Below are 72,089 nucleotides of genomic sequence, written 5' to 3'. Positions count from 1 at the left end.
ACGATCCTCTTATTTATGCCTTCTGCATACCTGGGAGAATAGACCTGCACCAGCATTCCAAGCTTATTAGTAGTGTCTTAACACAATCCACTCTACTCACCACCCTACCTTCGGCCTTGAGTCTTGATCCTCCTGATCTATACTTTTCAATAGCTGGGACTACAGGCATGAGTCAAAGAACCCAGACTGTTTGGTAATATTTGGACTTAGTAAAGTGCAATTTTATTTTCCTGTTTTCCAGTTGGTTATGTTCTTCTAAAATATGGGTTAATATACTTTTTCTGTAAAGCACCAGATAGTAGGTGTTTTAGACTGTAGATCATCCAGACTGTGTCTGTCTCAGCTATTCTGTTCTGCCACTGTAGTGGGAAAGCAGCAAAAAATAACAGTAAACAAATGATTGTAGTTGTTTTCTAATGAAAATTATGAAAGCATCTGGCTCACTTACTATAGAGAAGAAGCTAAGGAGTTCAGTCTTTTCAGAATTCTGTGAACCTGATTTGATTATGAGCTGCTTTTGTTAAGGAACTTGCTATTCTCCTTGAGACTTCAAGGATGTGGTTTTTTAGTATTTAATTAATTAATTAATTAATAGTGTTGGGAATCAAACCCAGGGTTTCTCATGTTCTAAGTAAGTGCTCTACCATTGACCTACATCTCCAGCTCTTAGATTTGTTGGGGGGGTGTTGGTAGTTTGGGGTTTGAAGTTAGGGATTCACACTTACAAAGCAGGTGCTCTACTGTTTGAATCACATTTCCAGCTCTGGTCCTAAGAATTTTAATTTTTAATGTTCATTTGTTTAATTTATTAGCTAAAAGAGAGTTTATTAATTACTTAGGAATTTTAGTATCTGTAACTTTCATTCCAAGTCATAATTGAAACCTGTTTGTTTTTGCCTGTGAAAAATGTATACCTGACTTTAATTTTTTAAGACAACCATACTTTGTTTTCACATTTTTTGAGGTGTACTTGGAATCATGTAATAATTGTCTGCTGGTGGGTTAAACTGGTAGAGAATTCTGAAAGCTCTGGACTGGAATTGATGTGTGTAGACTCAAGTAAGGATGTGATTTAAGTAGTACTTGAACATCCACTTATTTTAAAGCTTATATCCTAGGACAATATCTAACACCCCTCTCTATCCTATGGAGCAAACGACCTTTTAAAAATTCATTCATGGAATTCCAAGATGGTGGCTAGAGGGAGGAAGCAGAAAGCGTGCCTCCTAAAATAAAATCTTGGAGAGACACTGAAGATACAACTTACAGGAAAAGCTACCTAGAAGAGGCAAAACTTTGACTCCTCCACACCTCCAGCCTGCACATAGCATCTTCACTTCACATTAAATGGGGAAACCAGGAGGGCTCCCATGCTGCTGCCAGACAGCAGTGCCAAGACAGCTTGGGAAGATGTGGACCACAAGGTAAGCTAAGAAGTATGCGGTACTCCCACAGACAATCCTGGGCCAGATCAGCATAGCCCCTTGGACAGACTGAGCCCCAACCAGGGATAAAAGAGAAACTGAATAATAAGCAATAACAACATAAAAGACACATAACAAAGAGGGCAGGGCACCCTGAGTGCCAAAGGTGGGGGAGGGGAATCCCTCACAGAACTGTAAAAAAACAAGCATGGCAGGAGAAGGCAGGAGCAGCACCACATGCCCAGCACCCAGGAATGGGAAAGCTTGTAAAAATGGCAGTGGGAGGAAAACTCCACAGGAGAGGGGGGAAGACCACTTCCCATGTGAGCTGTAAATAAACAAGCCAACTGGAACAGGCAGGAGTGCAGCACATGCCCAGCAATTAGGAGTGGGAAAGCTTGTAAAAGTGGTGGTGGGAGGAAAACTCCACAGGAGAGGGGAGAAGGCCCACTTCCCAAGTGAACTATAAATAAACATGCAGGATTGAGAAAGTTGGTGCAGTGCCACCTTCTCCAGTGTGCTTGGAAAGGGGAAAGCTTGTAGCAGTGGCTCATGTCCAGGAGAACTCTGAGTAAACAAAGCCTGAGGGGCTAGGTGAGTGTTAAGCTCAATCCTGAGATTTGCACTAATAAAGCTCCAGCAACAGCAGACTGACTGCAGTGGGCAGGCAAGCTACAGCCTCAGATAGCCATTCACAGAAATTTTCCAGACTCTTTTTTTTCTCTTCCTACCTTTGATGAGACAACAATCAAACTACACCTGCATGCTGAAATACTTACTGAAACTGTATTGCACGTGAACTTGGGACACTTTGTGGGGTTTTTTTGTTTGTTTGTTTTGTGCTATGCTGTTTTGTTTTGTTTTTTCCCTTTTGATGAGACAACAATGGAACTACTTCTGAGACACCATCTACAGGATTGGAGGCTGAGGGACGAACACTAAAATTATTAAGACTGAAACTTTATTGCATTTGAACTTGGAGATTTTTTAAAATATATCTTTATTTTTATTTTTTCATTTCTATATTTTTTATTTTTATTTTTGTTTTTTATTTTCAACCCTATCTCTGTCTCTCTAATGCCTGCTCAGCTTACTATTGATTAGAACACTATCTCTCCCTGTTTATAGCTTTGAAACTTTTTTGTTTGTTTCTTTCGTTTTTTCTACTTACTTGTTATTCAATTTTTCTTTGCTTTCTATCTCCTCTCAACCTTCCATTCTAAATATCACCTTTGTTATTATTACAAGCTAGAAAATACTTAATTGCACACAATACAGGGACAATAACAGCACTAAGGGCAATGATGGGAAGACAGAAAAAACAGGGAAACCAGTTCCCCACAGCAAAAAATTAGTACAGGAACCAGAGGGAAAGGAAGAAAACAGATACTCAGATGCAGACTCCAACAAAATGAAGATAAGCTATGCCAAAGAACCCAATGAAGCCCACAAGAATAATCTAAAAGAAGAAATACTACAGGTACTCAATGAGAATTTTATAGAGATGATTCTGGATATGGTCAACCAAAATTTACAGGAGACACTCAAGAAATTCCAAGACAACAAAATAGAGAATTTGAAAAAGCAAAAGAAGAAATAAAGGAAACCATAGAAGCACCATGTAAACACCAAAGTGAAACAGAGAATACAATTAATAAAGACATAAATGAACTCATGACATAAATACACAACATTAAAGATAAAATGACCCAGGATATGGAAAAGCTCAGAAAAAAGAACGAAACAGAATTGCAAAACAAAATGGAAGGCCAATCCAGCAGAATAGCAAAAACAGAAGACAGAATCTCAGAACTCAAAGATGAAATGGTAATTAAAGGAAAAACTGAAGACGTATAAAACAACTCAAGACCTGTGAAAAGAAAATGCAAGAACTTACCAACTCCATCAAAAGACCAAACGTGAGAATCATGGACATTGAAGAAGGAGAAGAGGTGCAAGCAAAGGGAATGTGTAATATATTCAATAAAATAATAACAGAAAATTTCCCAAAACTAGAGAAAGCTATTCTCATACAGATGCAAGAGGCCTCCAGAACACCAATAAGAACATATCAACATAGATACCCCAGGGTATATCACCATTAAAACAGCAAGTTCAGAAACTAGGGAAAGAATATTGAAGGCTGTAAGAGAGAAAAAACAAATAACATACAAAAGTAAACCCATCAAAATCATAGCAGACTTCTCAACAGAAACATTAAAAACAAGAAGACCTTGGGGTGAGGTCTTCTGGTCACAGAATGAAAATAACTTCAACCTCAGGATACTCTACCCAGCCAAACTATCATTCAAAATAGATGGAGCAATAAAAGTCTTCCATGATAAGCAGAAACTAAAACAATATATGACCACAAAGCCACCACTACAAAAGATTCTTCAAGGGATTCTAAACACATAAAGTGAAACCCAACATAACCCTGAAAGGGCAGGCAGGACCAAACTACAGGAAAAGAAAAAGCAAGAAAGTAGAGAATAACCTCAACTTAGGTACACACAATCAAACCTTCAAACAACTAATACAACTAAGTGACAGGAATTACCACATACCTATCAGTACTAACACATACTGTTAATGGACTTAATTCCCCATAAAAAGTCACCGTTTTACTAAATGGATTAAAAAGAAAGATCCAACAATTTCTTCTTACAGGAGACCCATCTCACTGACAGAAATAAGCATAGGCTTAGGATGAAATGCTGGAAGAAGATTTGCCAATGGATGCAATTGGAGAACATCATTCTGAGTGAGGTTAGCCTTCCCCAAATGACCAAAAATCATATGTTCTCCCTCATATGTGGACATTAGATCAAGGGCAAACACAACAATGGGATTGGACTTTGAGCACATGATAAAAGTGAGAGCAGACAAGGGAGGGGTGAGGATAGGTAAGACACCTCAAAAATTAGCTAGCATTTGTTGCCCTTAACACAGAGAAACTAAAGCAGGTACTTTAAAAGCAACTGAGGCCAATAGGAAAAGGGGACCAGGAACTAGAGAAAAGGTTATATCAAAAAGAATTAACCTAGAAGGTAACACACACGCACAGGAAATCAATGTGAGTCAATGCCCTGTATAGCTATCCTTATCTCAACCAGCAAAAACCCTTGTTCCTTCCTATTATTGCTTATACTCTCTCTACAACAAAATTAGAAATAAGGGCAAAATAGTTTCTGCTGGGTATTGAGCGGGTAGGGAAGAGAGGGAGGGGGCAGAGTGGGTGGTAAGGGAGGGGGTGGGGGCAGGGGGAAGAAATGACATAAGCCTTGTATGCACATATGAATAATAAAATAAAAAAAAAGAAGATTTGCCAGGCCAATGGCCCCTGAAAACAGGCAGGAGTAGCAATACTTATCTCTGACAAAGTAGAATTCAAACCTACATTGATCAAATGAGATAAAGGGGACATTCCATACTAATAAAAGGGGAAATAGACCAAAAGGAAATAATAATCATCAATCTGTATGCACCCAATGTCAACGCACCCAATTTCATCAAACATACCCTGAAAGACCTAATAGCATATATTAACTCCAACACAGTGGTTGTGGGAGACTTTATCACCCCATTATCATCAATAGATAGGTCATCCAAACAAAAAATTAATAAAGAAATCCAAGATCTAAAATATACAATAGATCAAATGGACCTACTCTATGTCTACAGAACATTTCATCCAACTTCTACACAATATACATTCTTCTCAGCAGTCCAAAATAGATTATATACTAGGGCACAAAGCAAGCCTCAGCAAATATAAGAAAATAGAAATTATACCATGCATACTATCTGCTCACAATGCAATAAAACTAGAACTCAACAACAAAAGTAAAGACAAAAAGCATGCAAACAGCCGGAAACTGAATAACTTATTGCTTAACGAACAATGGGTCATTGATGAAATAAAAGAGGAAATTAAAAAGTTCCTGGAAGTCAATGGAAATGAAAACACAACCTACCGGAACCTATGGGACACAGCAAAGGCAGTCCTGGGAGGAAAGTTTATAGCCATGAGTGCATATATTAAAAACACTAAAGATCCCAAATCAATGACCTAATGATACATCTCAAACTCCTAGAAAAACATGAACAAGCAAATCCCAAAACAAATAGAAGGAGAGAATTAATAAAAATAAGAGTTGAAATCAACAAAATAGAAACCAAAAAACCATACAAAGAATTAATGAAACAAAAAGTTGGTTCTTTGAAAAAATAAACAAGATCCTCCAATCCCTGGCAAACCTGACTAAAATGAGGAGAGAAAACACCCAAATTAGTAGAATCAGGAATGCAAAAGAGGAGATAACAACAAACACCTTCAAAGTCCAGGAAATCATTAGAGACTACTTTGAGAACCTATATTCAAATAAATTTGAAAATCTTAAAGAAATGGACAGATTTCTAGATACAGATGTTAATCCAAAACTGAACCAAGAGGATATTAATCACCTGAATAAATCTATAACACAAAATGAAATTGAAGCAGCAATCAAGAGTCTCCCCAAAAAGAAAAGTCCAGAACCTGATGGATTCTCTGCTGAATTCTATCAGACCTTTAAAGAAGAACTGATAACAACCCTCCTTAAATGGTTCCATTTAAGGAACCATTCTATTTGGTTCCAAATAGAAATGGAAGGAAAACTGCCTAACACATTTTATGAAGCCAGTATTACATTTACCCCCAAACCAGGCAAAGACACCTCCGAAAAGGAGGACTATAGGCCAATCTCCTTAATGAACATTGATGCAAAAATCCTCAACAAAATAATGGCAAACCAAATTCAACAACACATCCAAAAGATTATTCACCACACCCAAGTAGTCTTCATCCCAGTAATGCAGGAGTGGTTCAACATATGAAAATCAATAAATGTAATAAACCACATTAACAGAAGCAAAGACAAAAACCACTTGATCATCTCAGTAGTTGCAGAAAAAGCCTTTGATAAGATCCAACACCATTTCATGGTAAAAGCTCTAAGAAAACTAGGAATAGAAATCATTAGCATTTCTATACACTAATAATGAATAAACTGAGAAAGAATATATGAAAACAATTCCATTTACAATAGCCTCAAAAAAATCAAATACCTAGGTGTAAAAGTAACAAAGGATGTGAATGACCTCTATAAGGAACACTATAAACTTCTGAAGAAAAAGATTGAGGAAGACTATAGAAAGTGAGAGATCTTCCATGTTCATGGATTGGTAGTATCAACATAGTAAATATGTTGATTTTGGGGAGTAGATTACTCCCAAAAGTAATCTACATGTTTAATGCAATTCCCATCAAAATTCCAATGACATTCATTAAAGAGATTGGAAAATCTACTGTTAAATTTATATGGAAACATCATATACGATGGAGAAAAGACAGCCTCTTCAACAAAAACTGCTGGGAAAACTGGTTAGCAGTCTGTAAAAAACTGAAACTAGATCCATGTATATCACCCTATACCAGTATTAACTCAAAATGGATCAAGGATCTTAATATCAGACCACAAACTCTAAATTTGATACAGGAAACAGTTGGAAATATTCTGAAATTAGTAAGTATAGGTAAGAACTTTCTCAATGGAACCCCAGCAGCACAGCAACTAAGCAACTAAATGGGAGTTCATAAAACTAAAAAGCTTCTGCTCAAAAAAAGAAATGGTCTCTAAACTGAGGAGAATGCTCACAGGGTGGGAGAAAATATTTGCCAGCTACACATCAGACAAAGGACTGATAACCAGAATATATAGGGAACTTAAAAAACTAAATTCGCCCAAAATTAATGAACCAATAAAGAAATGGACAAGTGAACTAAGCAGAACTTTCTCAAAAGAAATTCAAATGGCCAAAAAACACATGAAAAAATGCTCACAGTCTCTAACCATAAAGGAAATGTGGTATTTACACACAGTGGAATTTTATGCAGCCATGAAGAACAAAATGTTATCATTCACTGCTAAATGGATGGAATTGGAAAACATCATTCTGAGTGAAGTTAGCCTGGCCCAAAAGACCAAAAATCATATGTTCTCCTTCATATGCAGACATTAGATCAAGAGCAAACACAGATACCTAAAAGGAACTGATGCCAATAGAAGAAGGGGACCAGGAGCTACAGAAAAGTTTAGATCAAGAAGAATTAACCTAGAAGGTAACACACATGCACAGGAAATTAATGTGAGTCAACACCCTGTATAGCTATCCTTATCTCAACTAGCAAAAACACTTGGTACTTCCTATTATTGCTTATACTCTCTCTACAACAAAGTTAGAAATAAGGGCAAAATATTTTCTGCCGGGTATGGAGGGGGTGGGGGGAACAGGGAGGGGGTGGAGTGGAGGGTAATGGAGGTGGTTGGGGGAGGTGGGAGCAATGACCCAAACATTGTATATACATATGAATAATAAATAAATAAATAAATAAAAAGAACTCATTCACTAATTGGGTCACAATTAATCTAGGATGACCTACTGCTTCTTATATTTTACTGGGGACAAAGAATTTGCATCGTGACAGCAGGATTTAGACAACTCTGTAATAGCCCAACACACCATGCCTGGCCCATGGTTATCCTGTGGTCTGAAGGAGGCAAAGAGGTCTTCATCTCTGGGTCCTTCAACATTTGAAGCACCAAGATTCCACTGATCAAGAGATGCAGGCAAGTGTTTGGTTGAGTCTACAGGATATAGGAACAGAGATCTGATTTCCTGTCTTAGAAGAAAGGCAGCCCTGTGGGTATCTTCTTTAAAATGGTGTTACACAGACTTTTCTGTGGTTAAAGGAAATTGTCTACAACTGGCCAAGTCCTGTTACCTGACTTCTGTACTAAAGCAAAACACATTGTGGAGTTGCAGGTAGTGTGGTATTGGGAATTAAATTTAGGGCCTTGTACTTGCTAGCAAGCACTCTACCACTTCAGCTGTTCCCCCAGCTCCCCTTGCAGTACTTTTGTGTGCTGGACCTCCTGTTCTCTTACTTGTACATGTCAGGTATAGAAGTGATTTCTGTTAGAGCAAAACAGTTGTACTGAAGTGAACCATTTTGGGGGAATCAAGGTATTTATGATGTTTTTCCAAGATAATGGTTAAGAACTGAAGTTATTGAGAGGGGTTGGCAAATACCTGTTCAAGGTGATATAGAAAAGGAGAATGGATTTATAGGTTATTTTTGCATGAATGATAGAGTGGCTTAGGAATATGGAAAGTCATTGGTATAATACTGTGATTGCCACTTGTGTTTTACATTCTGTCTTCTAAAAGGAATTGGCTTCTTTAACCTTCTGTATTCTTTTGTAGCCATAATGACTTTGTTGTCATACTGGACCTCCCTGAGGGAAAGTACCAATACAGGTTCTTTGTGGATGGACAGTGGGTTCATGATCCATCAGAGACAAGACTTTGATGTCCAAAGAGAGCCATTGGCTTTGCATCCTCATTTTATCTGCTATTACTGTCAAGACTGATGAGCATCAGCTCTCCTATGCTAGAGGTTTTCTCTCTCAATAAAAGATGGGCGTGCTTAGTATAATTGATTTTAACTTTTAGTAAAAGCAGACAGGATGTTGGGTGGATGAGTTGGATTTAAAAGGGGGATTCAGGAATGTTTTTGTTCCCTGTTTCAGCCTGTGATTAACAGCCAGCTCAGGAGAGGTTTTGGGTAACAGAGAGAGTGTGAATCCTTTGTTTATTTCTCCATGCTGCTACTTCTTTTGGGGGTATAAGAAGTCATTTGCTTTTCACACCCTCTTTCTCTCCACTTTCCTCTCAAATATTTCTAATTTCAACTGACTCGAATAGTATGATAATATAATATTTAAGGACTTCATATTCCTATGTGAGAATGTGTTCAGTCAAATAAATATATGCATATATATTATATACTGACAACAGGTTCATAATGAAACATGTTTCTGGAACATACACATTATGTGTATGTGGCAGATGTTATTTTATATAATGTGCATATTGTACATATATCATATATTTATGCAAATTTTGTAAAGTTTCCAGGATTGAATGAGGAACACTGGTTCATGGTGATCTCAGGTTGTCAAGACAGAATTATCCCAAATGTGTGGCTTACTTCATAGAAAAAGATGAGCATCCACTAAACATACTTGAATTTGTATTCTCTGGTCAACAAAACTGTTTATCACAACAAGACATGCAGGTGGATGAATGAGACCTGTAGCTTCCATAATTGAAGCCTATGTGAAAATCTGTTTTGAACACAAGATTAAATAAGAAGTAATGGCTACACTGAAACTCAGTATACCAAATAACAAGTTTTCCTTCAATTACCCTTAGTGGAATGTAACATTTTCTTTTTCATTTTTCATTAAAACCTGCAGTTTACATTTTGCCATTTTAACTTCCCAGGCCTTTAATGTGATCATGGACACAATTTGAAAGTTTTACTTTTGGTCAGTGATTTTATGAAATAAAATCCTGAAATAAAACATTTCAATCTCCTTCCCTTGAAGGAAATATAAAACATCAAATCTAAAATTTAAAAAATTGTTATATATTTATACATCTATGCCATTCTTCACTGCCATGAAATAATAAAAAGAAATCTTTTTTGAAGGACTACTATTGAGGAAAAAATTACACAGAGAGGAGAGTATTGTAAAACACAGTGCAATCTATTTTACTTTAGATATTTGTGGCTCTAGATATTAGGAGTATTCCTGGAAATGCTTTATGGTGTAACATAATGTGGAATTGCTTTCAGGAACTGAACTCACTGCTGTTCTTTCACTCTTAAAATTTTGAGTAAAGTCTTTCCTGGTCTTTCCTGACCTGCTTTGGAAAACACTCTTAAGCTTTCTGTAAATCCTCATCCTTCTCTAGCCAAGGTCACCCAACATCCAGAGTGCCTGTTGTGGCCTCCATTGGTGTCTTTTTTATTCCTCCCTAATGTTTATGAGGTCTGCTCCAGGTTTTTCAAGAGGTGAAGTAACTTCATTCAAAGCTCACCCCCAAGGCATCACTGTCTCCTCTTGAGTAAAAGGTAGGACTAACTTGGATCTTGTACCAGTGGCCCCTTTCAATCCTTCTTACTCTGTGATTAACCTTTTTTTAACAAACATATTTTGATTATAATGACATTTGAACATAGGGCCTTCTATTTGCTAGGAAGGTACTCTTATCACTACCATTCCATCTCCCCCCACACCCTCCCTGCCTTAGCTGTGATAACAAGTGCACTCTACCAATGCCAGATTTTTGGTTGTGATGGTGTTTCACTACCATTTTGCTCCAGCTCACTTCAGACCACCATCCTCCCAGTCTCTGCCTCTTAAGTAGTTGGGATTACAGATATGTGCTAACCCCCTGGATAGCACCAGATGTTCTTAAGAGTGTGGATTCAACCCTTCATGTTTGCTTCATAGGAGTCACATTCATCTTTACTCTCTGTCACTCTTAATGTCAACTTCTGCATCCTCTGATGCTGCCTGTTGGTAATGTCAGGAAGTAATAGTCTTAAAGGATAAGGAACCACTTCCAGAGTTCTTATGGGAAGTGCTCCTGAGTGTCAGGAAATATGCAGTACATGGCTGTTGTAGTAATTGTAACTTTCATTGTCTTCTTACCTATCTGCCCTCTCTTTTCTTTCCCATTGGCTTCCCACCACCCACAGCCATCACTTAATCCCTTGGCTCAGTCACTGTGTCCCTCAACTAAAAGTGGATTTATTTTATTCTTCTAGGGACAATGCAGAGATATGAGCAGAGAGATGGAGGGGCTGAAGATGGAGTCCTCTGAGGTACTGACAGAACTTTGTGTCTATGGAGGTAATCCTAACAGTGGACTTTGCCCCCACAGCACAATTGTCCTGTAGTTCCATGGTATAATAATGAGCACTCTGGACTCCAAATTCGAGGATCGACATTACTATTGAGCTTTTCAAAGGCATTTTCTGCCACCTCTTAAGTGAGCTAACATCCTACTTCCTGTTCCCTGATAAGAGACAGGAAGGTTTTTCCCTGAGAACCTCAGGGTAGCTCTGGGTCTCCATGTGCAGTGCAAACCCCTGAAGCTCTTCAGGAGTCCAGTTCCAGAAGCTGGTTTCTTAGAGAAGCTAGGTCCACACATCCCATGAGAGCCAACAAGTCTGGGCTTCTAGCTCAGTGTGGCCCACACTACCTGGCATTGGTAGTCCAGGGCCAGCATCCAGGACGCAGCAACCTAGCGGGTCCCACCTGTGCTCAGGTGAATGCAGGGTGGAAGGATTGTAGCCACCAAGCCCCAGGTGCTGGCTTTCTCTGTCACACCCCCCAGTGACCCTGCTGTCTTACTTCTGAACATGTAGAAGCAAATTAAATATGAATTATCCTTTCTTAGCTTGGCCATGTGGTGATAAGACAAAATTTCTGGGTTGTGACATTTGAATGCAGGGCCTGGTGCTTGCTAGGCAGGTACTCTACCACTTGATCCATGCTTCAGCCCTTGTTTGCTTTAGTTATCTTTCAGATAGGGTCTCACTTTTTGCTCAGCCCAGTCTAGTAGCTATGCCTCCCACATAACTGGGACAACAGGGATGCACCACCACACACGTCTTTTTCCTTTCTCCAAGGAACACATGGATCTATTCTCTTCATTAGTTATTCACACAATGAAAGGATACATAGAGAAAACATAAATCCCACTCCTCTGCACTAACTTTCTCAAGGGCAACAACTGTGAGCCATATGTAAATCCAGTTCTGGTTCGTTTGTAATTTCCCACTGTGTTAGTTTTTGATAGCTATGATAAATACCTGAGTGAAACAACTTAAAGGAAGACAGATTTATTTTGGCTTACAGTTTCAAAGGTTTTAGGCCATGGTTGGTTGGCTCCATTTCTTTGGCTCTGAGGGCAGAAAGAATCATCATGGTGGAGAACAGAGCAGGGCTGCCCACAACATATTGCTATGGGCTCAATCACCCTGTTTCTATATGTTGGCAATTTCTCTGTGGACTGAGCCTAATTAAGAACTGGGTTTCTGGACCCTGACTCCTGGGAGTGAATGGGAGAACCCAGGGCAGAGGCACAACTATGAAGTTTAAATGGTAGCAGCTTGTGGCAGGACCCAGGTCCTGAATCAGCTACTGCCCTCACAGCTTCTTTCCATGGACCAAAACTTTCTGGTCTCCAAAATCAGCACCTGCAGGGTACTCAGAATGGGAGAATTGAGTTTGCAGTGAAGAAGCAGTTCTAGGCCAACATAAAATCACAAGATGGTTTCCAGTAAACAGTAAGGTCCCACTGAGAACCAATTTGAACTCAAGTTGATGGATTCAGAATCCAGACTGATCACCCTGACACCATGTAATCACAAGGGCAGCCCTGCTGTAGCTGCAAAGTCCACTCTCAGTGTCGCCTCACCAGTCACCTTTCCTTGTTATGCAGGACCAAGGGACAGGATCCACCATCACACCACATTCTCTCTACCTGTCTTTGTGTTTGTATCTTGAAGAATGAGATTAAATCCATTTTGGTATTAGAAGCATGGAGATGCCTCTTAGGCCTCCTGAAAATCCTTCGAGCGAGCTGGGATGCTAGTTTCCTTGTCAGATATTAGTTTCCTGATGGCCTAAGTGTAAATGTTTCCTTTTCTTAGCAATTATCCCCTTCACACTGCTCACCAATCACTTGATGACATACAGTACAGGATTTTGAGTTCACAGGAATTGTTCCTTCCTCTCCTCTCCCTTTCCCCTCCTTTTCTTCCTTCATACTCCCTCTCTTTCTCCTGTCCCCTCCTTTCCTCCTCCTCCCATTATGTTCTGGATCATTACATCTTTCCTTCCACCCATCTTGCTCTCTGCCTTCCCCTGCTCCCATTTTCCCCAGATCCCTCCACCAATCCATTCCTTCCAACCACCTCTATCTCTCCACTTCCTTGGTTACTGCTCCTTTTCCTTCCTCTTACCTCCACCCTCCCACTACAGTACACACATAGTCCAGTCAGAAACAGGAATTCTACCCATCTGAGAGGAGTGTGAGTGGTACGTCTCTCTCCTGTCTCAGGACGCTTTGAGGATCTTGGCTGGAAGGCCAAGAAAAGTGTCACCAATACTTTTTGCTGGATCTGCAGGCCTCAAGTAATACTGGTTGGGCTGTTCCATATCTGACATGACCCAAAATATGCAAAGTCCAGTTGTGAAAGTCTGAATCTGCCAAAGTTAAGAGCATTAAGTTAACTCACTCACACCATCTATCCAGTAATGCTGGGCCCTATTTGGTTCAATATGTGGGACCAATGAATTAGCATATTTATATGTCTCTCCAAAATATATGCTCACAACATGTACTCAGGGTTATATACATAGCCATTTTAATCATGCTGCCAACTTAGAAAGAGCTCTTGTGGGGCTAGGATGTAATTTATAAGTAACATATATGAACCGGTGTTTGATGACATAATCAATAGTAAATGAGTGTGTGGGAGCACATGAGAGGCAAAGACAGTAGGACCATGGGTTCCAGGCCAGCCTGGACTACATAGGGAAACCCTGATTCAAAAATCAAAAAATAGCCAGATACTGGTGGCTCATACCTGTTATCCTTAATGCATGGGAGACTGATATCAGTAGGATCAAGGTTTGAATGTAGTCCAGGCAAATGGTTTGAGAAATCCCATCTCTAAACTAACCAGAGCAAAATGAACTGAGGGTGTGTGTGACTCAAGCAGTAGATCTATGACTTTGCAAGCACATGGCCCTGGGTTCAATTCCAAGTCCCATGAATAAATAAATAATTAAAAAGGCCCAAACCAAAAAAATATAAATGAAACCAAAACAACCCATCATAGAGGAAGAGGTTAAGGGGCAACAATGGCCAACTTGACTTAGGTTCAATTAAAAGCCAACCTCCACCCTGATGAAAGAAAAGAAACCAAAATAGAAATGGAACGTATAAAGGTGTGCCTGAAGTGATAGGGTGCCTGCTTTGTAAGTGCAAGCGTGGATTTCAAAAAAATATCCACAAGCAGAATCTGTCCCAAAAAAAGATAGAATATTGATAAAGGAAAGAAAAAAATGTTTTATTTCCTTTTTGGTGGCACTGGGGTTTGAAGTCAGGGCCTCATGCTTGCTGGTCAAGCATTCTAGTGCTTGAGCCATTTCACCCACATGAAGGAAGGAAAATCTTTAAACACTAGTAATGTATTCTCTTACTATGATATACAAATTGGTGTTCCACACATTTCAACCCAGTGAGATAATAGGTGAATATTCAATCAATGACATGATACTTTTACATCAGCAATGTCTTGCAGTTTTCACTTTATGAAAAGCCTTAGAAGATATGCCCTAATGTTAAAGAAATGGACTTCTGGGTATCTCTGAAGAAAGTGTAACTTGTTGGAAAGTCATTTCTTCTATGGTGATTTTGGCCATACATAAGAATGAGTAATGAGAAATAGACTTAGTCTTTTAGGAAAGAGAGGTGCTGGTATTAGCACAAGAGCACACAGCTATTGAAACTGACAGATGACTCAGAAGCACTTATCATTAGTAATTTTCACTGAGAACAGATGGCTTGATATATCAAAGTAGATTGAGAGTTGGAATGCAGAAGCCATTCCGTGATAGCCTCCACATTTTAATTCTGTTACTGCTACTCCGGGACATTACATGACACTCTGGTCCCTACCTCTCTCACTCCTATTGGAGCTACAGGTAGTGCCTTTGGATCTGAATTCTGGCTTCTTCACTCTCTTTACAGGGTTTAGGACTCTCAAGCAGGGTGTTGATCAACTTTATCTCAAATAATTGTTAATAATTATAGATATTGTCATTCCTCAGAACTGATGACAGCTATGTGATTTCATGTGTTTTGGATTCTTCTCCATAGTCCCTGGCTTAGCTTCTTCTGCCACAAACACCATCATGACAAGATCTTTCAGCCATTTGTTGGCTCCAAGGGCAGAAATGAACATCTTAGAAATCAATGAGAAATTGTGCTGTCAGCTGGAAGACAGCTAGTAGCAGTTCCAAGACATCTAAGAGAAATTTCTTACATCTGAAGTTACTTCACATCCACTGGCCAACCATCTGTGGAAATACAGTAACATTTGTAGGTTCGCGGTCACAATAACATTTGTAGGTTCGCGGTCACCCAAGTTATGAATGAGCACCTGTTTTCTCTATGAGAAATGAAATGTCTCCCAAACTTGATTCTTCACTTCCCCTTTTCAAATAAATTTCACCTTTCCATATTCTTAGAAACATTTAAGTTGACATTTCTCCATGAATTTGCTAAGGGTTGAAAAATGGTAGCACAAAGGAGCACAAATGGTATTAGGATGGGATTAGAGTTAAACCCTACTTATTGAGTTCTGATTAAGGGAGAGAATTGCCTGCTTTCTCAAGAACTGGTCAAACCATTTCTATTAGGATCTTCTCTGTACCATGTCAGACCCTGCAGACATACATCGGTGTTGAGAACAACACAAAGGCCTGCCTGGCACTGATGAGCTTCCCCTGATTTTAAGCATCCATTGAGTTCCAGTTGGCAAACCCCTGTGGTGGTCATGCTAGAGACATGGTGGCAGAGCACAGTACCTGCTTCAAAGGAGGTACAGGGGAGTCTGCTGCTAACAAATTTTGTGGCATAATAGGTTAATACAATGAGACCAGGGAAACCCTGTTGAAGGAAATCACTAGGACATCCTGGAGGACAGGCTCTTCTTATGAGACCAGGAAGATTGTTGGATACTCTGTGGATCATTGGAAAGTGCTTCTGAGATATTAGACAATCTGTAGTAAATCCTACCTCTCTCTAACCTGGTGAAACTTCAGGGATACCTAATGACCAGCAGGTACAGCTGGACCACCTCAAGTATCTCAGCTATGAGACCTGAGGCCAAAGTGAGAATGATGGTGTGTGGAGAAGACCATCAACCTCAGAAATTTGCAAGCAAGGGTGCAGGCAGGACCTCCCCTCTGATGCTCCAATGGGAATGAGAGCCCACCAGCCTGTTAGTAAGGGGCAGTAGCAACTCAAGGAATCATGTGTACAGGGGCCATGCACAAAAGCAAGTTTACAAGGACTCATTCCAACTCTGAGCTGGATTTATCCTCATTTACTTACAACTTCCTGGCAAAAATTTTTTAAATTGAACAGGACCTTAAAAAGTAAAAAATTAGAAGCCTTTTAAGGAAGTCAATAGATAAGTTTTGGGAAAGAAGACACCATATTATCTTTCCTTAAATCCAGAATATAATTGCAGGAAAAAAAATTAGAAGGTGAAGAAGAAGAAAAATATCCCCAAGAAAATGTTGAGGTAAAAATGTGTAGAGAGAGCACGGGACTTGGATGAGTTTCTCTCTCTCTCTCTTTCTCCCTCTGTGTGTGTTTTTTCCTCTTTGTTTGCATTATTTGGGCTTAAACTCAGAACTTCATGCTTGCTGTGCAAGTGCTTTACTACTTGAACCACTTTGTCTACCCTTGTTACCTGCTTCTTAAGGCAGTAATCAACACATGAGTTAATCCTAGTAAAATACTTTTAACAAGTGCCTTGTTATAAGAATAAGCATTGAATAATAAGCATAGAAATAATGTGCACAAAATAAGCATTGAAATCTTCTTGTTCTATTATTTTATACATAACACAAAGTTTATTAGTGTTAGTGATATTTCTTTCAGGTATTCCAGACAAGACTTTTTTTGTTTTACTCCTGAATTGGGAACAGTTTATTTTTACTTCTTATAGTTTTCACATTTTCTTTCATGGGCATTATTACATTTATAATAAAAGCTATGCATTTACAAAAGAGAGGCAAAAGTAAAGTTTTATGTGAAGGTGTCACTGTTTTACAATCCCATATTACTTTTAGATTTACTAGATTGTAAAGTCTTTGAGGACAGGATTCTTGTCTATTTCCCAGCACTAGACCTGGTAAGTGTTGAATGAAAGGGTGGACCTTCCTTCTTCCTTCCCTCCTTCCTTCTTCCTTCTCTCCTTCCTTCTTTCTTCCCTCCTTCTCTCCTTCCCTCTTTCTGCTCTCCCTCCCTCCTTCCTTCCTTCTCACTCTTTTTTTTTGTAGTACTGGGATTTGAAATCAGGGCCTACACCTTGAGCCACTCCACCAGCCCTTTTTTGTGATGGGTTTTTTGAGATAGGGTCTCGAGAACTATTTGCCTGGGATGGCTTGAACTGTGATTGCTATCTCCTGAGTAGCTAGGATTCCAGGCATGAGCTACCAGTACCTGGCTGCTGCTGCTGCTTCTTTCTCCTCCTTCTTCTTCTTCTCCTTTTCTTTTTTTTTTACACAGGCATACCTTATTTTATTACCCTTCACAAATATTGCACTTTTTTTTTACAAATTGAAGATCTGTGTCAATTCTACAATAAGTAAGTCAATCAACATCAATTTCCCCATACCTCAGATAGTTACAGCACTTTTAGCAATGAAATGCATTCATACTAAAGTATGTACTTTTTTGACATATGCTATTTCACACTTAATAGACTACAGTGCCGTGTAAGCAATAACTTTTATATGCATTAGTGAGGCAGGCTAGAATTAGGGAAAGTTTGGGACGCCCAGAAAATATGACTATTACGTCATATATTGTATTTCATGTTGAATATTCCTCTCTTTCTCTGAGACTTCTTTTCTTTTATTTTTTTATTATTCATATGTGCATACAAGGCTTGGGTCATTTCCCCCCTGCCCCCACCCCCTCCCTTACCACCCACTCCGCTCCCTCCCTCTCCCCCCACCCCCTCAATACCCAGCAGAAAGTATTTTGCCCTTATTTCTAATTTTGTTGTACAGAGAGTATAAGCAATAATAGGAAGGAACAAGGGTTTTTGCTGGTTGAGATAAGGATAGCTATACAGGGCATTGACTCACATTGATTTCCTGTGCATGTGTGTTACCTTCTAGGTTAATTCTTTTTGATCAGTAAAGTTTTGAGTTTAGGGATTTAAGCCATGTTCTTCATTCAGTCTTAGAACTTAGCCTGTGTATCTGCTGAAATGTCTACTCTTTGGATTGGCTGTGTTTTTTATTTTTAGGGATTCATCTTCACCCTTATTAACTGGAAGGTCCAACTGGTTAGCCCAATGCTTCCATTGTCAAAATGGCTGCATCCTAGTAGATGAGATGGGCCTGGGTAAGACCTGCCAGGTATGTTACTAATGAGCACTCTTTACCTCACTGAAATACCTCTTCTCAGATCATTACTATCTTTAGCTGCTAGCTACAATATTTGTATATTAGTATATGAAATGCCTATACTTTTTAATGTAATCATAACCTTGATTATTCTAATTATGGGGGTTGGTTGAGTTATGTCAACACTTGTGTCTAAATTGGCTTTTGACATGCATCTGTGAGAAGCCATGCCTAATTTGGGAGTGCAGTTAATGGGCCCAGCCCAGGGATTTTCCCTGTGTAAATCTTGGAGTTACTCAGAATACAATATGCTCTCTGATGGAGTACACTGAGAGGTTTCACTTACTCCCCATGGCTTCTAGGGCAGACACACCTGTTTCTAGTATAGGAACTGAGAACTAGGAACTAGAACAAAGATCAGTTTCTCTAGAAGTCAAGTGAATAGCCCTTGGACCAGTAACAGTCCTTCCCTATGGCTAGTGTGCCTCAGTTATTGGAATTGCTCTGCTCACTTCATTCAGAGCAAACTAATGCCACTTGTCCTTGGCTTTTCCATCTCTATTTTAACTTCTCTTAAAATATACCAAATTTGTTTTGCTAAAACTTTGTTTTGAATTTCTGTATCTATGTCATGAAGAATTGGTCTATAAATTCTTTTCTTTCAATACTTTTTCCTGGTTTTAGTATTGGGTTAAATCCAGGCTCATAGAATGAGTTGAGAAGTATTACTTCCTCTTCATGTTTCTGAAAGAATTCATGTAGATTTGACATCATTTCTTCCTTAAATGATTGCTAGTGATTTACTAGTGACTCCAAATTTCTTATGTAGATACATTTGGCTTATGGTAATAAAAAATAAACTCTCTCCTAATTGTACTCTCAGAGAAAGCTAAACAGAATGGTTTTCATCCAGTTTAGTCCTAGAGGGTTGCTGGGGCACAGTTGGGCTAGGAAGCTATACATAGTTTAAAACATATTTCCATCATAAAATTAATATAGTCATATTTTTAAAATTACCTGCTACTCTGTAAGCATAGCACTCTCACTACAGCATGAGTAGCAATGTTTATTTTACAAGGTTGAAAAATCACAGTTCTCATGTACTCCATATACTTCATGTATTGTTAATCTAACCCTGCCAGTGTATCTTTGCATTTTATTATACTCTTCACAATCATTTTCTACTGGCTACATGAATCAAAAGAATTTATTGTAATTTACTTAAATGTACAGATGAGGAATGGTGAGTTCCCTCCTTTTGTGCTATTTAAATTAATCTTGATGTGAACATCTTTGGGTGTATAGATTTCTCAGGATTTTGAATTATGCTTAGGATAGAATTTTTTCAGAAATAACAGCATTTGGGGATGGAGGCTCCTCACACATTTTTGTTTACAAAGAAGTTTATTTTTTTCTATATGTCATACCAACTTCAAATCATAATTGTGTATGGGCATCTCCTGAAGAATGCCCAGTTGGCTGCAGAAAGATTTTCATTTTATGGCTTCCTTCAACTTGTGAGGATAATGTATCATTCATTTTTCCCTTTGCTGTAGGAGGCAAAGGGTTTTGTCTATTTTGTTTCCTGTTATATAACTGGAGCTTAGAAAAGCAACTTACCAATAAAACAGACTCTATAAATACACACTGAAGGTAGGAAAACAGTAGGGGAAGGAAGGAGGAAGTTGGGGAGGGAGGCCCAGAGGAAGGAAGGAAACATACTCATCTATGAGTCTAGCAAACAGCCAAGGGCCACCTTGTGTGGGTCATGCTCTCTGTTGCTTGGTGCTTCATGCTTTATGTTTCAGTTTCCTGATAATTTCTATCAGATGAGTTGTTTTCATTAATTTCCAACTTACATAAATATTGAGCCTTATTGCTTGCTAACTACTAAACTAATTAAACACCATAAATTCCCTTGCCAACTTTACGAGGCTTACATGAATTCTCTCTGGGAATGAATTACTCTCCTAATGTGTAGAAGACTGTACATCAATTCTTTGTAAAGCAAGTTGAATACAAGAATTTGTTCCCTGTGGTTGTGTGCACCTTGTGGTTGTTTCTTATGGGGAGATGTGATGCAAACTGACTTCTGCTGGATTCCAGACTATTGCTCCCTTCATTTACTTGGCAGGAAAATTGGATGATGAAGGACCATTTCTGATTCTTTGTCCTTTGTCTGTTCAGAGGAACTGGAAAGAAGAGATAAAGAAGTACAGAGTAGATGTAGCTGAAATTTTATTGTTTATATTGATTAAGATAGTTTTCTTGATTATGTATAAAATATAATAGTTCATTTGTCATTATCAATGAGGTTATTTATTCTAGAAAACCCTGAACTTAAGCAAGGTAGATAGACACTGAGAATCTGATGGTGGAGGTCTGCTGGATGTTATTGTTACTATTTGGCACTTTACTTACTTATTTATTCATTCATTTATTCATTTTGTAGCATGGGAATTGAATCCCACAACCTTGCACTTGCTAGGCAAGTGCTCTACCACTTGGTCATGCCCCCAGCCCTTTTGCTTGTATGTTGTTTTTGAAATATGGTTTCAATAACTTTGATTGATCAGGAAATTTTCATCCATCCTCCTGCCATTACCTCCCAGGTAGCTAGGATTACAGATGTGTACCATCATGCCTGACACAGTTTGGCAGTATAAAGACCAGTTTAGACTTTTAGTAAATTTTGTTGAACTAAAAGGGAAAATGAGTCTGGTGTGATTATACACGTGTATAATTTCAGCTACTCAGGAAGCACAGGCAGGAGAAGGGCAAGTTACAGGTTATCCCAGTCAAAAATGATGAGACCTTATCTCAAAAGGGATAAGAGGCATTGTGTTTTCCTAGCAAGTACTAGGCCTGTTTCAGTCCCCAGTAGTGCAAAAAAAAGGGAGAAACTATTGTTTTCATAGTAAAATAGAAGCAACTAATGTTTTAAAAACTGTTCAATTTTCAGGGTCAACACATAACCCTCTTAGATTCCTCTACCTGTTTACATGGTACCTCACCCTGAGATTTACCTCTAGATGCTTTTGGAGCTCAAGACGCTCTGGGTGCAAGTCCTCCAGAGGTATGCATGTTGCAACCCTTCCATAAAATGTAATTTTCCAAATTTGTATACCCTGTCCCATGGCTCTAGTATTTGGCCTCACCTTCCTCTTTTCTTTGATCCAGATTTGCTCCAGATCTTTCCTATGTAATATAGGCAGGTGACAAGGAGGAGAGAGCCCACTTTCAGCAAGACCTAAATCAGGAGTCACTTTTTCATGTGCTACTGATCACCTATGAGGTATTCCTTCCTTTCTTTCTAGAAAGAATCCCCAACCTGATATTTACAATGTATTGAAGCCTCTGAAATTTCAATAAAAATTTTTTTGAGAGCACATGTTTTTCTGGAAAGAGAGTCTACCTTCACAGTCTCACAGAGGGGCTGTGATCCAAAGAAGGAAAGACTCATAGTGCATTATGTTAGTGAGGCACCTTTGCTCTATTTCCTGGTAGATTATCCAGGTGGCTTCTCAGGATAGTGGGCCTTGAGCCACCTCTTTGCTGATGCACATGGGACAGGGATCATGTCCTGAGGGTTCACATCTGCTAACTGGGAACAGAGGGATGGAGGACACTTAGCTTCAGTCTTAAAAAGACCGGGTAACTAAGACCTTTTACTCAATCATGTCCCCATTCCATTTGTAAGATAGTGCTACTAAAACATTATGATCAGAAGGTTTATTTTACCTTGCAAAAAGATAAGAATTTGATAAATGCTGCAATTTAGTATATTAACAAAAAATTAGATTAATCATGTCAGAATCTGTCAATACCACCATTTTAATTGTCTTCCTTAAATTTTCAGATTTGCTTGAAAGATACCTCATTTCTGAAATTGTGAGTAGGTTTTATTACTTCAGCAACTGTGCTGAATTAATCATGAAAGTTCCATCTTTCCTTGACATTGGTACTTTATTTCTTTCCTGGTATGTCTGCTGTGTCTTTTATGAGTCCTGTTTGTGGACTGGCAGGTGTGGTGGGAGTCCTGGGTACTAGCCCTCTTCTCTTTATCTGTGTGTCTTTGACTTAGTTATTGAGCTCTGTGAATTTCAGTTTCTTCATTTGTACAATTTAGATTATTAAGTGTCTTACCTTGAATGGCTCTTGTGGAAACTGAGATGAAACATATATGAGTGGTGGTTAATAGAGACTAAATTCTTAACACTGTAACTTGTGCAGACATCAGTCAAGACTGCAGTTTGGAGATTTTATTCTATATAGAAGGTGAATTCTGTGAGCTTGTTCCTGGAAATAAGCTAAAGTTACAGTCAGTGTTATAAAATTAACTTTGTAGCAAGGGGGTTTGAAGTACACTTCTAATAACTTAACTTTTGGGTCTCACATTGACTCAACCTCAAGCTCTTAGTACCATCTATTAATAGGAGTGGCATGTTGCAATATGTGATCATGTCAGGATTACAGGTATGATGTAATTTAAAGGTTAGTCAGATTTTTGGAAGAGAAATTATGAAGATTTGTGGATAGGGTTTCATTCTCCATGACCCATGTAGTTATGACATACTTAGGTAGGGATTCTGCCTCTTTAATGTTCAAAAATTTTAGTTTTCAATGTACTTTATCAATATCTTAATTGTTTTTTTTCCTCAGCCATGTTTTTGTGAGTGCATTTCTGCTTTCATCTAATTTAAACACTAAAGTCAAGGTCATAGGCTTTATTACTTCTGTACAGTGTTTTGTCCTATTTGCTTCATTTAAGTAAGCATATTACCTTGCTTTTCATGAGAAGATCCAGGGCTTTGCACATGCTAGACAAGTGTCCACCATTGAAATACCCTTCCCAACCCCTCCTTATTCTTTTTTTTGACACATGGCCTTGCATTTCCTAGGCTGATGCTTTACCACTTGAACCCAGCCCCCAGCCCCATTTTTATTCTTAATATCAAATTTAACATTTTTGCTACCTCACTGGGAAAGAATTGTTCTGAGAATTATTGGCAATACCAGAAAAGTAAGTCATGGAGCCCCCTAGGAAAGCATACAATGCAATACAGGGATAAGAAGCACCAGATACCCACAGAGCAAGGCAGTGTGTGAGAAGTCTCAAAAGGCAGTAAGATTAGAACATAAATGTTTTTGAGTACTTTATATAAATCATCCAATAAATTTCTCAAAAACTATAGTAGGCAGGTATTATCAACTTTACAGTTGAGGAAAATAAGAGATTTGTCAGCACACCAAGGCTCTGCCACGTGAGCAATGCCTCCAGGCTATTTGCTTTAATTGTTCTTCAGAAAGGGTTTCCAATGTTTTGCCTGGGGCCAACCTTGATCTCGATCCTTCTACTGATTTGTACCACTACACTCAGGCTCAGTTATTGAGCTATATTCTCACTAACTTTTTCCTGGGTTAGCCTGGAATCACAATCCTCTTGATCTCCTCCTCCTGAGTAGCTGGCATTATAGACAAAAACTCATTAATTTCTTAATTAATGGCAAGGCAGATATACAAACTCAGCGCCCAGTGCTATGGAGCCTCTTTTTTAAGATAGCTTCTTAAAGAATCTAAACACACTGGCTTGTCATATTATTCAGCAGAAATACTTTCACTTTATTTCAGATAATCTGCTCTGAATTCATTTCTATGTGGCTTGAAGAACCTAAGTCACAGAGGGACATTTATATTATTAACTCATAGTTGAAAACACAGCAACATAGATGTATTTTTCAACATGTTTATTAAAGTTATATTGTCTACTTCTGTGTTGCATGTTCCAAAAGCAGTAGGGAAGCATAATCTCTGCACTAAAGAGATTTATTATGGAGAGTGAAGACTATGATGTTAACAATATAAGAAATTTGAAATCTTGGACACTAGATTTGGAAAATCTTTGGACTGAGAGAATTAGAAGATCTCATGGACTGCTGTTATTCACTATTGAAACTCCACCCACTTCTTTCTCTCCAGGGAGCACCCTTTAGATTGTACTTTGATGAATGATTCCACCCACTTCCTTTTATTGAGATACAGTCCATCTTTCTTGAAAAAGGCATTTTTGTATCTGTGCATGCAAAAATCTTAGTGTCCAGTCCTTCATAAGGGAATAGAATCTAACCTGTTTAGAGTAGTTCTGTACTACAGAGACTCACAGCTTATCTTGACCAGTTCTCCTTCATCTGCATGCTCACTTCTTTTGTTCTTACATGCATCCCCTCCACTCTCCAGGGACTTCTTATACTCTCCTGGGACCCCAGTTCTTTCTCTGCCTGCACCAGTCTCAGCAGGTGAATGGTAGCAAGAGGCACCTATGTTCTTATTTGTCCTCTGAATTTTCTCCATAACTTCAGAGAATACAGGCTTCTCTGCCCAAGATCTGTCTCTAATTTTTGAGGAATTTTCTTACCATAACCTCTATTTCACTTGTATGTACATACACTTGGTTTTTAAAGTGATTCCAAGATACTTACAAATAAAATTAAAGTTAAAAATCTTATAACTTCTGCTTTGTTATCTTTTGTACAATTTTCACACTTTACAAAAGGATATACACTATATTTATTAAAATCCCACTTTTTTTGGCAGTGCTGGAGTTTGAACTCAGGGCCTTGTGCTTGCTAGGTAGGCACTCTACCACTTGAGCAAGTCCACTAGCCCTGTTTTGTGTTGGGGATTTTTGAGATAAGTTGTCTTGAACTATTTGTCCAGACTGCCTTCTAACCATGATCATCTGATCCCTGCCTCCCAAGTAGCCGGGATTACAGACTTGAGCTACCATCACCTCCAAAAATTCCAGTTCTTTGACTATTGCAACACCCCTGTGTCTTAATCTTGTGGGTTTGAATCTCAGCTCTATCTTTTTGACTTTGACCAAGTCACATAACCTGTCTGAACTTTAGTCTCCTTGTTAGCTGAATTATGTCTGCATACTGTGTAGACACAAGCCTAATGTCTGGCACATAGGAGGTTATAAATGTCTCATTTCTCTTTCTATCTCCTTCCTTTCTGTGTACATTTTTCCTACCTTGGAAAAATATTCCCTTTTACTAACTTATCTAAATATTATTTTATGTACATTGTTGCCCCTCAGATAGGGAGATGGTTCAGGTGTTTTTTTTAATATGCAGGGTTTACTGTTAGTCAACAATAGTTGCAATTCTTGTTGTGAGATACTCATTTGTGTTACACAAAACTGAAAGCTTGGCATTTCTTGCACAGCTTCTCTTGTAGTGTTCTTGTTGTAGATGAAGTTCACAGATTGGAAAAACTAAAGCTTCCAACTGCATTTCGCAATTTCAGAGGTAAGCTTAGATTTTATATGACCTCCCCCCTTTATAATAGACTTTGTTTTTAGAGCAATTTTAGCTTCACAACAAAATTAAGTGGAAGATACAAAGATTTCCCATATTCCTTTGCCCCCACCCATACATAACTTCCCCCATTACTAACATCCTCCATCAGAGCAGTAAGTTATTATCCAGAGTCCCTAATTTTGGGGTTCACTTTTCATGTGGGGTTGGACAACTGTATAATGACATGTATCCACAATTGTAGTATTGGGCATAGTAACTCCCTGCCCTGAAAGTACTCTGTGTCCACCTATTCATCTTCCCTCCTCCCATAGCTCCCCTCTATAAAAAATACTAGCTGGACAGGGTGGTACACACCTGGAGTCCCAGCATTTCAGAGGCTGAGGTGGGAGGATTTCAAGTTCAAGACCAACCTGAGCTACATAGCAAGACTGTCTCAAAAATTTTTTAAAAATTATAACACATTTTTCAGTCAGATTTTTATAGTTCTAAGTGAACACTTTTCTATGAGATGGAAATAGTATTTATTTTAGCCTACCTTCTTTTTATGTAGGAGGTAATGTTTACTAAAATCTGCTTATGAAATAAGTAAGATCCCTATAAAATGCATTGTAGTTTTAGAAATGTTTCAGCTCTCTTTCAATTATCTTTAATTTTTTTGCCAAAATCTTACAATTCTTGTCTGCAGTAGAAGATATATTGGACATATTATACCTGTCTCCCCATTTATCTATTTAAAAAGTTTACAGTTCACATGGAGTTGTGGAGTCCAGTTTCATACCATCAAGTATTACCTTCAATCTCTTGTCCTTGTCATGCTTTGAATGTAGTACATTTGCTCTCATTTCCTTCCCTTGCTCCCTTGCCCCATGCTGGCAAAGTAGATGAGAAGTATCTACTCTTTTTCCTGAGGAGCTGATGGAATTGAATTATCTTGTTCATTATTGACCCAATACTGGCCTGTTCACTTGTGAGATCACACATGGTATTTTCTGTCATGATGAAGTACGGCCTTCATTCTGTAACAAATCACTTAACTTTAGAGTACATTTAGAAGAAAATCTTAAAGCTGAATCCTAAATTTATTGGCCTATAAATGGCAGATTTTAGAGTTCTAGTGTAGGTGTGGTCAGTGCCTATATGTCTCAAAGAAAGATGTCCCTTTGTAGGGCACCCTGTACTTCAAAGTGTCCTTTGCCTTCTTTTTAGTGTCCCTTCCCCAGCAAGTTGTCAAGTTAGTCCATTTGTGCCTAGTACCATAGGGTGAGTAATTTATAATGAATGGAAATTTATGTCTCATGGTTATGAAGACTGGAAGTCCAAGATCAAGATGCCAGAATTTGGTATGCCTTTTCTTGGCAGAATGGCAAGAAAGAGCAATCTGGTCCAGTACCTCTTTTTTTTTTCTGTTGGCCATACTGGGTGTTGAACTCAGGGTCTTGTACATACTAGGCAGGCACTTTACCATGTGAGCCACTCTGCTAAGGCTTTTGCACTGATTATTTTTGAAGTAGCATCTTGTTTCATGCCTGTGCCAGGCTGGACTACTGTTCTATTTGTGTCTCCCACAAAGGTGGGATGAAAGGTGTGCACCATCACACTTAGCCATTCCTCAAGATGGGGTCTCATGAACTTTTTGCCCAGGCTGGCCTTGAACTGTGATCCTCTGATCTCCACATCCCAAGTAGCTAGGATTGTAGGTTTGAGCCATTGGGCCTGGCTACAATAACTCTCTTAAAAGGGCCTTGATACCATTCACAAGGGAAGAGTCTCTGTGGCCTAATCAGTCACCTCTTATAGACTTGCCTCTTATGACCATCACATTGGCAACACCTGAGTTTTGGAGGCAACACAATCAATCTGTAACAGTTGTCATCTTCCTGGGCTCTGTCCTTGTAAAAGTCTGCTTCATAAAACACTAGACCACTTTAGTAATTTATGATGGAAGAAGAGACACAGGTGTAAAGAACCAGAATTTGAGGTGGGGATACTGAGTTCTGTTGCAGTCAACTTCAAAGCTTTTTCTTGTTCAGAGGATGACATGGGGAGATTGTTCTGGTCCTCTCAGCTTTCCTTTTTAGGTGAGGTTTGAGGATAGCTAGATGGTTAGAAAAAAATATTTGTGTATTAGGCTGAGTGGTGGGAAAGTAATTCTTTTTGTTTTTTGTCCTTCTTAAAATTATTTTCAGTTTGCTTGCACAAGTTGGAATAACCTAAATGTGAAATTGAGTCATTTGGTGATATAGTCTATGCTGCATCCTTATAAAGCATATACAAAGCAAGGGTGCCATGAAAAATTATGTACAACAGTATTTAATCACATGTAATGAGTTTGCAAAGTATTTTATACACAAAGAACATTTGCACAATACTATAGAGTTTGTCTCTGGATCTTTTATGCTCAATTATAACTTTCATGCCAAAAGGGACACTACTGTGAATCAAAAAATTAATTCATGTTTTAGGACTCTAGTGACTGGTGAACATGTAAGTCATGATGAGTTATTGGATACATTTTTAAAAAACTGGTTCCCATAGTTGAGGTACTTTGAAAATATTGTACAATAAACAAAACAGGCATGAATTGGTAGACATTAATTAAACATTTTAAAAAGAAGCTTCTGCTTTAAAAAGAGGGCAATTGCAAAACCATTTAATCAGTTTTAGTTGATTGTGTCATTTCCTTTATCACATTTTCATATTACAAAATCAGTGTGTTCTTATTATCCCCCAATCAAATAAAGAAAGATAAGAAAAGGAAAACATAGCAATAAATCCTCCTCCTAAATTAACACGTTGGTACATAGGCATATACTGCCATATCATATGTTTGAAATAAATATATTATTTCAAATATTAAAACACAGTATGCATACATGTGTACATGCAGAGGATATGGGTTTCCCACATTGTCTTTAGTCTAATGGTATAAGTTCCTGTTAATGTCTGTTCAGAGATTGACCTTCTTGGCCTAATATCAGTTGTTTTTTTCTAACCTTTTATTTTATCAATTAACTAACATTTAATTATTAATAAGAGACTTATTCTTGATGTTCTTGTTTTTTCTCAAAACTTTAAGAAGTTCTTTCCATTCTGTACAATGTCCAGAAACATCCAGAAGTCTTCATGTCTTACATCTGAGGCACTGAAAGTATTGAAATTATTACAAAAGGATACAATTTTATTTTAGATCTTGCTTCTTGCTCACAATGGAGGAGTCTGATGCTGTCATTTTGGCTTCTCAGACTTCATGTGCATGTACTCACTGTGCCTCATATGCTTTGTAAGCTACACTTAGATTGAATCCCCACATAGGTTGAATAGTGGAAACCATACTGAATACTCATGTAGTACTTCAGAGGTAATAAACGGCTGTTGCTTCCATTCTTATAGGAATGTCTTCCTCATAGGGTTATTATCCCTTTCTTACATTTGAAATCAATGAGTAATTTCTTACATCAATCACAGCATGCAACTTGAACCTGAGCCTACTGATTTCATGTACCTTGGTCATTCCAATAAATCATACCACTCAATATGAACACAGGTTTTGATGGGTAACTCAATCCTGCTTCCCAATGTCAGGGATCTTTAATTTTGTTTATCTATTTATTTGAATTCTCAGTGGATTTCAGTATCCTGTTGACTGGGACTTCTATCCAGAACAGCTTTCATTAGCTCTTCTCCCTCCTCACTTTTGTGGAGCCTGATCTCTTTTCTAAGAAGCAGGTGGAAGATTTTGTTCAACATTACCAGGATATTGAGAGAGTCTGAATCAGTAGTTCCTTTAATAGAAAAGTTCCTTTTCTACTAATAATCTCCAAGAGGACTTGGCACAGAAACTACCCTAGTACATAACAACTACAGATAGAAGAGAATTGATAGCAAGAGGACACTTCCAGGGAGATAGAGCCACAAATACATTGCAGATGTTGGATCCTTCATATTGTCTCTAGTTGTTTGCTATTCATGACTCTCTTACTTCTTTTTTACATAATTTTACAGTGTGCCTAATTTACTTGGTTTATTTTGGGGAGAAGTAAAAAGTGCCTGCCAACTTGCAGACTTTTTTCCCCAAGTTATCATTTCCCTCCAAAGGCTTTCAATGCCATTTCCTGAAGCAGAAATTAAGAGGATGCTGTAGTCTCAAATCCTGTTCAGCATTTGTGGTGTTATGAGTCAACTGAGGCATGACTACCCAAGAAAGATTTTAAAGGAGAGTCTTTATTATCCAGCTGGCAACTGCTTTGACCAACAGGTTGTTGAGTCTCAGAGAGCAGCCCCGTTCCAACTTTTAGCAGGGTTTATAAGGCAAAAATCCCTGGCAATCTTTGCGAAACAAGCAAGCCTGGGTACAGAAGAGAGACAATGGCTATTTGCTAAGGTACAGAAGTGAGACAATGGTTATTATCTATGAGTATGAATGAACACAATCCACACAGTCATTTGAGCATATCCTAGTTTGGTTCCTTCTGTTCTTTTAACTTTATGAGAACCAGACTCCCTCCTAAACCTCCCTGAGCAAGGAAATTAAAAACAGCACCTGATTAATAGCGCACCTCTACACCTGATTAATGGCTTTCCTCTAGCTAAGTTGTTAACCATTTCATTCCCCACTGCTTTTACTTACAGAGCCAAATCTTACACTCTTCTGACTGGATAGGATCATATTTAGTTTTCAAGACCATCACTGTTACAGAAGAAATGTAGATTTAGCAGTATTGATATTATATTTTATCTGGTTGGAATTAAAGACACCTTATATTTACATGTACACTAACAGCAGGTCACATATTAATAGTTGTAACTAAGCATTGTGACAAATTAATTGGTTTTTTAATCTTTGTCCTTTTAGTATAAGGTTAATACTGTTAATTTTATCTGTGACAATAGCACTTGGAAACACCCTTAATCCGTCTCTTTAGATATGTCTAGAGAACAACACATGGGAAACAAGATAAACATAAGAACTTCCCCAGGTGACATAACTATAAATACCTCAACATAGTTTACAGAAACCAGAGCAGAATAGACAACTAAATAATATTACTGTCTGAAGAGCATGGAGAGTTAACTAAATTTAAACAATCCTGTCTATGACATCACTTAAAATACAATTTAATAATTTGAGGAACAAAAAAGACAACTAAGTAGGAACACATTTAGGTATATCTTGACCTGATTAGCCTCAGGTCTGGCAATTGTCTAATGCTGGTCAGAATTTTCCATGAAGGCTCTCTTGAGCTGAGTATGATGAATCCATGGACATTTTCCAGCTACCTTGATGGCTGTGGAAGTGGACAGGATCACAGTGTAGGAACCTTGTTGGTGGGGCTCAAGGCTGTCAGAGTGGTGTCATTTTACCCACATTAGGTCTCCTGGCTTATAAGGAGTCCCAAGGGGGCCATCAGGTTTCACCATTTCTTGGGCTTGCTGGACAGCTGAGTGAATTTGAGAGTCTGTTGAAGAGTCTAGAGAGACTGGAGAAGATCATGATTAGAAATTTTAGTTAACGTTTCCTTCCCCAATTTGGGGATTATTGGAGGTGGTTGCCCATAGAGGATCTCAAACGGAGTGAAACCCTGTCTATAAGGGGTACATCTAACTCTTAATAGGGCTGCAGGAAGGAGGTTCACCCAGCCATCACCTGTTTCCAAGGAGAGCTTAGTAAGCAGCTCTTTCAGAGTACGGTTCATCCTCTCTACCTGTCCTGAACTCTGGGGCCTGTAAGAACAGTGTAATTTCCATTTGATCTGTAGTGCTTTCGCTGTTAATTTAGATATTTTAGCTGTGAAAGATGGGCCATTGTCGGACCCCAGTATTAAAGGGAGGCCAAATCGGGGACTATATTCTTGTAGGAGTTTCTTTACAGTAATTTGAGCTGTTTCAGTTTTAGTGGGAAAAGCCTCAGTCCATCCAGATAATGTATCAATCATTACCAGTAAATATTTATACCCATATAACCCTGGCTTGATCTTGGTGAAATCAATCTTCCATTGTTCTCCAGGGAAGGAACCTCATGTTCTTACTCCTGGTTCAACCAGGGGTGGTCTTTTTGGTTGACCTGTTGACATATATTGCACCTTGCAGTGAAGTTTCATGCCAGGTGTTATAAATTCTGGATAAAGAATGGTTTTCTTAAAAGTTCAGTTAATTTTGTGGATCCTACGTGATTGGTGTCATGAAGGTCCTTTATGAGTGTGTGTCCCAGAGAATGGGGAAGAAATATTTTTCCATCTGGCAAAGTTTTCCATCCAGAGGGGCTTGTTGTTAGCGGGAGGGTCTGTCCTAATTGTAAGCCTTGTGTTGTATAGTTTGGTCATGAGGGCAGAGCTGGGGGGGTGTGTCAGCAGGATCTTTAGAGGCCCCACTTCTTTTGTGGTGACTGTTCTTGCAGCTTTATCAGCTGCCCGGTTTCCCCTTGCTTCAGGGTGGTCCCCCTTTTGATGACCAGGGCAGTGTATAATGACCACCTTTTTAGGAAGCCAGAGGGCTTCTAAGAGGGCTAAGATTTCCTGGGCATTTTTAATATTTTTACCCTCAGAGGTAAGGAAGCCTCTCTTCCTGTATAGGGCTCTGTGTACATGAGCTGTTGCAAATGAATACCGGCTACCTGTATATACATTGATAATTTTATCTCTCCCATACCTTAGACAGTGGGTCAGGGTGATTAGTTCAGCCTTTTGGGCTGAGGCTCCATGTCCAAGTGCCTGGGCCCAAATGGTCTGGTCCAAGGTGACTAGTGCTGCCCCTGCATACCTTATTCCATTGATCACAAAACTGGAGCCATCAGTGAACAGTTCCTCATCTGGCTCATCCCAGGGGATATCAGTCAGGTCTGGTCGAAGGGTCCAGGTGTTTTCAAGAGTTTCTAGGCAGTCATGAATGGGTTCCTCAGGGTCGTCGTCTGGAAGAAGCGTAGCGGGGTTAAGAGCAACAGTCTTTAAAATTTTTACTCTGTTCTCATCTATCAAAAGAGCTTGGTAATTAATTATACGAGCATTTGTCATCCATCTGTGTGGCGTGGCTTTTAAAAGGGCGTCCACTGCATGGGGAACCACTAGGTGGAGCTCTTGTCCCAGAGTTAGTTTATTAGCCTCTTTTACCACTATGGCCATGGGGGCTATGGCTGTCAGGCATATTGGCCATCCTGCTGCGACAGGGTCTAGCCTGTTTGAGAGGTATGCAACTAGTCTTTTCCATGGGCCTAGGTCTGAGCAAGTACCCTCTTCGCTATGCCCCTTAATTCAGCTAAATAGAGGTAGAAGGCCTTTTAGATATCTGGCAAGGCAAGCGCAGGTGCTGACACCAGTGCCTGCTTCAGCTTTTCAAATGCTTGTTGTTCTGTCTCTGTTCACTCTAGGGGGGCATTTTCCCCGCTGGTGCTTGCATATAAGGGATTAGCTATCTCTGAGAAGCCAGGAATCCAAAGCCAGCAGCATCTAACAGCTCCCAAAAATTCTCACACTTGTTTTTTAGTTCTTGGTGGCAGAATTTTGAGACTAGCCTCAATATGTCCCTTGCTGAGAGTCCGTTCTCCCTGGGTTAAATCATAGCCCAAGTAAGTAGCCGTGGGGGTACAAAATTGGGCCTTTTTAGCTGAATCAAGGTACCCTTTGTCTCCCAAATCTTTAAGCAGGTCCTCAGTGGCCCTCCTACAATCAGTCTACAATAAGAGATCATCTACATATTGCAACAGGACTATTTCCAGATGTTCTGCTCTGAACACTACAAGATCCTGGATGAGGGCTTCATCAAACAAGGTAGGGGAGTTCTTAAACCCTTGTGGCAATCTTGCCCAGGTTAATTGGCCAGAAAATCTCTCCTCCAGATCAGTCCATTCAATGGCAGAAATGGGTTGACTCATCTCTGCCAGCGGGAGACTGAAGAAGGTATCTTTCAGGTCCAAGACAGGGTACACTTGGTGGCTAGGAGGCAAGAAGCTGAAGAGAGTGTAAGGATTGGGGACCATGGGATGGTTCTTCCTTGTTTATTTCTCTTAGATCTTGGACAGGACAATAGTGATTAGTGTCTGGCTTTCAGACAGGTAACAGAGGTGTATTCCATGGTGAGTGACATGGAACAAAAATTCCCGCTTCCCTTAGCCTCTTGATGTGGATGGCAATGCCTCTTTTTGCCTCCATGTTAATTGGGTACTGTTTTACTTGTATGGGAAGTAAGTTGGACCACTATTGGGGCATGATGATTAGCTAGTCCGGGTGGGTTAGATTCTGCCCATACATGGGGAATCATTTTTCTGAGTTCAGACAAGTAGGATGTCTCTGCAGAAGATACCCTTTACTTAAGGGACAAGTCAACAACAATTTGATAGGAGGTTGGACTTGGGTGTCCAGATAAGTTTCCTCTTTCTGGAGGGAAATGGTAGCTTGTAACTTGTGTAAGGGGTCTCAGCCCAGCCTTTTTTCTTAGGGCATTCATTTTTCCAGTGTCCCTTTTTCTTACAATAAGCATATTCGTCCTTTTCCAGTGGGGCTCTGGGGTTTCTTCTGAGTTGCTGGTTGGCAGGAGGCCCAGAACTTCTCAAGGGCCTGAAGGTGGGAATTGGCAGAGCTGCCACCATTACCTTTGAAAGCCTTTTTGCTTGTCTATCTTCTGGTGTGTCTCTATTATTATAGACATATTGTGCCCTTTCCACTAATTTTGATAATAATTTTCCTTCAAATCTCTCCAGCTTTTGTAATTTCTTTGTAATGTCTGGGGCCAACTGGGAAGTGAAAGCAATATTTATTGCCCTTCTATTTTCTGCTGCCTCTAGGTTTATAGGAGTATATGTCCTATATGCTTCCAGGAGGCACTCCAGTAATGCTGCAGGGGGCTCATCTGAGCTTTATATAACCTCACTTACCTTAGACAAATTGGTGGGTTTCTGGGCTGCAGCTTGGACTCCCGTAAGAGGGAGCCAGCAATAGTTGGCAAGAGCCTCCTTACCTGCATGAGAATTTGGATCCCAGTTAGGATGGTCCAAGGGAAAAACAGTCCCTAGAATGTCCTAATTCCCCGTAGGAGTCCCGTCCGGGCCCAGGACATTTTTCTGGCTTCCCGTTGAATGTGGTCTTGTTCTTCATCTGTGAAGAGAGTCTGTAAGAGCTGTTGGCAATCATCCCAGGTGAGTGAAAAACACAGTCTCAAGAAGAGAGAGTAGCCCCTGGGGCTTGTCAGAAAAAGACGGATTTTGTTGTTTCTAGTTATAGAGATCAGTGGTTGAAAAGGTCACATAAATCATACCTTGATAACCTCTTTAATATCTAGAGACTAGATATTATGAAATTAGGACTCATTTGTCCAATATTACACAATATATACAGTACAGCAGAGTGAAAGGAAACACACAACATATAGGGTAGTGTGTATTCTGAAAATTTTTAACACATACTAACAAAATACTTTTTGTACTTTCTTCCTATTTACCCCCTTTAGCCCAATAAACAGGTCTAGACAGTACACTAGAGGTGATTTTACAACTCAATTTTTAAACACAGTATTTTTCAAAAGACTATTTACATATATTATTACTTTTAAATACATCAAATAATTTTAAATATCTAGGGCTAGATATTTTTAGATGAACTTGTCTGTTATGCACTTAGCACTGGTAAATAAAATACATACACTGCAATGATTACAATCTGAGGTATCTTTTAAATGTGACCATTTTGGCCTTGAATCATTTTTTCTTTTTGTCTTTAAACCACTGGACAAGTATAGGCATAATATGTAGTACTTAGAGATAGCTGAAAAATTTATATCTGAAAGTCATTTATAGAGGCCAAGCCTTTTTACCTTCCAGATGTGTAGATCATGATGGTTTGGGGGGCTTAGTGGATAGGAGAACCTTTGAGTAGCCTATGCCTCCTTTTATGTACTTTTGTAGCCAGGAAACTTTTCAGATAAGACTTTAATCAGATCAGAATATAAGGAATCTGGTAAGGATGGCCAGGCCATTCCACCCATAGGCTGTAGGCAAATTAAAGGTCCCCTTAGCAGGCCATCCCACATTGAATGAAGGCCAATCTTAATCACAGTTTTCTCAGTGTAAAGGCATCAGAAGAGGCCCCCAGGTCTAAAGCCTTCTGTTGGAAAGAAGAAAAGTTAGTCAGCATACATGGCAAAGGGCTGGAGGTAGATGAAGATTGTCCCATGTTGCAGTACCAATTGTCCTATGGTCACCTGGGGTGGTCTAAAAATGTTAAACACAAAACAACAGAACAGACACACAGAACAAAGACAATGACTTGTGGCCACACAGAACTAAACCAGACAGACCAGGGGTTGGGGCAACATCTCGCCATCACCCAAGATTCAGGAAGTAATGTTGTGTCCAGCTTCCCCTGAGTCCCCCTTACCTCTGGAGGTTTTCCTGACAAGATGACTCTCTGCTGTGAGGATTGATGTCTCTTGATTCCACTTGTTGCCCATGAGGATAAGGAGGTATGTCCTGGGGCTTAGGAACATCTCTCAGTGGCCGCCCCCTAGGGCCTCCACCCTATCGGGCTCCATGGAGCTCTAAGAGATCAAGACTCTATCAGCATCTTGGGGTCATTAAAAGTATCTCACTGGGGCTTCCAAATGTTATGAGTCAACTGAGGCACAACCACCCAAGAAATATTTTAAAGGAGAGTCTTTATTAGCTAGTTGCTGACTGCTCTGACCAACAGGTTGTTAAGTCTCAAAGCTCAGCCACATTCCAACTTTTAGCAGGGTTTATAAGACAAAAATCCCTAGCAATCTTTGTGAAGCAAGTGAGCCTGGGTACAGAAGTGAGACAATGGTTATTATCTATGAGTGTGGATGAACACAATCAACACAATCCATACAATCATTTGACCATATCCTAGTTTAGTTCCTTCTGTTCTTCTAACTTTATGAGAAGCAACTCCCTCCTAAACATCCCTCAGCAAGGAATTTAAAAAGAGCACCTGATTAATAGCTCCCCTCTACACCTGATTAATGGCTTTCCTGTAGCTATGTTGTTAACCATTTCAGTGGCACTGATGTTTCTTTATAACATTGCTCTAAGACCAAAAGTTTGAGATGGATGGGAAGTGGAAGTGAAGGAGGGAATGAGGGAAGTCTTATTCAATCATATACATGACTGCTTTATTTCATACATTAGCTCCTCTGCCTTGTAGAATTATCTGAGTATCCCAGGATGGTTATTTAAAACAAATGACAGCACACCAACTGGTGATTTTGTGGGCACTGGGTAAATGAGTCGGAGGGCCTCTCACAGCAAAAATCTGCACACCAGAGGGCAAAGATGACCTGGGGATCTGCTCTGGTCACTCCCATGTTTACAATTGTCAGATAAAATATAGAACACCCAGTCAGATATCACATGGGGCATATCTGTATTAAAATGAGGTTTATTGTTAATCTGAAACTCAAATTTAACTGGTTCCTTCTTTGCTTTTTTTCCCACTGTACCTGGTAATCCTACATGTGGTGTTATTTTAACTTATGATACTTTTTGAAGTTCATGAAACTTGGTGAAGGAACACAAGGAACTTAAAGTCAAAAGAACAAAATCTGAATGCTGGCAGCATTTATATTCAGCTGTGTGACCTTGGAGAAAATGCTTTGTTTTCCTTGAAACTTACTTAACTCTGCTATAAAATGGGGCAATATTACTTTCCCTGTATTTCTGAAGTGTAAAGCTGATCATAAGATTAGATTCAAAAATACCCTGGAAATGAGATTATGATTAAGAATAAAGTTTTTGAGTGTTTCAAGTTCTTTGGTTAAGAGCCAGTCACAATTCTAGAAGTAGTTGGGAGGAACTTGGTGAAGGAAGAAATACAGATGGTCCTCCACTTATGACTGATCATCTTATAATTTTTGACTTTATGATGTTAGGAAAGCAATGCACTTTCAGTAGAAACCATCTTTGAATTTTATTAACATAACATTGTACATATTTATGAGGCAGAGTGCAATGTTTTGATTCATATATACACTGGGTAGTGATTAACCCCAGTGAGAATGGTTATTACCCAAAAGAAAAAATATCAATTCTGGTGAGGATGTGAAGAAAGGGAGCTCTTATGCACTGCTGGTGGGAAAACTGGATGGAAGTTTCTCAAATAATTGAAGTGCTATCATACAATCCTGCAAATTCACTACTGGGTATAGGGTCAAAAAAAATGAAATCAATATGTCAAAGATACCTGCACGCCCATGTTTATTGCAGCTCTCTTCATAATAGTCAGGACATGAAACTAACCCAAATGTCCACCAACAGATGAATGAATAAAGAAAATCTGATATATACATAGTGGGACACTCTAAAACTATAAAAAAGCACTGGGATTTGATCTCATCCCAGGCTACCCATATGTGGTAAGAAACTCTTTCTTATGAACTTGGGCTGCACCAGTGGATCACAGCTACCCATTAGCCAGTGATCTTGATGGTAAATGACTGATTCTCTACAGTGTGCTTGTTGCCAGCATTGTTTTCATGAAAGTCTTCAGTAAATTAAATAAAATAACTAAGATTTTCTTTTTCTTTCTGTAAAATAGTCTTCCTCTTAGATTATTTTTACCCAGCTGCAGAGTTAGGCAAACTCTGAGTTTGAAGCACTTTTAAGGTATTGTTATTCAGTAGGGTATCTACATTAAACATATTATCAGCTTAATGACATTTTCAACTTGCAATGGCTATATAAGGCCATAATCCTATTGTAAATCCAGGAGCATCTGTGCTGTGAAAAGTAATGACCCAAAACATAGCATGAAAAGGAGCAACAACATTAAAATATTGTAGTGTGTTCTGTAGTATTTCAGTGCCTTGCCTACTTTTGTCCCACACACTTGTATGTTTTTTTTGCTGAGGTGAGTGAAAGCTGAGGTAGCTACTGAGCTTCCCAAGAAGACAGTAGTGATATATCACGGCATGTCAGGATTGCAGAAAAAATACTACCAGTCCAACTTGATGGAAGATCTCAATAATCAGCAGACATTTGTCTACTAGGAAACTAAATGATCATGTGATTTTCATGCAGAGAAATATTTTATAATCCTACTTATTTGTATAAGAAGAATGCAGGGTACAATTTTGTAGTCTCAATCTTACTCAGGTCAGCTTCAGTGCAACTATCTTAAGAGTAGCTTAGACTTGGTTGCTATAAGTAATGAAATTTTTCTTTCACCCAGTTTGCCTGAATTAAGCAAATATTTTTAAATGCCCCAGTCATGCCTTTGCACTCTCAGATATTTAGCAAATTGCAATACTCTTTTACTGAATCAAATTCACTGGGAGAAAATGAGAGTGGGAAGTAAGAGGCAGCAGTGGAACAGTCTATTGACTGGGGGTTTTTTGTTTGTTTGGTTGGTTTGGTTTGGTTTGGTCTTTTGACTTGAGAACAGTTCAAGATGGGAATTGAGAATTTTGCAAAAAGAAAAGTCACCACTAAATTCAATATAGACTTCTCAAAACAAAATGATGGCAAAGACAATTTCCTATGGATGTGCTGTTAATTCTCAATGTAGTTTGGTGCAATTCAAGAAGTTAATGCAATTTGAGCTGTTTCTCCTGAATTGTTTGTGTTCAGAAAAGCAGGTACACAGGTTTCTCCTGTGACAATGTCACGCCCCTCCCTGAGAGTTGCTGCTCCACCCTGTTTATGGCTGTTTGTAAAAGACCCCTGAAAGAGGAAGAGAGACTTTTTGCTTTTTCCTTTAGCTTTTACTTTGAGCTTTGGCTTGGGTTTTTTGTTTTGGGCTTTTTGGTGTGGGAAGCTTTTGGAAGGGAAAAGAATTCCTGAAGGGAAAAGAATTGCTAAAGGGAACTTGCTGAAGGGAGGCTGGTAGACAGTCTGCACCGAGAATTTTAACATAGGCCTTAGCAAAACTAAGCCAAGAAAGAACTTTAACAGAGGCTTTAGAAACTAAAGCAAAGCCAAAGAGAACATGGGACAGTTCAAGATAGAGGACCAAGACTTTGCAAGTCTGAGCACTGAGGCTTTAAGATGGCTAAAGAGAGAATGCTAAAGAAAAGATAAAAGCCTGGGGGCAAAAGACTTTAAGAGCAATTAAGCTAAAGATAAGCTAAGAGCAAACATGGGACAGTGTGAGTCTAAGGAAAGAGGGTTTAGACAAGGTTTTAAAGAACTCCAAGGAGTAAGGCCTTGAAGAATAAAGATAGAGAAAAGAAGGAATGAGGGCTGGGCATCTCCACCCAAGCATCCAACACACCTGACCCCACTTTCTGTCTGTCTGTCTATCCTATGTATTTTCTGAATCTCTAGTCACCCCCAGTTAATCCCAGTTATGTTCAATAATAACCAGGAGTGAGAGGAAAAAGCTCACTCTAACAAGGGAGAGAGCAAAATCAATGCCCCCCACAAAAGATAAGATCATTCATTTCTATATAGATAGTAGACAATGGAGGTTATTACCTGAGAACTCTGCATAATATATAACAAAATATACATGGCATAATGGAAAAGGCTATAATTATGGTTGATTTAAAGCCCAGCGGTGCAGAAGTATCAACTCCAGACCTTATAAGTTTAAAAGTTAGTCCAGAGTAGGTCTCTCAGATCCATTGGATGCTCCCTGGGACAGCGTATCTAGTCCAGTGATTATCAACAGGAAAGCCATTGTCACATTGGGGAGTCCCTGATACACAAGCCCAAATGAAGTCATGACCCCACTTTCTGACATGGTGCCTGGTGACAGATGGAGAATGCCCATGCTTCATCAACAGGTGTGTGCTGGGCTATCAGGCAGGCTCCCTCACTGCCCCGAAGGGCTCATGCTTGCCTGAATAAGAATTGTTTCCCAGAAATACAAACTACCATGGAGTGGACAGTCAGGTGGCACAGGAAGAATCACATCAAGCACTAACTCCATAAATTCCCAGAGCAATATGGTATGGTCAGTTCCCTTGTAAAATGTCAAAATGCCCCCTAAGTTTAGATCTTTTCCATGAAATTTAAAGTAGGGGCATACCTGTATATGAAAAAGGACAAAATTGGTGTTTGGTTTTGGACTGAACATTTTTTATTCCCAAGGGTGTTTGAAAACAGTTAAGATGCCTCTGTTTTTTTCCCCTCTGTGTAAAGGTTACAGCTATGAGCATGTGGATGGCTCTGTGAGAGGGAAAGAAAAACTCCTGACCATTAGGAACTTTAGACAGCAGCCCATTTTTATATTTCTTCTGAATTCCATGGCATGTAGAAAACTTGAGTATGATGGAAACAAACAAATAATAGGCAAGACAAGACTTTACATCCCAACCATTAGTACATTTTCCCATAATTCTATTAAGGGTGAGGCTATTACCAAGAAGTATAGAAAAGAGGGAATTGAGGTCATTGCCATAGTTTGTCATGGTACTGGACTTCTAATGTGGCAACATTTCTATTCATCCCATCCAAGATATGATCTCATCAAAGAAGTGAGGCTAAAGTTTAAGGCTGTTGAACATAATGTTAATCTGCTTTACCATTGGTCTGGCAATTTCCTGAATGAGTTCTGTGATGTTTGTAAGAAGTTTTATCTGCATTTTGTGGAGGCAGCTGTCCTTCCCACTATGAATTTGTTTTGTTATTGTTTTCTCTCTCTGGGCTTCAGGATTTTTATATTTTTAATTTATTTTACTTTTTGGAAAAGTGTTTTTACAAAAAGACTGAGCAAAAGACACCAAACTTTCCCAAATACAATAACGACATCCACATTCACAGCCATGCCTGTTATCACCACACCCCATCACAATGTTACATGTGTTACACATGATAGGTTTCAGTTTCTTTTTTTTAATTGTTGTACAGAGGGTACATTGTGACATTTACCAAAGGTCTTACAATGTATCACTCCCTCCATCATTTTCTTTTTTTTTTTTTTTTTTTAAAGCAGCTAAAACTCATTTATTTGTAGGGGTGAAGAGGACAGAAAAGGACTGGATTCCTTTTTTTTTTCCTAACAAAAATAGTTTGTAGGGTTCTCCCCCGCCAGGTTTGTATAATTAAAATTTTTTCTGAAGTCAAGACCTTTGATGGCAAGTTGTTAGCTTAGATTGAATCAATGGGCCCAAGATATGCTTGTGTAGTAAGGAAAGCCTTAATCCAAACACCTGCATCACCCTTGGGGAGCACAAAGATTAGCTCTGAGGACAAGGACTCTGCATGATGACACATTTCTCTAAAGGTGTGGGTTTCCAGCCCTGTGTTCTTAAGGGCTAGACTCTAGAAAACCCATGTTTATTTTCTTCCTCCCAGATTAAAAAGGTGGCAATATATTTGTGCCGTAATAACACCATTCAAACCATGGAAGAGCTTCTCTTTGAGCTGCAGCAGACTGAACCTGTGAACCCCATCGTCCAGCACTGTGACAACCCACCCTTCTACCGCTTCACAGCCAGCAGCAAGGCCTCTGCAGCAGCTTCTGGTGAGGAAAAGGGCAAGTGGGCAGACATCTTATCATGGGTCTCTAGGTCTAAGTAGAACACTAAATGGATTTGAGTGTGTGTCTGTTACTTATTTTCCTTATTTCTATGGATAATCATTTAAAGATGGGTTAAGAATAGCTACCTGAGACTTTAGGGCATCATTGGATTAATGAGATGATTTTATAAGGATGACCAGGAATCAAGTGACACAGTTGCTTCCCCACCACAACCTTTTTACTTTAGGCTGATACCAACCATGAGTTTCATGGTTAGTCTTGAGTCCTATCTCCAAGAATATCTCATTCTATGTACCCAAAATCTGAAAACAATTTATAGACCTAAGCATTTTGGATAAAGTATCCAAAATGTATCATGAAATGCATACTATTCTCTTCAAATTCCTTGAAGCTTCCCTTCAATTTACCTAAAAATGTAACTGCCTTCAAATTTTTCTTCTTCCCTAATCTCTTATGTCTATAATTTTCCCTACTCCCTGCTGCCAGAGTAGTATTCCTCCAGAGAGGTGCTAGCCTCGAAGTCAAAAGTTCTGGGTACTTAGACTTGCTTCCTAGAACTAGTAGAATACTTCCTGGACCCAGAAATGCTAAAGCAGCACTGAACATGGTGGTGCAAGCCTGAAATCCCAGCACTCGGGAGATCGTACCCAGTTCAAGGCCAGCCTGAGCTACATAGTGAGACCTTGTCTCAAAAAAAAAAAAAGAAGAATGAAAAAGAAATGCTAAAGCAGACAACACGCCCATCCACTTGTTACCTAAGTGGACAGAAAGAAAAGCTTTCAAGAATGTTGTAGACCCATTTTTCAGGGAAATTAAGGAATTTAGTCTGGCCATAACAGATGTCTAGGATTCTCCTGTTTCTGTGCTGTGGGCTTCTGAGGTTGTTTAGAAAGTCTGAGATTGTCCAAAAGATTTGAAGATTCTTTCAAACACAAGATTCCACAGGAAATCCTTTCCTAAATTACTTGAGTCTTGAGCTTGATCCTTCTGCATGCATCTTTCTCTAAGTATCTTCCATCTAATCCCATGTACAGGAACCACCTCCAGCAGTAATACAGTAGTTGCTGGCCAGGATAGTTTTCCAGATGCTGAGGAGAGCAAGTTACTGAAAGAATCCGATGAAAGGTTGGTGCACACATTTGTTTTAGAGTCCATTCTAACTTTCATAACTCATCTGTACAAACAGTCATTGATACAAGCTTGTAGGGTTTCCCAAATTTCACACACACACTGAAATCCTCCTTTATTCTTAGGGACACAGGCTGACTTTCCAACTCTACACTGTATAGTCCTGAAGATAACAATTTTTTCCTATACAAAGTCAGAGAAGAGGAAGATAAAAGGGGCTTTCTTCTAGTGGCTGAATGGCACCTACCCCAGGGCTTCGTATAAGCCACTGGTCTTTCTGCTAGTGGGCACAATGGCCTGGAATTAAAGGGGATTTGCTTTGTGAAATTTTCAAATCTGATTATTGAATAGTTTTTAGAGTAGTTGTCTTGAGGTGAGTTCTATGAAACATCATTGTATCAGTCAGATCTTTGTTACTCTAATGAAATGCTGAGGTAGGCTAAATAAAGTTATTCAGCTAGCAGTTTGCTGAGGGGTAGGTTTGTTTGTTTTATTTCATTTCTGATGGTACTGGGGTTTGAACTCAGGGATTCATGCCTGCTAAGCAGGCACTCTACCACTTGAGCCATTTTCATTTATCCACCTTTTCTCCATTCCTGGAATAGTTTCATCAGGTCTCATTTTTCCTTTGACATACATGAGTTCATAATATTTCCACCATATTCACCTTCCTACACCCTTTCCTTATATCCTTCCCCCTTCCACTATTTCCAACCCCTAAGGCAGGACCTACTTTGTCTTCTTGGTCCCCATTTTTGAAAAAAAAACCTTTTTGTTTATTTAAGATAGCTATACAGTATATTTCATTGTGACATTTCCATGTATATATGTGTTGCAAATGAATTCATTCATCCCCTCTATTTTTCTCCTTTCTATCATAGTCCCATTCTTATGGTGATTTCAAAAGGTACAAAATTCTATATTCATTCTTGTAGAGGAAGTATATCAACTATATTCACTGACAGAGTAATAATGCCATCATTTTGTGATTTGGCCAAAATGGCAGTCCCACCCCTTGACAGAAATTCCCTCACTGTAAGACAGCCCCACCCCTGCCAGAGACTACTGTGCATGTGCTAACTTCCTTAACCTCGTCCTTCTATAAAAGTCTCTCCTCACCCAGATTTGCTGCTGTGCCATCTTTTCCCCTGCCAACCTGGCAGTTTGGGCCTGCCATTAAACATTGCTGTATTGACGTGAGACATTTCTCTTGAGCTTTCTTTTTGAGCAGTGTTTTTCCTAATATTTGGTGCTGTGACTCAGATTGGGGTGCATTCCCACACTGACTTTGCTCTCCTGGCCTCCCCCCATCCCATCACTCTCTCTCTCTCTCTCAACTCCCATTCCCTTCCTCTGGGATCTGAACTGCTTTACTGGGACCCCCAATCCTAAAAACAAAACTCCACTCCCTCACTAGCTCACAGGGAAGTTCCTTTGCCCCAGCACACCTCCAACTGCCATTCACCACCGGCCAATCTTCCCTTGAGGTCCTCTCTCTCTTGGTGAGTCCTCCTTGCATGCTGAACTGTGGTCTCTCTCATTTCCTTGAAAACCTAGTGCTAGGTTGCAGCTCCCTCTTGTCCATGGGAACTGGGTTCCCACTAAGGACTGTGGACCCCCTGTGGTAAAGACATGTCCTCTGGGCGTTCCACATTTCTCTCTCTCCTGAGGGCCTGATATTTTGGGGACACCCACCATATCTCTCCTCAGGTCAGGCCTCACCATGGGAGTTGGGCATCCCAAACTCCTTCAGACACTGGGATGTCTCCTGGCCATCCTTTGTCCCTCTGCCTAATGCCTGATCTTCAACCATGAAAGCTTATTTTTCTCTGTAATCAGGGCTGGCCCAAATACCCATTAGACAATGCCTCCAAATGGCCACTTAATGGCACTTTCAATCCCAATATTTTAAGGGAGTTATACAATCTCTGTGAACATGCTGGTAAATGGAAGGAACTTTCCTACATCCAATCCTTTCCCTATCTCTGCATCAAACCCTCCCCCTCTACTTTCTGTTCCCCTGTGCAGATTCTATTAGCCTGTAAACCAGTTTCTAAATCAACCAATTCCTCTCCCAAACCTCCTCCTTCCCCATGTAAACAGACTTCTTGCACTGCTTACCATGCCTATCTCCTTCTATCTTCCTGAAAACCTTTCCCCATCATGGAGTTAAGCAAGCCAACTCCTTGCCAACTGTGGCCTCAAGTGATTCCAGCTCTGGAAAAGCTCATGCTCCCTTCCTGTGGGCTGAGACCAAGCCCCAGATTTATTCAGGTATGCCTCATGCTACATTGGTGGAGTCCTGTTTGATTATGTCATCTGACAACTGCTTCTCTTCCCACCCCCCATCTAATGTCCCTTTTTCCTGAGACAGTGACTGGAGAGTGGAGATTTCATTTTGCTGGAAGTGTTCCAGTACCAGTCAATGGGAGTGACCTAGAGACTCAGGTGATGGCTAATCCCTCAGGCATGTGTTGTGCCTCCAGGCTCTGCCTTGCCCTCCCTTACCTAAGATGTCAGGACACCTTTTCTGCTTCCTCCATGGTCTCACCACATGTCCTTTGTCTCTGTCTGCCTTCCCCTCCCTGGGCTTACTGGGACCCTGCCTCCCATGAAAAACCTGTAGCATGGTACCTTATGACTTAACTGATTCCAGCTAGTTTGCCGGGCCTCTCAATCTAAAGTAACTTTAAATCAGCTGCTTTACTAAAGCGCTTACAAAAAAAACTGCAGATGCCATGCTCACGCCATAACTCCACCCCCACAGGGGAGGAGGGAAAGCAAACAGGAATGCTCGTGCTCAGGGATGCCAGCTCCTGGACACAGCAAAAATGCCTGCCATAGCTAAGAAAATCCATACAGAGGACCCAGCACAATCTGGGCTGCCAGCTACACATGGCAATGGCTGCAGCCCTGCCACCACTTCCCCTAGAATAAATGCACATAGAGTACACAGGAAGGGGTGATGGGTGACAGGCCTCAGGATCAGGCCTAGGCAGTCAGGGTCATTTGTCCCAGTTGTGTGTGGAGGGAGTGGTGCCTTGTACAAGCCCTGCTCCTAGCCCTACCTCACACCTCGGGGCATCAGACCCAGCCCTTATAAGCCAATTGTTTGCTCAAAGTTATAGTTCCAGAAATAGCAAAATGGACATTACTGTGGTTACTATTGGCCCAAAATGCCCTCTAAATGCCTTTTTCTAACTTTACACATGATTTATTCCTTTATTAAAAAAGTAGACTTTATTAAAGAAGCTGCCTACTGTTAATTAAAAGACAGGATCCTAATGTTTTGTTCTTTCTAGATGGAATCTGCACCTTCCAGTCTTCTGGCTTGTAGACATTAAAAGCTTTGTACTGAGGCCTGGCCTCAATATGCCTTGGGTAACCAAGAGTAGTGGTCTTCACAGCGTTCCTTAAATTACAATACCATACTCCAATTAGACCTTTTCTACATAAAAAATATATATTATATGATATATAATATATAGAAAATATATATTTTTTCTATAAAAGTAAAAAATGTATATATTTGGGGATAAAGACGTAGCTCAATGGGAGAATGTCTGCCCAGCATGTGCAAAGCCCTGGGTTCAATTCCCCAAATTAAATTTAAAAAAATGATGAAGGGGACAAATGGTATTAATGCCACTTCAGCTATCTCATAGTGGAAGAAAGTAGTTTAACCTAGACCAGATCCCTCATTCTTCAAGTGAGGATACTGAGGCCAAGAACAGTTCAGAGTCCTGCTCTCCAGAGTGTGGGGTGTCAACGTAAAATAACAACTTTGCTTTACAGCAACGCTCTAATGAAAATCCCCTTACCTGTCTACATCTTAAGGATGCTATCAGATGCTATCAGAGTCACAGGTGAGAGAGGTTCTTCTCAAAGATAAATTTCTAACAGTCAGTCCCAGATATTTGTAGAAAACTCAGTCTGTGGCTTAAGGAGAAAAGTCATTGGATCAACTAATAGATCTAGCCATCTCTGTATATTATAACCAGGACATTACTAACAGAGACAAAGATAAGAGACATGGTCTCATTGCTGCCCCCACTTGACTGGGGCCTACATCTCAAGTTTGCTTCCATGGTGGACAGGAGGGACATTTCTGCAGAGAATGCTTAAGGGGGACAGCCCAGGAGACAGCCCCAGCCCCAACCAGGAACCTGCCCTCTCTGCAAAGGTAACCACTGGAGGTCTAAGTGCCCCCATCTCCAGATGGAAGGAGAGATGCCACCTACTATGGATTGATGGGTCCCAGCCCCCTTTCCACACCCCACTACCTGGAATTGATGTTGATGAGCCTCATGGTAGCCATTATGACAAAAAAAACCAAAAGCTCATTTTCTGGCTAGACAGTGGAACTCCTCCCTGGGTCTCTTGTCCAATGACAAAAGTTATTATTTGGGGCAAATCTGGCCAGCCCCTAAAGCGCTAGTGTACCCAGCCTCTGGCCTACTCTTGGGGAGACCTCCTCTTCTGTCACCCTTTCCTCATAGTACCTAAAACTCCAATGTCCCTGCTGGGACAAGATTTACTATTACAATTAAAACTCATATTCTCCTCCCCCCAGGCAGCTATTTCTGCTGCTCCCTCCTTCAGGAACAGATTCCACAATGTGAACTGATGAGATGAGTGTAGGGCAAGCCTGGACAGCCCTCCCTACTCAAATAAAACTTAAAAATCCCTCAGAGTTTCCACACCCAAAACAATATCCCTTCAACCCTGAGGGACGATGAGGCCTTATGCCTACCATAAATTCCTTAAAACAACAAGGGCTACTAATTATTTACTCCAATCCACATAATAAATTAAATATTTTTATAAAAGTTAATTTTAAAATACAAGTTACAAAGTAAACAACTGGAAAGGATATAGATAGGTAGTGAATGTATTTTTTTGAGAAGTTAAAGGAAAAAGAAATGTTTTTAGATGAGAAAGGATTTTGTAAAAAAGGGTTTATCCTAAAGATTGTTTCAAATAGGAGGGATAAAGACAGCCATCAAAGGGTTTAGTATGTTATATAAAGGTCTGAATAAGTTTTAAAAGTGTATAATAAAAACCTTCGATATGTAATAAAGTTAAAGTTGAATATAATCTAAGAGTTGCCTAAAAGATTTTTGGGGTCATGTCAAGCTAAAATCAAATCCTCTATTTCTACAAAATAACATGGTTATCTTAATATTGTTCTGCTCTGAGTAACATCTACAAAAAAATTGTTACAGAAAAAAGATTTTATCAAATAAATTATTTGTATATTCTGTTGATCTTGTCAAACTTTAAATACTACTAAGTCAGAGTTCATTTATGTATTTGCTCATGCAAGTGTCTCTTAAATGACCACCTTATAACTATGTTCAGTGTCTAGACTTTATCTAAATATGGTACAAACATTTATAGAGTTAAAATTGTCAATTTATGTAAAATGATGAGCTAAATCTCTCTCTTATCCAAAAGTGTTACATTTAACCTGAATCCTGACAGTCAGCCTCTATTTGCCTTTAAAGGTCCCACAAATGCTTCACAGCAAGTAACCTACACAGTTTTGCCACAAGAATTTAAATACAGCCTTCATCTTTGTGGACAGGCCCTAACCAGAGACTTATTAGATTGACACTACCCTGAGGTCACTCCTCTTCAATGCAGAGCCACAAAGCCCCTTATCTACAGTGCAACTGAGTCCCTTTTAAAACTTTCTGACCTCTGGGAATACAAAGTCTCCAAAGAGAAGGCTCAATTATGTCTCCCTCAGGTCACCTACCTAGGTGTGTTCTTAAAGGGACAGACTCACTCCCTGAGTCATGAGTGCAGCAACCCAATCTTCTGTTTCCCACTCCCCCATTCCATAAGGCAGCTTAGAGCTTTCCTGGGAGTTACAGGATTTTACAGAATTTAGATCCCTAGGTATGCAGTCCCTTAGCAGACACCTTTTTATGCTCCTCCTCATATTCCTGTTTGGGTCTTAAAATAATGCATGGCCACCCATTTCTCTTAGAAAACTTGCCTCCAATAGACTGTCCCCTCTGACTGACTATCTACCTTATCTTAACCTTCTCAGGGAACTTTTTGGAGAGCATGCAGACCAGATCCTGCCCTACCCTATAAAAATTTCTGCTAAACCAGGGGATCTTGTTCTCTTAAAGGATCTTCTACTCTCTCCATTGAAACTTCTGTGGACCAGTCCTTATCTGGTCATTCTCATGACACCCACTGCTGTCAAGCTCAATGGGATCCCCCAGTGGTGACACCTCCCAAAGAACAGTTAGAAAAATGGAGAAAGGTATTGGAGGACTTTTGAAATTGTGTAGGGAAGAACAATTCACAGTGGTTCTCCTGGCCAATGCCCATCCTAATGTCTATGTTTCTTGCTCTCCTATTCTTAAGCTTACCCCCTTGTATTATACTACATGTCTGCTATTGCTAATCAAAAGTTTAACCAGTTGTTCCTCCAGGGATATCAACCTCTCCAAAACCATCCAGAGGACTGCTATGAGGGCCCCCACCTGGATGCAGGAGCCTGAGGATCCTGCCCTATAAAATGCCCCTTGCCAGCAGGAAGCAGCTAAAGAGACTGATGCTTCACTCCAATTCCTGATCCTCAGGCCCTACTCTCATCATTATTAAAGAAAAAAAGGGGGAATAATAGAGTAATAATGTCACCATTTTGTTAATCAGCAAAAATGGCTGCCCTGCCCCTTAACAGAAATTCCCTCACTGTAAAACAGGCCCACCCCTGCCAGAGACTACCACACATGAGCTAACTTCCTTAACCTCCCCTTCTATAAAAGCCACTCCTCACCTATGTTTGCTGCTGTGCCTTGTTTTCCCAGCTAGCCTGGCAGTTTGGGCCTGCCATTAAACTTTGCTCTGTGGATGAGAGACTTTTCTCATGAGCTTTCTTTGTGAGTGACGTTTTCCCTAACATTCACCTTCTTAATTTCCTTCTTTTACCCTCCCTCTCTCATTAGTGACTTCCCTTTAGTGTGATCTGTTTTTCATAATATTTCTTGTATTTGTATTGGGTCTGTATTCCATATATGAGACAAAATGTGCGGCTGTTGGCTGTTAACTTCAGTTAAGATGATGTTCTTCAGTTACATCCACTTACTTGTAAACAATGAAATATCATTCTTTATGCCTGAATAAAATTTTGTTGTACATAAATGCCACATTTTCTTAATCCACTAATCACTAGTGGGGGATCTTAGCTGTTTCTGTTCCTTAGTGATTGCTAATAGTTCTGCAATAAACATGGTGTGCAGGTATCTTTATTGTAAGCTGACTTACATTCCTTTGAGTTTATCCCTAGCAGTGAATTGCTTCCACCAAGAATTCAGTAAATATGAAGGCCTCTTTGCTACTTGCTCTTCCTCCAGAATTGCCCTGGGAATAGTGTTTCATAAGCTTAACAGATATTTTGTTGTTTAAAATGTGATTGCAATGAAAATTCCAGCTATTTAGAATTATTTATAACTGCGTCTCTATGCAACTTAAATCATAAATACTTTACATGAAATTTGTGGTGCTTTACATAATAGTTAGGGAGTGCTTTTATGTACTAGCAAATAATTTGAAATCGATTTTAGGAAATGAAATTTTTCTTACATCCTGGATTGAGTAGAGAGCTTAAATTAAATTTTGAACTCATAATCTTAATTTCATTATCTTATTTTTACTTAAATCCTGGTGGAATAGACAAGGAATAGAAAAGGAATGTGTGTTGCATATTAAAGAGTGATCAATATCTCAATGAAAAGAGAGTTCAGTCTTATTTAAGAGGCATTTATTCAGTGGTCAGAACTGTAAGAGTACATAAAAGAAGTTTTAGATATAATCCTTAACCATAAGATCATCAGTGTATGTCTTACCTCTCTAAAAAGATAATAATGTAAGATACCAGATTCATTTGGCCTCATTCCCTTCTAAGGTCACAGACGACACCCTTCATCTCAGCCACCATTCATGTGATCTGCTGTCTCAAGGGAGTATTAAGGATCAGGGAAACTGCATCATAGCATTGAGAAATCATTTCCATTTGTGCTTTAAAGAGTTCTGCCTGAAAGAACAGTATTGTGTTCAAAATGTTTGATGTTGAGAAGAAAGAAGTCTCTGCTTTTCAGTTAATATGTGTGGGGACTTAGGGAAGATCCTATAGAATCTGAAACAGTCCTTGATATTAACTTTTTCCACAACACTGCCATGTTTGTTATCATGCTTTTGCTACAGTTTTGCAGCACTTTTTTAATTAACAGGTTTCCTTCCAACTTTCAAATATTTCTGTGATTGAGTCATATTGTCACCAGGTGGAAATGACAGCCCATGAATCCCTTCCAAACAAAACACCCAAGGGCTGGAGGTATAACTCAGTGATAGAATGCTTGCATAGTGTGTGCAAGGCCCTGGGTTCAACCCCCAGCCCCATAAATAATAATAAAAAAATTTTTAAATCACCTGTAATGATGAAAGGGCCAGATTTTTTTGAAGTCCTGGCAATTGAATTCTGGGCCTCACACTGGCTATGCAGGTGCTCTACTACTTGAGCAACACCCCCATCCCTTTTTGTTTCAGATATTTTTCAGATAGGGTCTCATGTTTTTTCCCTGGGCTGGCCTCAGAGCATGATTCTCCTACCTGTGTTCTCCTGCATACTGGGAATCACAGCCACCATGTCTGGCTTATAAATTGATATTGGATCTCACAAACTTTTTGTCCAAGCTAGCCTCAAACTGCAGTCCTCATGATCTCTGACTCCCAAGTACCTGGCATTACAGGCATGAGCCATTTCACCCAGCAGAAGAAGATAATTTTTATGGAGGACATTTTAAAGTGAAATAAGTGCCTGGGAAGTATTAGCATATAATAGGTTAAAACACAGGTTCTGGAGCCAAGTGTGGTATGTGATCTATAGTTCCGGGTAGTTTGAGCCAGGGAGTTTGAGGCCATCCTGGACAACATATTAAGGAGACCTTAATTCAATGAATAAATGAAAGAAAGAATGAATGAATGAATAGGATCCTAGCTCTTTCATCTTCTAGCTGTGTAACTTCAAATAAATCCCTTGATCTCTGCTTCCATTTCAATATATACAAAATGGTGCAAGGACTCAGGGTTGTTCAAGGGGAAGAAGAGTTAAAATATAGTAAGTGTCAGAACAGCAGTTGGCACACTGTAAACAAAAGTAGCTATCTTTGTTGGGTATAACTTAGCATTTCAGTACTCAGTCATTATTACCTCTTTATTCCAACTTTATTATTAGATGAAAGCTTTAATTAAAATGTTCTTGTCTAATGTATCTTGAGATCCAGCTGTGAGTAGTCTTCAAAGTTAGTTCTTAATTAAGGGCCTTGGAAAAAGCCTTGTAGGCTCTCTTGTTTTAGCAAAGAGTTTTAATGACCCTGGCAAGAGTGAGTCCATTTTGTACTGGTTTTCACATTAGTCAAAGAGTAGGTTGTAATTTGCCTTTGTGGTTCTCTTAAATCCTGCAACCAGTCCCTCCTCAGCCTTTGTCCTGCAGTACTGAAGAAAGACCAGAGGTTGTTGCCTGGCCTGTTTTTGTCTTGAGTTGGTGTGTTGTATTGCCTTTGATTAATGTGGACATGAGCATAGAAAGACTTTTTAGGTTTTCTCCAGTCAGAGGGAGGTTGTTTCCCACTCTGCTTGAGAGTGTCATCCCTTCTGCTTGTTAGCTCATAAGTGTGATCAAGTGCTCTTTTCTCACTAATGCCCATAGCAGGCCTCTCATGTGTAGAGCTGTTTTCTGAAAGAGCATTTTGGAAGACTACTCTAAGCAAAATTCAACAAGGTTTTTAAGCAGAGAGATTTAAAGTAACTTCACTGCACTAACTTAAGCATCCTCTTTTGCTATTATCCCCCACTCTCCTCATTCTTTTATACTCAGTAAATAGATGTTCCCCACTCAGGCAATGTGAAGTCAGGGACCAGATCTGACCACCACTGGATTCTGGAGTTGGTGATGAGGTGTTGGTTTGAAAGATGAAGCCAGTCTGTTAGTCTGTTTGGCCAATTTTAGTTTACTAGCCTAGCCTTGTGTCTGTTTCCCAGTCCCTCATCTCTGTGCTGCTGCTCACAGTCCTTTTTGCCTTGGTTTAATTGGAGTTGGCAGGAACATAATGGCAGCAGGTACCATTATTTTTTCTAACAGTGATTTTAATCCTCAGAATGACTTGCAAGGAGCTGTCAGGGCTCACCAGATTGGCAGAACAAGTAAGAATCATTTTCTTTCTTCCTTGGATTTCCTGGGGGTCCTGGTGACAGCACCAAACAGGGAGTTGAGAGACCAAGAGGTCTTGTCCCAGTTTTGCTGCTGACTCCTGGAGTTGTGTTGGGTGGGTCACATTATTAGTCCCAACTTACTTTGTTAGATAAAGATCAAATTATAAATGGACTTAACTTATTAAGAAGGATGCTTCTTGAGTTAGCAATTAACTCAATTAAAAACTTGGCTAAAAGGTATTCTGGAACTTCACCAAAAAGATGGGTGTTTTTGACCTCAGGACAATATGTATCTGCTAGGGATTTTCCTTAGCCAGGGATGAGGTATCCCAGTTATGGTCACCTCCTCATCCTCTCCTTGACTTTTTGGAGAATTCAGAGAGAATTTGAGACCAGGTCCTCCTAGTAAATGCTCAGGTCTAAATGTCACAGTGTCTTTCTTTTGGTGTTGAAGATGAAACCCAGGGAATTACATGTGCTGTCTACTACTGAGTTACAGCCCTAGACTAAGGATATCCTTTTAATTGTACCATGTGTGTTTGTGTGTGTGTGTGTGTGTGTGTGTGTGTGTGTGTGTGTGATATTTAGTTTGGCTTCCTGTTAGGTGTACCTACCTGGTATACTTTTCCCCAGCTTTGCAGATGCTTATCACAACTGCTGTCATTTGTCTTATGTACAGGTCTGTTAAAGTTATTCGGCTAATTGGCTGAGACACCATGGAAGAAATCAGATATAGGAAAGCACCTCCAAACTGCAGCTTACCAACATGGTCATAGAAGCTGGCCATTTTACTCTGGGACCCCAGAAACCTTCAGCTGATGCTGACCCCCATGTAGAATACACAGTTCTACTTAGGAAAGCTTGGCTTTGTGGGCAGTGCTCTCTGAGTGAGGATGTAAGTGGAATGTGTCAGCATTAACCACCCACTCTCCTCAACTACACATTCATTCCCTGACCTAACTCATACCCACCATAGCATTGACACATGTAGGGTGCTGGAGGAGCTAAAATGAGAGTGGTACATGAAAGTGGTAGATAATAGAATAAAGCAAAGTGGCTTCAAGACATCTAGCTTGGATTCAAATCCAAGCCTTATCACTCATTGACTGTGTGACCTTAAGTAGATACTTTTTTTGTGAGTACTAGGAATTGAACCAAGGGCTTTGTGCATGTTCAAATAGCAGTCTTCCACTTGAGCCATGTTCCAGCTCTTTTGTTTTTATTTATTAAAGTTTTTTGTGGTTATGGGTATGGAATTTAGGTCCTACCACTTGCTAGGCAAGCACAATACCACTGAACTGCATCACCCAGCCCTTTATTTTGTTTTTGAGATAGGGTGTTACTAACTTCGTCCAGGCTGGCCCCAAACTCATGATACTGCCTCCACCTCTCAAATAGCAGGAGTAATGGAAGTGAATCACCACATCTGGCTTTGCAGCAGATATCTTAATCTTATAGACCTACTTTCTTTTTTTTTGCTTTTATAAAAATTAGGATGCCACTTTTTACCTTATGAGGCAGTTAAGAGAATTAAATTTAAAAACAGAACTTGACATAATCAGTGGTACTTAATTCCATATCTCTTTCTTAATCCCAGGTCCTTTGATCAGTGATTTATGCCACTCACATCATACACAAAAGAGGCATACAAGATCAGTAATTCAAATCTGTGCCATTGGAAAAAGGGATGAAAGAATGACAGTTAATTGCTGGAGGAAGAAAAACTTAGATGGGAGCCAAATGATGTCTTGGATGATTCTAGAGAGAGTTCCTTTTTGGAAGAGGCTTACAGTTATTATATAGCAGCCCTTGAGTTAAAATTAGAACCTGTGGTATAATATATCCAGGTCCTTTTGAAAGTCTGGGTGCAGAGAGACCAACTCCTAGGATTCTAGAAAGATCCTGGCATGAAGTAAGTAATAAATGTCTGGCAAGGGCAGTAGCATGAAAAGGTCTGCTGTAAGGAACATTTCAGAGAAGAACTGACAGGAGCTGGCTACTGTTTTGAAGTGGGCAACTGGGCAGATACACCCTCAAACACAGTTGTGAGCCTTTAGGCCTATGTGGTGAGAATAGAATTGGGAAGAGAGGAGGTGTAGGGGGATGGGCAGAGTTAGGATGGTGAGTATAATATAGGCTTTAGTAAATACAGTTTGTAGTAAGAATACAATATAAAGGGGAGTGGCTTGGGTAGAGCATTTGTCTAGCATGTTGACAAAAAAAAGAAAAAGAAAAGAAAGAAAAATGCAATAGAAACACAAACAATCCGTTGGGAAAGACTGACAAAGTGAAAGGATTTCATTTAGAAAAGTTTGCAGGAAAACCAGGCTTTAAAAGGACTAACTTATCAAATAAACGTATAAGAAAGGGAAGCATTACACAGTGCTACAGGTAGTCGAGTTACCAAGTTTACAATTACTCCCAATAACCAGAAGTTTTCTCACACATATCCAAAGGCCAATGGCGGTTTTACACTTTGGCATTGAACAGATGTTAACCATGCTGTTTTATTTGTTTGCTGTCCATCTTAGAGATATAGGTGTGGATTTTTTTTTCTTTTTCCATTTCTATTGCTACTGACAGTGATACTCTGTGCTTGCTCATCCATTATGGGGGCAGGGCAGGCTGTGTATTTTGTTTTCACATGATGATTTACTGAGTGAGCATTTACAGCATGCCTAATATGTGCCCCATATTTTCTAAAGTGCTTGTTTTCCAGTTGTTTCAGCAATTAACAACAGAATGAGGTAGCACTATCTTTATTTTCATCTTAAGTAGTTAGCCCAAGGTCATTCAGGTTTAGGACTCCAAATCTAAGCACCCTTTAAACTGCAGCCACATGCCCTTGTTGCTATAATATACTGCTTCTCATAAAAACACAAGCAGTGTCTTAATGGTTATAACACATTGTATGTGAGCAATAATAAATATAATATACAAATATAAGGAGGCTGAAGAGAGGGTACTGGTATGGACTAATCTTTACCATAAATAGTTATAAACAGTTGACTTTCCACTATTTTTGGAACCAAATACCAAAGAATGCCAGTTGCCTTGGTTATGTATAACAAAAATATAGACATATCCAGGTATGCTTATGCTTATATGAGCTAACCTCACATAACCTTTCCAAGTTATAAAATGAATAATCTCGAGATGGTTAATCCAGTCTGAAAGGGCAAGATAAAGATGAGGACCCACAATTTGAATCCAACCTGGCTCAGAATTTCAGAGATTGTGCTGAGGGTAACATAAAGTTGGAAGCTGCAAATGAAAGCCAGGAAATGCTATCTAAACTTTCTGGGTGTTTCTGATAGCCATGGGGGAATAGGTTGAAGGAATTGTAGGGAGGAATAAGGGGAGAGAGCAGGATGATGAATACTAGGAGTGTCAAGAAGATTCAGACTGAGAATTATCCTTCGGGTCTGTGACCAGGAGTTGTCTATTAGCCATGGTGATTTCCATAGAGCATTATGATAGGAAGCAAATTACCAAAGGAAAAGAGTCAGCATATGATGAGTCACAGTACTTAGCAGAACCTTCTCTTTCTAAGAGATTTGGCTGTGGAAAAGTTAGGAAAGCAGCTAATAGGGTCTCTGATTTTTCTTGTAGCTGCTAGGAATACCTGTGAGAAAAAGTTAGTGAGAAGTGCTAATGGAAAGTGCTGAAAATTACTCTTATTCTTACTGGCAAATGGAGGCTTGTAAATTTTTCTGTTGTTATGGAGAACTGTCAAAGTCAAGAGTTCTGCTCATCATTTATCTTCTTTTCTTACCCATCATCTTTAAACTGCCTGGTAAGTCATCTTGGTGGAGAAGAAGAAAGGCTGTCAGGGAAGGAATGTACCTGAAGTCTCTTAGCCATTTAGCAAATCACCTACATCCTGATGTTTATTTTCATAAAAACTAACTGGACCTTTTTGTTCTCTCCATTCAAGCTAAGTAGATTCTCCAATTTGGCTTGGATAGACTGCTGTAGTCTGAGGGCAGCACCTTCCTGGGAGAAACCACACAATTTAATGGGTTTCTGATTGCTTACCTGCAACAGGAGGAGGGAGCAGAGAGCAAGAGGAAGGAAGTGAGTTGGGTGCCCAGGTAGAACACATGGCATAATCACCCCAAGCTAGGGCATGAGTGAGATGAGTCTCATGGAGAGACTGCACCCAGGACCTCTTTTCCCACCCAGCCCTAATGCTATCTTGGGCATACCCTTATAGATTTTCTTGGTCCAAAAACTCTCCCTGGAAAACTGGAAAAGTATCTTATTGTTCCTTTGTAACTGAATCATTATATTAATGCTTATGTTCATCTGAACCTCAAAGAGTACCTTTGTGCCATTCCAAGTATCTTCTCAGGCCTGTGTCTTTACAAGGGTGCTCTGCACATAGTGATGTCCTTTTTGGGTAGAATGACTTGCTTTGTCAGTTGAGGTCTCACTGTGTGCTCACTCATAGTGCATGCTGTGTCATGTGCCATTTAACTCCACAGGACCCCTTGTATGAAGAAGGTGATTTTGTCTTTTCCTTACTCTGAATTTGGTCAACATTTTGCTCTTCTGTCCTTTTCTATTCTGAATTTTTTAATTTTGCATTTGAAATGTTTTTTTGTTTTATCAAAGTAACTGTGTATGGATGTTCCCTAATGTCTTTGGGTTATTTTCAAGTGACTGTTTTCCTGTGCCAGCAGGAGCAGGGAGTCACATGGACAAGGTTGAGGAGTACAGAATCTTACTGGGCTTCTTAATTCAAGCATTCCTTGTCCCACCAAGTGCCATGTAGTTGATGACAGCTCTGCTGTGAGCAGGTACATGGGCCCTGGTACTTGCTTTGAGCACAGCTGGTTGGTGAGGCAGCCTTCCCAGATACCTGTATTTGAAGCCTTTTTACTGGGAAACTCATTTTTTTCCAGAGACGAATCCTCTCATATCTTCCATGGAAGAGGTGGGAGTTGGAGTATACTAGTTTGCTTACACTGAACCCATGGGGCGAGTCTGGCTGGGCTGTCCCATTGCTTTGTGTACAGATTTCTCAGCTCCCCTACCTCATGGTGCCCTGTACTTGTGAGGCCTAAGGTTTTGGAGGCTTGGGAGTCTCTCTTTTTTCCATAGTCAGCCATGGATTAGGTTGTTTTACTTCCACAACTCTTCTTAATCAAATATCCCTCCAATCACTTTCCACTTTTCAAAGAGCTATTGAACTTTCTCATTTAACCACTGTCTCATTCACCTTTTTAAAAGTCCTTTTACTGTCATTTAGAGGTTTCATATAAGGGAAATAATAGACGTATGTGGTCATATTTTTAAATTATACTTGATTTCCTTAAATATCAAAGCTTACATCCATTTCTGCATGCAACTAGATTAATTCCAGCCTATTTTCCTAACATTTCCTAGAACAAAGTAAAATTGCAATGTTTTCAGAAACGTGATTATATTTCTTAGTTAATCAAACTGCTTGAAAACATCATATATTTTTTCAGATAATCCCACTGTCAGAAAGGAGACCCTGGTTGGATTAAAACTGGGAATGTTGTCTTTGATGAATGGGTCTAGGATTCCTATGTAGCAGATGGTCCACTGACAGGAAGCAGAGACAGCTTAGACCTGTGGGCACTGGCTTTCTCTTTGTTACAGAATTAAGATGGGGAGAGCAAATAAAAACAGTGTAAAGGAATATGAGACACTATTAATTAAAGCAGCCCTAATACATAAAACAGGGTTGCTTTATCTTGAATACCACATTTTTAAAACAGGTTTACATTATAAGTTGAGAAATTCATGCAGTATGAAGCTACATAGGTTGATCTTATTTGACACTTCTGAGCTATTTTTTTTTTGCTCACTTGTTGATAGAGTGCCTCACTGGAAGCCTCCTGCTGATTTAATTAGCAAATGCCAGTTAGAATTACAGCAGGTTAGACTTGGCTACAAGTGTGAAACAATTGATCTCTGGAGAATGAACATGATTTGCTTTCATATTCTCTAGAGAAAAACATAGCTCATTTCATAATGCTGTGAAAATACATTATTTGGTAACATGTGCAATTAAACACACTTCGCTGGCAAATCATTATCTTACCTATCTGTGGTTATTGGTCTTGGATGATTATCCCTTCATTCATGATCATGGCAAATCACTCAGCCTCATTGAGTCTTTGTGTCCTCATCTGTAAAATGGTGCTACTAATGTCTGCTTTACCCTCTTACACAGTTGCAAAAATCAAATGTGCTGATATGTGTGAAAGTGCTCTGATAGCAGAAAGTGCTACTGAAGATTACACTATTGTACTTATTACCATAATTATTTTTTCCTAGCCTGTTTCATTTTTACTTTTCTGTGGACAGTAATGTACTGAAAAGAGCACTATGGCATTGGAATCAGAAAGTCCTGCCTTTTCCATTTTTTAGCAGTGAGAGTTGAGGAATCGCTTAACTCCAGTGTGAGGCTCAGCTTCCCTTTTTCACACATGAGGTTAGTTAGCCAGAATTGAGGTGAGGATCATGAAGGTGCATCGAGAGATCTGTAAAGAATTTTGCAAATCCTAGAGATTGTGTTTGTGATTTTTCATTTTCTCATAGATTTGTCACTTGTTCTTTTTAATATTGTAAAAAGGGGGAAAAGATTGAGTATTAAAAGTATATATGGAATATATACTTAAAATCAGTGAGATTTGTGCTGAGGAATAGCTGTGGAATGAATAAGAAATTTGAGACTCAGCAGAGATCCACAAATTATCTACATGGACTAAAAGGGTTTTAAGGCATGTTTTGTCCTTTTAAAAGTGAATGTATGGTATCTGCTTTAGTTTCTCTGCGTTGAGGGCAACAAATGCTAGCTAGTTTTTTAGGTGTCTTACCTATCCTCACCCCTCCCTTGTGTGCTCTCGCTTTTATCATGTACTCATAGTCCAATCCCCTTGTTGTGTTTGCCCTTGATCTAATGTCCACATATGAGGGAGAACATACGATTTTTGGTCTTTTGAGCCAGGCTAACCTCACTCAGAATGATGTTCTCCAATTCCATCCATTTACCAGCGAATGATATCATTTCATTCTTCTTCATGGCTGCATAGAATTCCATTGTGTATAGATACCACATTTTCTTAATCCATTCGTCAGAACTGAGGCCAATAGGAAAAGGGGACCAGGAACTAGAGAAAAGGTTAGATCAAAAAGAATTAACCTAGAAGGTAACACCCACGCACAGGAAATCAATGTGAGTCAATGCCCTGTATAGCTATCCTTATCTCAACCAGCAAAACCCCTTGTTCCTTCCTATTATTGCTTATACTCTCTCTACAACAAAATTAAAGATAAGGGCAAAATAGTTTCTGCTGGGTATTGAGGGGGGGAGCAGGAGGGGGTGGAGTGGGTGGTAAGGGAGGGGGTGGGGGCAGGGGGGAGAAATGAACCAAGCCTTGTATGCACATATGAATAATAAAAGAAAAATGAAAAAAAATAAAAAAAAAAAGAAATTAGAGAAAGGAAAAAAATAAATAAATAAATAAATAAAAGTGAATGTATGGGACCTTCATGTGGAACCCAAGCCCATTTGTGTCAGCATGATATAAAATGAAATCCCTTTGTCACAAGCAAGTCTTAGCACATTTGGAGTATGGCTGCTCTCTTGTTCACCCTAGCTATTGCTTTGGGTAACAGTAATCTATTTTTCAATGTCTAATATTTTTCTTTGTGTTTTATGTTCTTAGAAAACCACATGTACCTATTTGAAGGCAAAAATTATTCTAAAGAGCCCAGTATGGGAGACAGAAAAATATTTGAACAACTGGAGAGTCTTCAGAAAACTCTTTTGGAGAAATCAAATGAAGACAGCTGGTCACTCTAAAAGAAAGGAAGTGTAAGAATTGTTAGTTTATGTAAAAGCATAAATTCTTTGAAACTGTCTTCTTAAGAGAATGGAAACAATGGTGCTAGGATCAAGTAAGTACATGTTTGTTGAATGTAATAAATTAACTGAAATCTAATATAAAAACGTAAAATATTGTCATAAAAGCATAAACAAGGTGAATGTATTATGTGATTTGATGCAGGTGAAAGTTTCCTTGTTCCTCTAATCCACCCTGAAGGGACCATCAGATCCTGCGGTTGAGAATGGTGACCCTATGCCATTAACAGAAGATAGCTCATAAATGATACATGTAATGTTCACAGAGTTTGGTGCCTTTGTGTGCTCACTGAATGCTAGTTATCATTACAATAATGATGTTGAACTATTCCATTTGCAAAGAAATTATGTAATCTATTTGTAGAAAGTTTGGAATTAAAATAGGCTAAACTGAAAATGGCTTTGTGCAGAGTATGTTTTCAATCATGGAAGAAATTTACTATTTTGCAGCAGCTTGTTCCTAATGAAATTAATCAAAACAACTGTACTTACTATGTCAGAACTTTGGCTGAGATTAGCACAGACTGGCCATCTTGGCTATGAAATGAGTCACCTGGATAGTGAACTGAAATGTCTTACCAATATTTCCTACCACAAAAGGTGGCTTGGAGATGCATGGTTTTTGCAATACTCAGTATATTGTTTCTGTACAGAGTTCTTCAAGGATCAATGAGATTCAGAGGAACAGGTGGCTTCTGACCTTCTGGTTGTGGGTCTTTTCTTCCTTAGATTCTTATTCCAGGTCTTGTGGAGGGGCTCACCAAAAGGAAGCACACACTAAGCCCAGAAGAACTGGAGGACGGATGGAGGAAAAGGCAAGAAGCAGCAACCATGAGAAAGAGTCTAATAGAAAGAGGAAGAGGAAAAAAGAAGAAGTGAAACATAACAAAAAGGATATCTGAATTATAAACTACAATCAGGATCAGAGTTGAAATTTTTATTTATTTTTTATTGGAACTGGGGTTTAAACTCAGGGTCTTTTGTTTGCTACAATGGAATCCCCTAATCCTGATGAGCTCAGGTCACCCATGTGCTCTTGAAATAGCTGCCCTGACTCCCTAGGCCCCAATTAAAAGAGAAGTCTTCCACACAAGACAGGGGCACCCTCCTCCATCTTCTTCCTGCTTGGCTGGAATATGAATATTATACACACATGCACACACACACAAAGACACACAGACACACACACACACAAACACAGGGACCACTGCCTATTTTCAATGCATGTGGAATGTTACCCACAACAGCTGAAATCCTGGCCTTAAGCTACTAAGGGGAAACTTTCAGCAATTAAAAAAGGATCAAACTTAGAAAAACATGTGAAGTGACATCGGTTCCACCAATGTTCTTGGAAGGAAGACATACTACCAACTTTGTGCCAATGAACAACTAAACTCTAATCCATGAGAGTCTGTGCCAGAAGGGATCACTTGAATTAAAATCACATCTTGTAGGGCAATTATGCACATAGATACATGCACCATGACAGCTGGACATACATTGAACATATTCAATGAATGCTGAATATTTCCTCCTCAGACAATTGATTACAGTTGATAAACAGAGTAGCTACGTTGAGCAAAACCTGAAATTACTGACTTCCAGGGAGCATTTCTGACTGGCATCACTTAGAATAGAGTATCTAACAGATGCTGATCCAGGAAATATTTTACAACCACAAACGCACCCACACACACAAACACACTCACAGAGTGGCTGTGTTCCCTGAATATTAACTATTTTGGAGTAAGTGAATTTTTGGCTTTTCAACTAAGAAAAATAACTTTCAGAAGTACCAATACTTAATGAATACCTGGAAACACTGCTGCATTAGTTTAATTTCTTCAAACCTTCATTGCCCATGTTTTTTTTTATTGTTTTATTATTCATATGTGCATACGAGGCTTGGGTCATTTCTCCCCCCTGCCCCCACCACCTCCCTTACCACACACTCCGCCCCCTCAATACCCAGCAGAAACTATTTTGCCCTTATCTCTAATTTTGTTGAAGAGAGAGTATAAGCAATAATAGGAAGGAACAAGGGTTTTTGCTAGTTGAGATAAGGATAGCTATACAGGGAGTTGACTCACATTAATTTCCTGTACGTGTGTGTTACCTTCTAGGTTAATTCTTTTTGATCTTACCTTTTCTCTAGTTCCTGGTCCCCTTCTCCTATTGGCCTCAGTTGCTTTTAACGTATCTGCTTTAGTTTCATTGCCCATGTTTTAATGGACTCTGCAGGCCAGAGAAACATGATGTCAGATCAACAGGTCTGTGTTCCTGTGCCTCCATGTAGCCTCATTCCTCCCTTGCCAGTCTGCCAGTACCACAACCTGAGATCAAATAGTCAGGGTAAGAAGCAGAAATCAAGGGAGACTCTGCACCACATGAGGTCCAGGGCAGCCTGTTCTGCTTAGTTAGTTCCACACCCAAATGGCACAAAGGCCTGTGGACACTAAAATCTGTGGGGCACGGTAGCTTAGGCTATCCGTGAAGAATGGAATCCCATAATCTTGATGTGCTCAGGTAACCCTTGTTCCCTGTCATAGCTGCTCCATCTCCCTAGCCCCAATTAAAAGAGAAGTCTTCCACACAAGACAGATGCACCATCCTCCAGGTTCTTCCTACTTGGCTGGCTGAGCTACTTTAGAAACAGGCCAGGCAGGAACTGCCTCAAGACTCTCCAGGTTCCAGAGGTGGTGAGACCACTGTGACATAACACCCAAGTAATTCCTGATTGGTCAGACAGTGTAAGCACTCCCTCTGTAACTCCTCCCCATAGAGTCTCCAACCACATTTGGCAGTTTCCCGGCAAGATCTTCGATCTGAGGATTGCATTTCTCTTCCATGTTCCCTCCTCAGTCATTCAAGGTTGAACTCTCATAATATTTCTGTCCTGTTCCAAAGATCTCCCAAACTGGAACCCACAGTTTGGAGGACAGGTAGACTTTCTTGTGGTGAGCACAAGAACACCTCAAGTCATTTTCATATCAATCAGAAAGGAAAACTCCCTTAACCTTGGGTGAGGCAACTTCCATCTAAGAACTACATCTCCCATGATGTGGGAGGGTATTCCCTTATTTGGATGCATAATGTCCCACAGTGGTAACCAGGGGTTATTATTCCAGGCTTCTGTGTTTCTAATTTCAACAAAACAAGCAAATGCACACACTGGCTTCCAAGAGCCTCAAAGTGCCCACATGAATTCCCTTCTTGTCAACAAAGAAATTACTTCACTTTGATCTGAGAAATACACAGGCACACACAGGCTATAGCCAAGGAAAGGTAGTATTTCCTAGTCAGTGAAATTGTTACCACCTCTCAAGAAAATGGCAGGTTTCAGGAACACTAGAAACTATGGAATCCCATGAAACACTCGGGGAGATCATTCTCTGAGGGACAACACATTACAACTTTCACTCATGGAACTGAAGACAAAAAGTCAGAGCGACACCAGGCTGTTCTACAAGTGACTTTGTGAATGAACCTAACTTCTATAAATCAGTGATGGCAAATTCAGAAAGAAATTTCACACACACACACAAACCCCAACACACAAATTGGTGATATTCTAATTGTAACCTTGTAAATGAATTTCTTACTTTCTATCTACTGAATAGCAACATTGAGCAAGACCAGAAGTCATTGAACACCAGAGACTCTGGTGCATTCCATGTATTTTCACAGTGTTAATAACAGATTTTGATTCAAGGAGTCTTCTGCATGCCTAAGCAGCAGATGTAACAATGAGTGTGAAATAGTTTGTAGTATGAGAATGTATTAGAAAGAGCAAAGAAATTAATACAATGACACTAAAAATATTACACACTTAGAAAAACACGTGAAGTGACACCTGTTCCACCAATGTTCTTGGATGGAAGACATTCTACCACCTTTATGCCAATGAACAACTAAAGCCTAATCCACCAGAGTCTGCGTCTGAAGGATCACTTGAATTGAAATTATATCTTGCAGGGCAATGATGCATGTAGATACGTGCACCATGATAGCCGGACATACACTGAGCACATTCAGTGAACGCTGATTATTTCCTCCTCAGACAATTGATTGCAGTTGATCTATGGAATAGCAACGTTGAGCAAAACCCGAAATTACTGACTTCCTGGATGCATTCCTGACTGGCATCATTTGTAACAGAGTATCTAATAGACAGTGATCCAGGAAATACTTTACAACCACACACGTGCATACACACACAAACACACTCACAGAGTTGTTGTGTTCCCTGAATATTAACTATTTTGGAGTATGTGAATTTTGGGGCTTTCATCTAAGAAAAGTACTTTTCAGCAGTACCAATACTTAATGAATACCTGGAACACTGGTGAATGATGTTAATTTCTTCAAACCTATGTTGACAGTGTTTTTATGGACCCTGCAGACGAGAGAAGAAATGATGTCAGATCAAGAGGTGCCTGTGCCTGTGCCTCCATGTAACTTCATTCCTCCCTTGCCAGTCTTCTAGTACCACACCCTGAGATCAGGTAGTCAGGGAGTGAAGCAGAAATCAAGGCAGCCTGTATACCACAGTGAGGTCCAGGGCAGCCTGTTCTGCTTAGTGAGTACCACGCCCAAATGGCAGAAAGGCCTGTGGACACTAAAATCCGTGGGGCATGGTAGCTTAGGTTAGCCATGAAGAATGGAATCCCCCAATCCTGATGTGCTCAGGTAACCCATGTGCTCCTGCCACACCTGCCCTGTCTCCCTAGGCCCCAATTAAAAGTGAAGTCTTCCAACCAAGACAGGGGCACCATCCTCTAGCTTCTTCCTGCTTGGCTGGCTGGGCTGCCATAGCAACAGGCCAGGCAGCAACTGCCTCAGGACTCTCCAGATTCCAGGGGCAGTGAGCCCACTGTGACATCACTGCCAATTCTTTCCTGATTGGTCAGACCATTTCAGCACTCCCTCTATGGCCCCTCCCCCTCCAGTCTCCAGCCACTTGTGTGGCAGTTTCCTGGCAAGATCTTCTGATCTGGAGATGGCTTTTCTCCTCCATGTTCCCTCCTCAGTCATTCAAAGTTGAACTCTCATGACATTTCTGTCCTGTTCCAAAGAACTCCCAGTCTGGGACCCACTGTTTGGAGGACACGAAGACTTTCTCATGGTGGGTACAAAATCACTTCATGCCATTGCAATTAAATCAGCCAGGAAAACTCCCTTAAACTTGGATGAGGCAACTTCCCTCTCAGAACTACATCTCCCATCACGTGGGAGGGTATTCCCTTATTTGGATGCAAAATGTCCCACAGTGGGAACTAGGAGTTGTTATTCCAGGCTTCTGTGTTCCTATCTTCAACAAAACATTGAAATGCACACACTGGCTGGCAAGGGCCTCAAAGTGACCCCTTGAATTCAATTCATGTCAACCAAGAAATTACTTCACTTTGGTCTGAGAAATGCACAGACACACACAAGCTATAGCCAAGGAATGCTTAGTATTCCCTAATCAGTGAAATTGTTAGCAACTCTTGAGAGAGTTGTAGGTTTCAGGAACAGCACAAACTATGGAATAGCATGAAATACTCGGGAAGGACATTCATTTCTGCAAAGGTTTTCTGAGGGACAACACAGCACCCCTTTCATTCACGGAAGTGAAGATGCAAGGCTGTTCCTCAAGTGACTTTGGAAATGAAGCAAAATTCCACACATCAGTGATGGCCAATTGATCAACAAATATCACACCCACACACAGACACACTCACAGAAATTGTTGATATTCTAATTGTTATCTTGTAATTGAATTTCTTACCTTCTATCTAATGTTTAGCAACGTTGAGCAAGACCAGAAGTCATTGAACACCAGACACCCTGGTGCATTCCATCTCTTTCCACAGTGTTAATGACAGATTTTGATTCAAGGAGTCTTCTGTATTGTTAGGCAGTGGATATACTCAATGAGTGTGAAATAGTTTGTAGTATGAGAATGTGTGTGCTTAGTGGGATCAGTTTTAACTTTTAGTAAAAGTAGAGGGGAGGTTGGATGGAAGAGATGGATTTGAAAAGGTGATTCAACAGTGTTTCTATTCCCTCTTTTGCCCTGTGATTACCAGACAGCGCATGGGAGGTTTGGAGAACAGGAATATGTGAATCCTTGTTTATTGCTCCTCGCTGTTATTTCTTTGGGGGTTTTAACAGGTTGTCTGCTTTGCACACCATCTTTCTCTCATCTTTTCTTCTCACGTTATTTCTAATTTCCACTTACTGGAATAGTAAAGATAACATAATACATAATGGGTTCATATTTCTCTGTAAGCATGTTGCTGGATGCTGGTGACTCATGCCTGCAGTCCTAGCTGCTCAGGTGGTAGAGATCAGGAGGATTGTGGTTCCATGCCAGCCTGGGCAAATAGTTCCAGAGACCCTGTCTTGAAAAAACCCATCATGGAAAAGGACTGGTGGAGTGACTCAAGGTGTAGCCCCTGAATTCAAATCCCAGTACCACAGAAAAAAAGTGTTCAGTCAGATAAATGTATACATATATATTATATACTCACTACAAGTTCATGATGAAACATGTTTCTGGAACATACAATTATATGTATGCGACTGGTGTTATTTTATATAATGTGCATATAGGGTATGCATCATATATTTATGAAAATTTTATAAATTTCCCAGTTTAGTCCACCCAGTTCTTATCTCTCATATGCTTTTCCTTCTACTTTGATTTGACTTCATTTTCATAATCTTTTACTTCCCAAGAGCACAGACCATATTCATTGCAATTTCCTTATCTTTCCATTATATTCTTGGGAGATATTGAATTTTACTAATCCTGTTGTTCTGGAGTATTTCAGTAAATTAGAAGTACTTTTGATTATGCAGTCTCATTACTGGATATGTATGAAATATCAACAAAAATTCTAACATCAGAGTGTATGTTCACTTCATCTCGCTTTAACATTCTTATCCCAATAAGGTCATAGATAACAATTGTGTGGTCTCAGTTTCAGAGGTGAATTCTCATGCTTCCTTTGAAGTGAAGAACCCTGCCATGATGGATAGTGATGTTACGAATCAGTGGACAGTACACATGTGATTCTACATGTCCTCTTGAGTCTGCAAGTGTCCTGAAACAGATGATTAGCAAAAGAAAATTACTGTTCAGCCAGTGGAGACTAGCATGAGGATTCCTTAGCCCAACTTGCAGAGGTAATCACACCTGTTACTCTTAGATTCAGCTAGTTCTTATGACTCTCCACGTAGGATTGGAACTCATTCTCTTCACCCTTTGTTCTGTCCAGTAGTTGATGTAACCTCTGACTATTCTTTCCCCGAATTTCCATGGGTTGCTACCCTGTCAGGCCCTTCTATCTCCATCACCTATTTGCATTCTGAAACCTGTTCCTTTCCACTGCTGCTTTTCTGATGCTTTAACTTCCACAGGGAAGCCTGGCAGGTAGTCATCCTAGTAGATGGAGAGCATCTTTTAGGCTACTAATTGCTTGCAATTTCCCAAAAACCCACAACCTCATGGCTTTTTGCCTTCTCTTCCCAGCTTCCCCAGATCAACTGCCTCTATCCTCTTGGAACACACCTTTCATATATGACTTGTGCAGATTCTCCTCTTGTGACTGCTTTGGGGAGCCAGACCAAGTAAATCCTTAATTCTTGGATTGGACATGCAAAGCAAATGAAAAGTGTTGAAATTAAGAGCAGGAACCCTGATTACAAAAACTAAAGTGTAAACTGGGCTGTAGGTGGGAGACACATACTGGCCTAGAGTGAGAATTGATTTCAGCTCCATGTGTGCAGCTCTGTGTCAATGTGATTGGGTTTTCCCAGACTCAATATCTGTAACTCATGGACTCTGACTTTAACTAGAGGATATTAAATGGCTCTGTAAAGGGACATCAATCCAAAAGTAGATGCCAAGTGCAGTAATTCAATATTGCATAAATCATGAGCTACTTAGGCTTTCTGTGTTATCTCCTCATTTCCTTTAACACTTTATTGTGAATTCAGTATGAATTAGCTTTTCTTAGTTTGGCCATGTGGTGATGAGACAAAATTTCCAGGTCACAGCATTTGAATTCAGGGCCTTATACTTGCTAGGCAGGTACTCTAGCACTTGAGCCATGCTCCAGTCATTGTTTGCTTTAGTTAGCTTTCAGTTAGGGTCTCACTTTTTGCTCAGCACTGTCTAGTACCTAGGCCTCCCACATAACTGGCCTACGGGCATGTACCACCATATATGGATCCTTTCTTTCTGTTTTTAAACATAAGGAACACATGGAAATATTCTCTTTGATAATCATTCACATGATGAAGTAATACATAGAGAAAAAATAAATCCCACTCCTCTGCACTAACTTCCCACAGGCCATCCACTGTGAACCATATGTAAACCCAGCTCCATCAATCAGGCTCTACATCCCCATAGAACAACGATGAAAATATTGTTTCTCATGATGCAATGTTGCCACCAGCTGGAAATCAATCCTTCAACACACAAGTCTTTGGGAGGTGGGCACTTCACATCCAATCACAACACCCACTGAACCTGTCTAGTTCAACAGTCTTAATGTCTAAAGGTAAAACCATGTCTACTCTCCACTCAGGAGTTAGGAGTATGTGAATATTCTGAAGCTGGTTTGTATACATGTGTGCTTGGGAGGCTTTCTGGTACCTCCAAACTTCCAGACCAAAGGACTAGCTGCAGAAGGTTGAGAGTCTATGACTCAATCTTTCTTCTGTCTTCCAATCATCTGTGCACCCACATTTGATACTATAGCACCCACATTCTGAATCCTAAGATGCTTTCTCAACCACTTTTAGTCAGGAGAGGAGCATACCTGTTTCTTCCTACCTAGACCTCACTTCTAGTTTGTTGGACTTAAATTCACAACACTGAGAATTGCCCTGTGTTCTTTCCAATGAAAATGAAATGAAATGTACCTAATCAGAACAGGACCCATGACAGGGAGTTGAAAAACTGTGCAATCCTATCAGATGAAGGGATTGAGGAGCCAAGAAGTACATTTTGTCACATGGATCATTTTCTGTCCAGAGACACAGGGCAGCACCCAATCCCATGGTGTCCAGCTGAGAAAAAGCTCAGGGTACAGGACACAGAGGCAACTTCCACCTCTTCCCCGAGGCCACCTAAGCACAGGTGGGACCTGACAGGGTCAGAGTCCCCTGAGGGTCAGAGTCCAGATCTAGAGACCAGGGAGCACAGGCCAGGCGGGGCAGCCAACAACTGTGTGCCTAGGTCTCGATCACCCTGGTTCTCTATATTAACAGCTTCCCTATGGACTGAGCCTAATTAAGGACTGATTTCCTGAGAGTGAATGGGAGAGCCTGGGTCAGGGACACAGCTGTGCAGTGAAAAAGGTAGCTGCTTGTGGCAGGACCCAGGTCCTGAATCAGCTACTTCCCCATACAGCTTCCTTCCAGGGACCAAAACATTCTGGTCTCCCAAATCAACACCTGCAGGGTACTCAGAAGGGGAGAATTCAGTTTGCTGTGAAGAACCAGTTCCAAGCCAATTAAAAGCAAAAAATGGTTTACAGTAAACAGTAATGTTCCACTGAGATTTGAACTTAGATAGCTGGATTCAGAATCCAGAGTGCTCACTGTTACACCATGCAACCACAAGTGCAGACCTGCTGCAGGTGAAAGTCCCTTCTCAAAATGTCCTCACCAGGCACCATTTCCTGTCAGACTAGTACCTGGGGAAACTATCTGCAGTCCCCACTACCTTCTCTCTGCCTGTCTTTGTGTATGATGTTGAAGAAGAGATTAAATCCATTTTGGGATTAGCGACTTGAAATTGTGTTTTAGGCCTCCTGGAAACCTCATTGATGTAGTTGGGCAGCTAGCTTCCAATTCTGATGTCAGTTTCCTGATGACCCAAGTGTAAACCTTTCCTTTACTTTGCAATTTTCCTCTTCCCACTGTTCACTGTTTGCTAAGCATTTGATGACATGTGGAACAGGATTTTGGGTTTACTGGAACTCTTCCTTCCCCTCTTGTCCCTTTCCCCTCCCTTCCTACTCACCCTCTCTTTCCTTTCCCCTCCTCTTATTCTGTTCTGGATAACCAGATCTCTCTTTCTACCCATCTTCGTCTCTGTCTTCCCCTGCCCCCATTTCCCCCAGGTCGTTCCACCCATTCATACTTCCTGACTACCTCCATCTCCCCTCCTCCTTGGCTACTGCTCCTTTTCCTTCCCCTCCCTTCCACTCTGCCCACCACAATACATGCATAGCCCAGTCCAACAAGGGAATGCTACCCATCTGAGAAGACTGCAAAGAATAGGTCTCCTGTCACAGGACCCTTTGAGGGTCTGGGTTGGAAGGCCAAGAAAAGTGACACCAACCCTGTTGCTACATCTTCAGGTTTTGTGTAGTATTGGTTAGGTTGCTCCATTTCTGGCATGATCCAAAGTAAGCAAGGTCCAGTTGTGAAAGGTTGAATCTAACAAAGTCAGTAGCATTAAATTAACTCACTCACACAATCTAGTAGTGTTGGGCCCTGTTTAGTTCAGTATGTGAGACCAATGA

General features: G+C 39.9%; 1 pseudogene; it reads left to right on the top strand.

Annotated features, from left to right (window-relative positions):
- The first annotated feature begins 18,458 nt into the window (after window positions 1–18,458).
- On the top strand, window positions 18,459–61,500 carry LOC109674546 (chromodomain-helicase-DNA-binding protein 1-like; annotated as a pseudogene).
- Window positions 61,501–72,089: the final 10,589 nt, after the last annotated feature.

The sequence above is a fragment of the Castor canadensis genome, chromosome 9, assembly GCF_047511655.1.
Source record: "Castor canadensis chromosome 9, mCasCan1.hap1v2, whole genome shotgun sequence".
NCBI classification, from domain to species: Eukaryota; Metazoa; Chordata; class Mammalia; order Rodentia; family Castoridae; genus Castor; species Castor canadensis.
This window is presented reverse-complemented; position numbering and strand designations above follow the sequence as displayed.